The sequence below is a fragment of the Ascidiella aspersa genome, chromosome 1 (genome assembly GCF_963924565.1).
Source record: "Ascidiella aspersa chromosome 1, kaAscAspe10.2, whole genome shotgun sequence".
NCBI classification, from domain to species: Eukaryota; Metazoa; Chordata; class Ascidiacea; order Phlebobranchia; family Ascidiidae; genus Ascidiella; species Ascidiella aspersa.
In genome coordinates this window covers 17,967,782-18,039,870 of record NC_139447.1, presented here as the reverse complement: position 1 = coordinate 18,039,870, position 72,089 = coordinate 17,967,782, and the positions used below count along the sequence as shown (strand labels likewise).

The following is a 72,089-nucleotide window of genomic DNA, read 5'->3' as shown; positions in this document are numbered from 1 at the left end:
ATGAGACTGGTAATCAACACGCCGCTTCACATACACACATTAAACGAGTTGTAGCCTAATTTTAAACCGAACAGTTGGGCACAACAATTGCAGCATTGTGACGTACGATCAAGTCCAAAGTAGACCAATAAGGCTATATTACGTCACAATGCTGAAAAATATTACGGAACTGGCGAAGTTCTAAATTTGATGAACAAGCACGTCAAGCAGCCTTCAACTTCAACATCTTACATTTTGCAATTAAGAAATAAAATTGTAATATATTTGACGGACCGGCAGGAAAGTTGATCCCAACAGGACTCAAAACCAAAACGTGCACATTGTGCGCACAATGTGCACTTGTGATATGTGCACGGTTCGGTGCAAATTCGAAGGTGCAGTTTGTGCACACATTGTACACTTGCCATATGTACGCGAACCAAAACGTGCACATTGTGCGCACAATGTGCACTTACGATATGTGGCGAATAAGTGCACATTGTGCACTATCGCTCAATGTGCAACTTACATGTACCAGTGCACGTTATACAGTAAAATAAATAACTTCATATGAAACGATTTTTTCGATGATGTTTTTGTATTGAGAAGATCAAGTAATGCATGTTATCTTTCGTGCAATTCTTTTTATTATTATATATTTTTTAATTGTGTCCCAATTCTATGGATTTCTGATTATATGGAGTGGATTTATTATGCATTTTATTTTTTTATCGATTCTTTTTATAATTATATTATATTTTTTTAATTGAGTCCCATTTGTATGGATTTTTGATTATATGGGGTAAATTTACTAAAAAAATAATTTAACAACTGGAGATAACTAAACCTGCAAATTTAGCCTTGAAACCTGTAAAAAAAATTTAAACGTTCATAATTTTAATCTACTCTGCTTATGTGGGCATGGTTATGACGTCATTGGGTATCGGATTGTAAAACCTTTTGTCCACGATATTGGTTATCGGAATAAAATGTCAAGTTTTGGGAACCCCTAACCAATTGCATGTTGATAGAACCTTTTAAACGTAAGGCAACACTTCTTGTATTTAAAGATCTATGTTTGACCATTTTTAATCTAATTCGACTGCAATATTGCTTTTTAATTTTTTTAACTTAGAACAAAAAATGTTAGAATTAGTTGAACATTGAATAGCGATACGTCAGCTTAGATTGTTTGTTTTTTAAATGATCAATGACTCCTAAAAATAACTTTCGTAATTAGTGGCTCTATCGACTCTGATTCACTGCATTTAAAAAAAATTTTAGCATTTTTATTATGAAATCCATTTAAAATGAGTGATTGTACAACGTTAAGTCAGGCCATAATTCCGTAAATTAAAAAAAAACTTTAACACAAAAGTTTATTTTACAAAACCAGAAAATTGAAGGCGTCACGGCACGCATATAGCACAAAAACAATTAAGGGAACAAAATATACTCACTACAGGGCATAAACCAATCGTAACATAAAAAACGGAAATGGTTGAATACAAAATTTTTAAACAAAAAGCGCAACCCAAACTGCAGCAGCAATATTTGCGAAATAACCTACTTTAAACAAGATTATAAACGAAATACTATCGATAGATAGGTAATATAAAAATGCAACAGAAAAAAATTAAATATAACCTCAAACGATAAAGGAAAATGGAATTATAGTAAAAATAAATGAAAAATGAACAAAAAATAAAAGGCTATCGAAATAAAAAAATTAAAAATCAATTACACTGAAGGGAAATTGAAGACGAACGTAGAAAAATGCTACAGAAACATAAACAAATATATAATGTTAGATTACAGAGAAATAAATTACTGAGAATAACAAGTAAAGGCATACATTTATGCATCATCCAAAAATATAAAGAATCAAACATAAACTGAACAACGTTCCCCTAGCTTTATTTTGCAAATTTTTTCCACATTAATTAATTGCACATTGCGAACCTATTTCTTAGCCACGTTAACATAAAAACTTTTACTGCAAAAGTGCACACTTAAGTTTTTAGCCCTGCACCTGAATGTATTCATTTTCCTTTTCGTCAAACACTTCGAGCAATCAATATTTGTTTAACAGCCCTGCAAGTGACATTATCTGACGACGACGTGGCATGCCATAGCATTGTTTTACATTAAAATATCGCCTTTCGTGTTTGTAAATATATATTGCAGAATTGCTCATACAATTTTAAGTAACGAAAAATCTGGCGAGAACTGCGCGGTTCTTCTCCACGGAGATCGTTTTTCTTTTATCTGTATATCTTCTGGTAAGAATTAGCCACAAATCCTAAATCTGCCTGTCTGTCTGATTTTAAGTTCGATAATAATCGGCTGCCGGACAAATACCGCCTTACCATCACAAGCGGTGGAAAAAGTTATCAGTGAACACAAAGTGTGAACCTTTTTAGCCACTTTTGGCGCACAGGCACATTAAGAGCACATCAAATTCACGTAAGGTGCACATTAGATGCAGATTTAGTGCACGTTTGGTGCAAATTTCGCAAGTGCACAATGTGCGCACAATGTGCACCATCAAATGGGCACTGAACTGTGCATATCTCGCAAGTGCACATTGTGCGCACAATGTGCACGTTTTGGTTCGTCTTCGTGACCCGCGGGACAGTGGTTCGTGACCCGCGGGACAGTGGTTCGCCATCCCTGCTATAGATTGTTATTTTAATAATGCGTTCTAATATTTGTCAAATACGCTGTGCATAACCTAGCTGAATATTGACCTAAAAGTTGACCTTGAGTAACCCCGTAGCATAGGTAGCCTACTTTGCGCGTTTCACCATGGAATGTTCTGTGGCAAACTCAGGGTTCTTTTGGTAACTCTGTGTAGTTAGGTTTTGAAAACTACGACCTAGCTAGAGAACCCGTGGCCCCCCAATGACCTCTTCTTAGGCCGTGTCCCCCCAAGGGGGCCAAGGGCCACGGTTGAGAAACCCTGTTCTAGATTTTAGAACAAAATACAAATTTAGTTCTATTAGATGACATAATTTTACTTTTTTGCCTCAAATTTTTTTTATTGTCTCAAATATATTTAAATCGAAAGAGGAAAAAAACTACCGAGTCACTGGTTTAACTCCCCTAATAATTTTAACTCCTCCCCAATTTCTAACCCCACCCATTACCCACCAATAACCCCAAACAGGGCCATAATTCCAATGAAAAACCAGCGGCGCCCAAATGGCGCGGGTCAAACTAGGGCGTCCTAACTTCGACAGTAAAGCGGCCCTTGCCATATCTAACACAGCACCCGATCGGCACATACCCTCTGCCTACAGTTTCAGGCGTTATTTTGGCCCTTTAGGCAATATTATGATGAACTTAAGACGTATTTTGACAGATGTACCGTAGGTCTTATTCAGACGATTTTTATTTTATTCTGTACTGGGCATAAATCTGCGTATTTAGCTTTATTATGTCATTGGTCTTAATACTATGGGTTCATAGATTTTTCTGCTTTAGGTATTGTTGCTTTTTAGGTTTTATTGTGTCTTCCCCTTAAAAGTGATAACACAGAACGTAAATAGTTCTTAACTCGTTTGCAGCATAAATAAAACGATTTATTCATCTACTCACATACATATTGTCTCGACTCAGTCATTTGTTTTTAAGCAAAAAATATACTGTACCGGTACTGGCTCTGGTTACCGGTACTGGATCTTGGTTAATCCGGCCATGCCTGCAGCTATTTGTTTGGATTAGCGTTTGGGTCGGGGTGGGTCAGGTATTATTATATTAATTCTTCTAGGTTTATAGATGAGTGAAAATGACATAATATTATTTAAAATATTTTTTTGTCGTTGCGAGTAGCTGCATTAAGCATTACGTCATTCCAGTGCCTATATATTGAAATATAGAGGCACTGGTCATACCTTATCCTGTCTTGGACTCAACATTTGGTCAAAGTATTTTTCCAAATTCGCCTGTTTATGCGAAATTATGCGAAAGCCAATACATGCGACTTAGAGTCATTAACTAGTCGTCTGAATTCGGGAGATTTGCTACATCACTTGACTAGCATGACGTCACGATGAAGGTGTGGGGCGCAGCCACAATAAAAGAATATTTATTGCAAATAAACAAACGACAAACAGTACTTACAGGTACTTACGATATACGTACAATAATTAACCTCCGTGTAACGTACGCGATCTGGACTCCAAAATGAAAGTATGCAATACTGCTAAATTAACGATTTACAACATTTCTTATATAGCCTACATCGGACAGATGTTAGTAGTTACTAATTCGTTAGAAACATGACACATAACACGACTTAGGAAATAAGCGGCCATTCGACGAACGAATTATACAACATGCGACGGAAAATTAGAGTGACAGCATGATCGATTTAGCCGGCAGGCTGTTCACAGAATGGACAGAGTTTACCGGGTCACAGTTCCAAAGTCCAAAACCTCTACATTTCACTCTCCCTGCCTTTAAGAGAAGAGGTCTGGAGAAACTCCATCTTAGTGGTGTTCCTCATGCATGTCAAACATTGTTCATTGGATAATTGTGTCCTCCTTGTCGATCGGCTACTTGTAGCACAAGTCAGGAGCGGTGGCGACCTCCAAGACATAGATGACTGATGTCCGGCGATGAAAATCTCGCTTCGTACAAAGCGCGTTGGTAGTCAAAGAGCTGAAACTGAACAGCTCCTTATAGTGTTCGAGAATTCCTCCGTTATCGAGCTGGTTCGTTGTAACTGAACGATCTGTGTAAAAATACTTACACCGGCGATTAACAACATGCGAATGTACTTAAATGTAGCCTACAATGCAGAAATAGAGCCGTAAAAATCGTAATTTAATGTTCAAGGGAAAAACCGTCAGTCAAATGCCTAGAATTTATCGTTCTAGAATACCAAATCAAGAAAGTCAAAAGGTGCTAATCTCTGAAACTCGAAAACAAAATAAACGCCTTGTCCATTTTGAAGTAATCCCTAAGTGACAGACATTTTAACCTTGGCGTAAAGGTTAAACTAGAAAGTTATACTATACAAGCCTGTAACTCAAATGGACACGCGATTAACAGTAACTAAAGTTATAAGCGCTAAAAATTACCCAAAAACGTTACCAAACGTCTATCAAAAAAACTAGCCAAAGGCTGAGAATAAGGGGAAACGATGATTAGGATAGTAAGAGGCCGTAGATAAATAAGGTAAAGAAAAGTTGTGAAAGCTTACTATGTTATCATCGGGTGTAAACGTCGTAAGAAGGTGCTGCTTCTGTCGCAACAGATGCGCAAGGTTTGCTTGCAAGCTGTTAGGTCCGGCGGACGATACCGGTCATCGAGATACTTAAAATCATCAATCGATCGACAATAATTCCTGTCTGATAAGATTAGGTAAAAAGAAAGTTGAAAAAGATAGATTAAAAGTACCTTTCGAATAGAGTCTGGCTTTAAATAGCATGTCGTCAAAGATGTTTCGAACGTCGTAGATGCAGCAAACTCGCTTTGTTGACGAGGCGTCGTTTCTGCAGATGAAAGTTCGCTGTTGGACGTAACTGCTACAGGCTGCAAAGATTTTACCGGAACATTTAAAGGTTTTGCCGTGTTGCAAAACGACGATGATGGAGCGGCTTCGAAAGAAAACCTATTTCGCTGAAAATATCTGAATGACCAGAGTGGGAGACTATGCTTATCTTGTTAAGAATACCTACTAGTAGTTTTATGTAAATTTTTAGGAAATTTTAATGTGCGGATAGTTTTTAAAAATTCGACCAAATGTACCCCCAAACTTTAATTTTTTTTGTTTTTAAGCACAAATGGGCTACGGAAAACCTATTTCGCTGAAAATATCTGAATGACCAGAGTGGAAGACTATGCTTATCTTGTTAAGAATACTTTCTAGTAGTTGTATGTAAATTTTTAGAAAATTTTAAATGTGCGGATAGTTTTTAAAAATTCGACCAAATCTACCCCCCAAACTTTAATTTTTTTTTGTTTTTAAGCACAAATGGGCTACGGATACCCTATTTCGCTGAAAATTTCTGAATGACCAGAGTGGGAGACTATGCTTATCTTGTTAAGAATACTTTCTAGTATGTTGTATGTAAATTTTTAGGAAATTTTAATGTGCGGATAGTTTTTAAAAATTCGACCAAATCTACCCCCCAAACTTTTACAAGTGGGGCGTTTGTCTGGAATCTTACCACAAGAAACATTATGTGGGTTGGGGTGCGGGTTATCTGTGGGGTTAGGGTGGGTCAAGTATTATAATTAAATAAATAATATTTGACCCACCTACACCCAAACTCACACCTTAACCCAAATTTTGTGCGTTAACTGCATAACTGTGGTAGGATTATAGTGTATGCCTACTCCAGTGTGTCAGGCAAATATCCAATATGCACAGTTTTGGTTATTTACCCGGCTAAGAAATTACTTAAATGAGTTAAAAAATTATTCATGAAAATAATGCAATTACCGGAAAATTAAAATGGTCAATTATTTTTTGTAGTTTTCCTATGAATCGAGAACAAAATATCTGAATATGTTTAAAATAAAACTAGCATATTGTCTTACAACAGATGTACCCCTGTTTTTACCAGAATAGTAAAAGTATTTAAAATCCTGCTGTTACCGGAATCCTAGACCTGCTCTAAGATTTGCAAGATATCTTTACTGCATCAAGAGGATTTTTTAAAGAAAATTATAATTTAACAAAAAAATTGTTCAACATTGTTCTTAAGCTACACTGTAAACATGACAAGTAAACTTCCTTTATTTAAGTCTGATTTTTGGTGTTTATTTACATTTGAAGAAACAAGACTTGTTACAAGACGTAATGGAACACTAAGGAATATTCTTAATGCCAAGAACGTCTCTGTTAAGACCTTGCCTTCAATAGATGTTGGAGTATGACTTGATCGCCACACGAACACGTCTCCTGGTTCGTTGTTGGCTTGCAGAGAATGCACAGCCACAATTCCAAGATTGTCTATATTGCTGATATGCCGGAATTCTCTGATGCTAGGAATAGCAAAATGGTCAAAGGCCGTCCTCTTGATAATGGCCTCAAAAGATCCGTTTTGAAGTCTGATTTGTTGAGTAGTTACTGCACGAGCTTTGAAATAAGAATCGACAAAAGGGCAAGATTCCTGATTTTCAAGTAGCCGATCGGAAGCAATTTGCTCTCTTGATGTGCCTGCACTAAACGGGACGTGGATTCGCCACGAAGGTCTTGGAGCTGGCGGGAGATACAGTTCGTAAGAATCTTCGGATTCCGGAGAACGTTCGTGGCTATTTCTTCTGTAATTGTTTCTTCTTTCCGATGGATATCTTCTTATTGGTGGTGATCTTCTGCTTGATTGTGATCTTCTGCTTGATGGTGATCTAGATCTTATGGGCGATCTGGATCCTGAAATTCGTCTAATCAAAGGTGGAGTTCTTGGACCTCGAGATGGCTTGCTCAATTGTATTTTCGCTGTATGATTAGCAGCTGCTGAAGTAGATGCTTGAAGTCTATCAAGATTAACGAAGGGTTTACGTACCTTCTGGGCAGGAGAATTTCTGCTTGAATCTGAGCTTGCAGAACTGATTGGCGAGAACTCTGGTTCTCGGCGTACAAACCCTGTTCTGTCCGCTTGCTGCGGTTCGGGTGAGTAGCCTCTATCTGGTTCAGTCACAAAAGCACTCGAGTTTGCTGTCTGAGTAGTAGCTATAAAAGCCTCTATCTCTCTCTGCACTAGGCAGTACTAGTTGATACTGATTTTTATTCGATTGTGCGACTATACTTATAGGCGAAAAGATTTCTAAAATGCACAGGAAATATTGACGTAGATATTCTTACGATTTTCAATAATAAATCACGTGACAACAAGGCGTGGTCTAAACCTTTTTCTCTCGACTATTATAGACGGAAATAATATTTTTGTCCCAATATGGCTTGAACAAAAGCGCTTCGATCTACATTGCGACGTAACTGGCGTTCGATTCTAAAAAATACCGAATTGTTGACAATAAGGCGAATTTCAAAACAAAGCGCTCACATTAAACGGATATACGTCACATCACATACAGCTCTGACGCATAAAAATTGGTGTAACAAGGCATTCGTTGCAAACTCTAGCAAGAGATATCGGCAATCGAATTTAAACAAAAACTTTCATGACGTAACATTAAGGCGATAAAACAAAGAATTAATTTGATGTGCTGACGTGTTGCGACAAATACTCCCTTTGCAAAGGTTTTGCAGTCATTTCGAATATATAGGAATGACATTATTTTCCAATTGTTTTCGTGTGTTGTGTTTCAGCTGTTGTGAAATGCTTATGGAGCATTGGACGCGAAATTGTCCGATCATTTAACGCATTTGCGCAATTATTTTTGGTTCGATTCCTGATTCCTCGAGAAATTTTCGTTTGTGCCTGAACTGGCAACGAGGATTTTGATGTCAGCGTTCGCTGGTTGCTTGAAATGTGTTTCATCGACACGCCAGAGCGGTTTGCTGTGGCTTTTTGCTTTTTAGGAAATCTGTGCGGCTTGCAGGAGAAAATCCCTGCGCGGTGCGTAGCAATTCTGACGTCACCAGGAAGCCGTTGTTTTGCGCGTTGCATCTCGATCTATCGCTTTGTCCAACGCTTGTTGTGTTTGTTTTCTGAAATTTCAAAATATTTTTCCGGCAGATGTGTGTTCGAAATTATCTGTAGCAACACTCAGTATTTAAGTTATTTATATTTTGGTTATAGACACACATATTTTCTATACTTATATATATATATAGGCGCGACAGGTTACACTTAAAGTTTGAGACAATTAATTACTGGAATATATATTTACTCACGTTACACATATTTTGCAATTCAATACAATTTTAAATTCTATTGATTTTTAGCATTGAGCAACATTTCCTTAAAAATTTGCATTTTTTTTTAGTTTGCACAATTCGTTCAATGTAAGTTTTAAAATAACGACGCATCACAAGAAAATACGCTTTGAAATTGCTGCTTTTTCACTATTAATTTTAACAAAGGCAGGTAATGGGCTTATCCCTAATTCGTGTTTATAGACTTACACGATTTTGAAGCATATATTTCGCGTGTGAAAAAAAATTATTATGCTTTTCTTTACTCCTGCATGGGACATATTATGTACACTGTCAAAAATTATACGTCGGAAACCAGTTGGAATTATCGGTCTACTGCGGTTTGGCATGCTTGTATCGCATAATAAGTTTTCGTTAGAATTGGGTACTTGCTTGCACTCTACTTTTAAGGAGTGGTTTCCTTCGAGGAACTCAATTAATTTATAGTCCTGTTTTTGTGCTGCCGCAATGTCGCTCCAATTGATTTGGGCTGCATGTTTAAAAATGTGATTTACATCGGGTCGTGACATTAAGTCAGCAACCAGGTTAGTTGCCCCAGGGAGGTATCTTATATCTGTTGTGAACTCGGATATATATGCTAAGTGTCTTGCCTGTCTATCGCAATCGGATACTCGCTCAGAGGCAAAGGCTTTGGTAATCGTTTTATGGTCAGTATAACAGGTAAATTTTCTTCCTTCAAGGAAATAACGGAAGTGCTTAATTGCCAAAACTATTGCTAATAATTCACGATCGAAAGTGCTGTAACGGCTTTGACATTGATTGAGGGATTTTGAAAAGAAACCCAGTGGCTCAACTTTCGAATCTATTTTTTGTTGTAGAACAGCGCCCACACTCTTATCTGACGCGTCGGTGACTAATGCGATCTCAGCATCCGGATTAGGATAAGCTAGCAGCGCATGATTCAACAAGCACTGTTTTGCTTTTTCAAACGCAAAATTCGCCTCGTCTGTCCACTGTACAATTGCATTTCGTTTTGACTTTTTACCCTTCATAAGGTCGTAGATTGGAGCTAAAGTTCTAGATAATAAGGGTACGCTGGGCGCAAAGAAATTTAACATTCCAGCGTACTTTCTTAAGCCTTTTGTATCCCTAGGTCTAGGGAAATCTTTGATTGCAGTTACTTTTTCCGGATTTGGTCGCACGCCTTCGGGCGTGATCACATGCCCTAGGAAGGTTACACTTTTTCTACCATAAACGCATTTTTTTGCATTCAACTTTAGGCCAAATTCGCTTAGACGTTGGAAAACTAACTTTAAGTGTTGTATATGCTCCGCCTCATTTCTGCTGAAAACTAGGATGTCGTCTACATAGCAAAATACAAATGTCAATCCTCTCATGGCGCAATCAATTAGCCGTTGAAAATTCTGCGCGGATGTCTTAAGGCCGAAAGGACTTCTAACAAAATGAAATAGACCTAAAGGTGTCGCGAGAGCAGTTTTGTGCCTGTCTTCATTAGCAATCGGCACCTGATGGAAAGCCGATTTAAGGTCAAGGCACGAGTAAATGCTCGAGCCGTGTAATAAATCATAACTGGTTCTAAGATTAGGTAAACCGTATTTATCATCAATTAGTAGTTTATTCAATTCTCTATAGTCTCCTACAATTCTTAATTCCTTAGTCCCTGCCTTTGGAACAGCGTGCATAGCCGTAGAATAATGTGAACAACTAGGAACCAGAAGTCCGGAGTCTACCATTTCCGTAATTTGTTTTTTTAATTGAGCATAGCGTTCTGGGTGAACTCTATGCGCGCGAGCTGAGGGTGGTCTCCCAGGTTTTGTAGGGAGGTATTGCACGAAATTATGTTTGACTTCGGCGTGGAAGTCTACTGGGGAAGTGAGGTCTGGAAACTCTTTTATTAAGTTTTCGTATTGTATTTCAACCGGGATTTCGTTGCCATCAGTACGTTTAACATGATGTACGACCTTTAACTGCGTTTGTGATTTGGCGCACTCTAAAAGGTTGCTTGCTGAGTGCAAAACTAATTCATGTTCTCTAAGGAAGTCATAACCTAATATTGGCGTTTTAACTTCACATATATTGAAATTTCCTTCCATGGCGCCAAAACCTATATCAATATTAATTTGTTTCTTACCGTAACTTTTTATGTGACTGCCACTTGCTGTGCTAAAACGGGAGGGAACTTCTGTGGTATCGGCATAGGTTTTTGGTATAAAACTCTCTATGGCGCCACTATCAACCAAGTATATTTGATTTGAGATCCTATCTAAAACATACGGTAAGGTTTCATTAGATTCTAAGGCCACATATTGGTTACCTTTTCTTAAATGGTTTACATTTGGTCTGCCATAATTGCATGGCTGTTCACAGCGTTTTGCTTTATCTCCAAATAAATCATGATAATAACATATGTCTTTATTTTGTTGTGGTCTATGGGGAAAGTTCGACCTTTGGAATCCCGCGCCGTAATCTCTTTGCGCCCCCCTGCTACTATAATTTGTATTAGGCCGCGCGTCGCCGTATCGTTGACTCCGCATCGGGTAATGCCTTGCTGTTTGATAATATGAATTTTCGGGTTTTCGTGGGCTATTAAACGTGTTATTAGGTTTCCACGGCTGACGATAATTATTCTGATGTACATGGCTAGTTTTGTTACTCGTGGATGCACGCTGGGCAGTCATTAATTCATTTACTTTAGCGGTTAATGAAGCGATGGTGTCGGGTTCTTCAATCCTTTTAATAGCGCTACTAGTTTTTTTAGTAATGTCATGAAATTCATCTGCATATTTTCCTAAAACACGAAGGGTCTTACCTTTTTGGGCCTGTATTGTTGGTCTAATTATTTCTGGTAATAAATCTATAAATCTACTGTGCAATATTGCTTTAGCCGTCGCATCTGCCTCTGGGTCTAATGGGCAGAGAGCTAACAAACGGCCAATTAACATGGAGGGTCTCTCATTTGCCTCCGCACTTAAAGCATTTACCCTACGTACCCATTCGGTGGGGTTCGTTCCAAAAACATGACTCAAAATCGCCCTTTTTAACTCCGTATATGGCTTTTTAGCAAGGCTCGCTTCTGCTAATTGCGTAGCATATTTGCTAGATTGATCTGCGGTAAAACTAGCGGCCAGCAACGCGAACCTATTGTCCTCGTTGTCTATGCCATTCGAATCATAAAATTTATCCAAAAATACAAAATACGATTTAATTTTTGCGCTCGACCAGACGGACGGTATCTTGAGTAAAGAGTTTCTTAAACTTCCAATGCCATTATCCTCGTTTTTGCTCGAATGAGAGCTTGAGTCATCATTTGGGGTGCCTAATCCTGACGTGGTTGGGATATTATCGCTAAAATCAGGGGTTTGATTTTGTGGCAAAGCTATATTTTGGGTTTCTGGGGTATCAGTGGGATTTTGTATACCCATTGAACTAGCAGCCGCGACGGTGTCGCTGTCATCTGTTTGTTCGTTAGAGGCCATTAGTGCCTTGGCGTGGCTACGGGTAATTCTAGGCGAATATTCAGACGTTTTTAATTTTTCCTTTTTTTTAGAGGGAGGTTTGAAAGTTGCCTTTCGTTTAATTTTACTAACAGAAAACTGAACGTTGCGTTTCATACACTTAAAAATACGGACATTTACTTACTAATATTCAATTGGTCGAAAAACACGCTCGTTGAAATCTCGGTGTACAGGGCTGTCGGCGAAAAAGATGTGCACAATTTTCCTTGTGCAGTCGGGTCGGGGTCGATCCAAAGTTCCGCGGTTGACGGCAAAGTATTTGACCAAGACGTCTACCTTCGTATCTGGATTGTTGCCTCTGGAGTTCTTCGAATCCTTCACTCGATGGAACCAATTTGAAGAAACAAGACTTGTTACAAGACGTAATGGAACACTAAGGAATATTCTTAATGCCAAGAACGTCTCTGTTAAGACCTTGCCTTCAATAGATGTTGGAGTATGACTTGATCGCCACACGAACACGTCTCCTGGTTCGTTGTTGGCTTGCAGAGAATGCACAGCCACAATTCCAAGATTGTCTATATTGCTGATATGCCGGAATTCTCTGATGCTAGGAATAGCAAAATGGTCAAAGGCCGTCCTCTTGATAATGGCCTCAAAAGATCCGTTTTGAAGTCTGATTTGTTGAGTAGTTACTGCACGAGCTTTGAAATAAGAATCGACAAAAGGGCAAGATTCCTGATTTTCAAGTAGCCGATCGGAAGCAATTTGCTCTCTTGATGTGCCTGCACTAAACGGGACGTGGATTCGCCACGAAGGTCTTGGAGCTGGCGGGAGATACAGTTCGTAAGAATCTTCGGATTCCGGAGAACGTTCGTGGCTATTTCTTCTGTAATTGTTTCTTCTTTCCGATGGATATCTTCTTATTGGTGGTGATCTTCTGCTTGATTGTGATCTTCTGCTTGATGGTGATCTAGATCTTATGGGCGATCTGGATCCTGAAATTCGTCTAATCAAAGGTGGAGTTCTTGGACCTCGAGATGGCTTGCTCAATTGTATTTTCGCTGTATGATTAGCAGCTGCTGAAGTAGATGCTTGAAGTCTATCAAGATTAACGAAGGGTTTACGTACCTTCTGGGCAGGAGAATTTCTGCTTGAATCTGAGCTTGCAGAACTGATTGGCGAGAACTCTGGTTCTCGGCGTACAAACCCTGTTCTGTCCGCTTGCTGCGGTTCGGGTGAGTAGCCTCTATCTGGTTCAGTCACAAAAGCACTCGAGTTTGCTGTCTGAGTAGTAGCTATAAAAGCCTCTATCTCTCTCTGCACTAGGCAGTACTAGTTGATACTGATTTTTATTCGATTGTGCGACTATACTTATAGGCGAAAAGATTTCTAAAATGCACAGGAAATATTGACGTAGATATTCTTACGATTTTCAATAATAAATCACGTGACAACAAGGCGTGGTCTAAACCTTTTTCTCTCGACTATTATAGACGGAAATAATATTTTTGTCCCAATATGGCTTGAACAAAAGCGCTTCGATCTACATTGCGACGTAACTGGCGTTCGATTCTAAAAAATACCGAATTGTTGACAATAAGGCGAATTTCAAAACAAAGCGCTCACATTAAACGGATATACGTCACATCACATACAGCTCTGACGCATAAAAATTGGTGTAACAAGGCATTCGTTGCAAACTCTAGCAAGAGATATCGGCAATCGAATTTAAACAAAAACTTTCATGACGTAACATTAAGGCGATAAAACAAAGAATTAATTTGATGTGCTGACGTGTTGCGACACATTCTTGAAAATTCATTTTTAATAAAATTTTGTGTTTATGTGAAATTATAACAAATGTTTGCAATAATTGTGATTTTTTAGTTTATTTTAGTTGAAGATTAAAACTTGCCAATAAAAAAGCACTTACCAAAGACTGTTAAAAAACAAAACAATTTTTTTAGTTCATTTTATTATAAATTACATACTTTCACAAATAGTAAAAACAATGCACAAAATAAATAACAAAAACAGAATGCAACACAAACATACTAAAAAAGAAACCAAATGACTACAGAAGTGGTGTGGGATAAAATCGGTTGCAATAGACTTTGTTGACAACAAGCATAGCTGGCAGGGTAAACCCACAATATATAAACTTCAGCTTGGTGTAGGAGAAATTAACATTGCACTTAGACCTCAATTGATAAATTGTTTCCCAGTGATATGGTCTATTTGTTCCATTACTTGATGCTTGGTTTGGCCACACCCTTTGTAATTTAGGAGTGTTGTACTGTGCAAATTCCACTCTGTTTACACTTATAGCAGCCACTTCGTCATATTGTTGTTTACCCAGAGAATTTTTGTTTTAATCGCTGTGTCGTAACGGAAAATTTTCAGCAAAAATCTATGGCCTAAATTCTTTGCAATCCCTTTCAATGTTTGCGTTATTTTTGCAGCCAATGTGCAAACGATAAACGGAAAGTTTTCGGTAAAATTCCGTTACGTAGATTTCTTGCAACCGCATTCTAATGTTTGCGTTATTCTTGCAGCGAATGTGCAAGATTTAATTTTTTGACACCAATTTTTATGCGTCAAGGCATTTACATCCATTTTAGCATATGTTTTCAAAACGCCGATCCACGCCGCGGTGTAAACATAAATCAGTTTCCCCGGTCGTGTGGTATTCAAACTGTTGTCATTTAACTGAAGTCAGAGGCTGTTTCGCAATCGCGTTTTGACGTAAAAATTGTATGTTTCGTGTCAGAAATAAGTGCAAAGAAGGTTTTGAGGGATCCTCCCTTGTCACGTGACCTTTTATTAGATATTGTAAGAATTAATGACGTAAATCTTTCTTTGTTCGCAGAAATTTTGTTAACTGATTCTCGTCTATAAATAGCGTGTTGAATCAATATACAATGGCCTTTTACCCAGACAGCAAACTCGAGTGCTTTTGTGACTGAAGCAGATTTCGTTATTACGAAGATCAGTATCGAATAAAGTCTTGTCTGTTACTCAAGGAACCAATTGGAGTGTTCGTATGTTAGAAGCAGAAGATGAACAATTCAATTTGAATGCTTAATGCAGTATCTACATTGTAGTTGTAAAATTGATAGATCGAAGCACAAAAGGCAATTAAATGAGTACTCATTATCAATTACATCTATACACTTTTGGAGAAATTTCATATAAAAAATATTGTTTCTATTACCCTATTATCAAGTTGTAAATCCATCGATTTTTCAATCCCGCTGTAAAAAGATGAAAAATAAAAGTTTGCTTACAACACACACAACGCACTTATCCATTAACAAACCAATAATTAAAATCTATTCCAATGGACAGCACTGCCTTTTAATGTATTAGGTCTCCTTAATGCAGGGTACAAATAGTAACAGTTACTTAAAAATGTAAATGCTTGTTCAACCAACAGTACCAATCAAACATTTTTTAGTTTCATTACACTTTACATTCACCCGATCCGTTAGAAATTAGTGCATTTCTAAGCAAAAAGGTCTACGACAATTAGTGCATCCAAAGGATCAAAAAGTCCGACTTTTAGACTTTGAGGTCTCGGACAAATGCACTAATTTGACTTAACAATGTGCTGATTAAGTTTAATAATACTTGACCCACCTAAACCCAAACGCTAACCAGCACCCTAACCCAAATAATGTGCACTGAAATTGAATTAATCTACATAATAAAAGAGAAAGTTTGTGAGATGTAAGATGTAAGATGTTCGCACAGTCGGTGATGATTATAGTATAAATTTCGAGCAATTTAATGTTGCGCCGCTTTAGCTTATTGGTAGAGAACAGCTATCGTGAACCAATGGTCGTGAGTTCAAACCTCACTGGTGGAAAACTATTGAAATGTTCACTTTCTGTTTACAATGTGTTGCATCACAGTGTTACGTCACACTCGATACGATTCACAAAATGTTACAATGCAATTTTCAACATGGTACAATGTTACCAAAATTGTGTTTAAGCACGTATCCCAAGCCCCAGCGTTAGTTAATTTAATATAGGTATATTTAGAAGTAGAGTTTAAGTAAAAGATAGTCCAAGTTTAAAGTATCCCCGCAAATCTTTTTTTCAAGCCCTGCCGGGAAATAAAAAAATAAAACTAAGTATATTTCCTTAGCAAAGTAAAATTTTAATGTTTCCAACTAAGACTATTATGTTTAGGAACTTATTGATGCCTGTTACCGCGTAAAATTTAGGTAGAGTTCGCAAATTTACGAAGTATTGAATTTTTATTTTTAAGCCGTTTGTTAGCGATAGTGATTGAGGCCAAAGGCTTATGACTTCTTACAATGTGTTTACCCACGCAATACTTAGCAGAGTTCGCGAAATATTGCGTTTATTGCAGAAGTTAACAGTAAGCATTTGTTTTTTCAATGAGGATTTTTCTCACGTTTGACGCAGTTTAGCACCGGGATTACGCATTTGCTTAAACATGACGCTATCAAGCAAGTCTAAGCAATTGCTGCTGCAACCTAAAGTTTTACGTTTGGGAGTTATTCTCAATTGACAAACGTCACAGGTTTTCGTTACTTAAAAGATGTATTGCATGCTTAGCCAAGTGTTGTGCGCTATAGTTAACCGACTTCACATCACATGATTTGAAATTTCTATTTAGTGACACTCAGTTCAAACCAGGGAGTCGAACCGGAACCGAACCGGAACTTTATGAACCGGTTTTGGGTCAATTTTTTCCGAACCGTAACCGAACCTGAACCGGTTTTTATAAGATTTTAAGGAGCCGAACCGGAACTGAACCGAATAATTTGAAAGTACCTAAACCTTAACCGAACCCGAACCTGTAAACAAAAGCGGTTCGCTCCAGCATGACGTCACAACTTCTATTTTACCGAGTCAAGTTACGCGATGTTCGAAATTTTATGAAATAAATATGAATATTGAATAAAAAAATCGTTCATTTTTATATTTTAGATATTTCAATATTGAGTTGCTGTTTTTTTTAATAAGTCACGAAACTTAGATTAAATGACTTACAATTCAAAGATTATTCTCTACATTTATCGACCCACATTTTTAGATTTAACGCAAATTATATTGTATCTGAACCGGAACTTTATGAACCGGTTTTGAAATAACGATGTTCGAACCGGAGCTGAACCGGAACTTTTAAATTACTCCAAACCGAAACCGGAACTGAACCGGATTCCGAAAAAATCCTTGAACCCGAACCGAACCTGAACCGGAAAAGTCAAACGGTTCGACTCCCTGGTTCAAACGTTTAGGCATAAGCAAATTTGTTATGACATTTAAAAATATATGTTTGCATTATTTATGTCATTTACGAAGATCTTACGAATAACCGGTAAATATTCTTTTTGGTAATACTGATTTACGGAATGATGAATGGTCGGAATGGTCGGAACGCTCACTAATTTAAGTGTTACAAACCAACGCACAATATTTGGGTTAGGGTGGCGGTTAGCGTTTGGGTGAAGGTGGGTCAAGTGTTATTATCTTTAATAATATTACTGTGAGCGTTCCGACCATTCATCATTCCGTAAATTAGTGTTACCCTATTCTTTGTAACCTGGGCAACGCCGGGAAAGGTCGTGAGTTCAAACCTTACTGTTGGAAAACTGTTAAAATGTTCACTTTCCGTTTACAATGTGTTGCATCACAGTGTTACGTCACACTCGATGCGATTCACAAAATGTTACAATGCAAATTTCAACATGGTACAATGTTACCAAGATTGTGTTTAAGCATGTATCCCAAGCCCCAGCGTTAGTTAATTTAATATAAGTATATTTAGAAGTTTTTGTGTTAGGCAGAGTTTAAGTAAAAGATAGTCCAAGTTTAACGTATCGGCGCAAATCTTTTTTTCAAGCGCAATGACCTGCCGGAAAATAAATAAATAAAACTTAGTACATTTCCTTCATAAAGTAAAATTTTAATGTTTCCAACTAAGACTATTATGTTTAGGAACTTATTGATGCCTGTTTACGCGTAAAATTGAGATAGAGTTCGCAAATTTACGAAGAATTCAATTTTTATTTTTAAGCCGTTTGTTAGCGATAGTGTGATTGAGGCCAAATCCCAATGACTTCTTACAATGTGTTTACCCACGCAATACTTAGCAGAGTTCGCAAAATATTGCGTTTATTGCAGCAGTTAACAGTAAGCATTTGTTTTTTCAATGAGGATTTTTCTCACGTTTGACGCAGTTTAGCACCGGGATTACGTATTTGCTTAAACATGACGCTATCAAGCAAGTCTAAGCAATTGCTGCTGCAACCTAAAGTTTTACGTTGGGAGTTATTCTCAATTGACAAACGTCACAGGCTTTCGTTACTTAAAAGATGTGTTGCATGCTTAGCCAAGTGTTGTGCGCTATAGTTAACCGACTTCACATCACATGATTTGAAATTTCTATGTAGTGACACTCAGTTCAAACGTTTAGGCAAGCAAAATTTGTTATGACATTCAAAAAAAAATATGTTTGCATTATTTATGTCACTTACGAAGATCTTACGAATAACCGGTAAATATTATTTTGGGTAATACTAATTTACGGAATGATAAATGGTCGGAACGCTCACTAATTTAAGTGTTACCCCGTTAAAACAATCATTAAACCAACGCACAATATTTGATTTAGGGTGGGGGTTAGCGTTTGGGTGAAGGTTAACCTGGGCAACGCCGGGTATTTCGTCTAGTAATTACATAAACGCTTTAGGCTCCAATACCTCAATTTGTGACGTAACAATCCTATGGTACCATAGACGAGAAACTTTCTTATGCCCACCCAAGTTTGGGCTTTTTCACCAGCATTCAAATAATTATTACATTAACGCACATTATTTGGGTTAGGGTTAGGGTGGGTCAAGTGTTATTAATGCCATCTCACACTTTTTCTAATCTTTTGTGAATGTTCAACGAATATTTTCAATTTATCTACGCTGGGAGTTTACCTAAAGGTCCAAATTGGTGCATTGCCAAGACCTCAAGGTCTAAAAGTCTAGACTTTTCTGCCATTGGATGCCCTAATTGTCGTAGACCTTTTTGCTTAGAAATGCACTAATTTCTAACGGATCGGGTGTTACATTAGCTTCTCATATTTTTGTTTGCATAGTTAACTAAAGTATTGAGGACGACAAATCATAATGCTGACACGACACGCTCATATCATAGACGTAGCCAAGGAGGGGCCATAGCCCCCCCAAAATTTATAAAAATTTGTTCTTAATAATTTGTTTTTTTAGCATTTATGAGCAGTACCATAACATTCGATCACAGACATACAACACCTTTAATTGTCATGCATTGTTACGTCACAAATAGTTAATATTAAGTTTGCTATACTTATTAATGTAGTTTTACTATTTTTAAACATTTTTTCTTCTTTGAATGGTTTTTGAGTATTGCGTTTAACACTCATTGAGTTGCTGCTCGAAAAGGTTTGCTAGCATTGTTTTTGTGTTCGTTACAGGAGTTAATACAATAACAAAAGCTAGCCAAAAAAGTCCAAACTTTTTCATCAGGGTTGGTAGCCGAGGTCGCATATACGGGCGTTTATGTCGCATATACGGGCGCTTGTAGGTCGCATATACGGGCGGAGATGTCGCATATAGGGGCGTTCGCATAATGTCGCATATACGGGCGAATTTCTCTACCGAACATACTGTGTGGTGTAAGGCGTCGGAATGGCGTTCTATCAGATTTTAGTAGGCCATTATGAAGTGTTTGTGTTGCCTGACAGTTATGACGTCATATCATGTCTTCATCGTGACGTCACACTCATCAAGTGCTGTAGTAAATAGCTCATATTTGGCTAGGTCGCATATACGGGAGTTCGCGTAATGTCGCATATACGGGCGAATTTCTCTACTGAACACACTGTGTGGTTTAAGGCGTCAAAACGGCGTTCGAATAAATTTTAGTTGGCCATTATAAAATGTTTGAATTGCATGACAGTTATGACATCATATTATGTCTTCATCGTGAGGTCACACTAATCTAGTGGTGTAGTAAATTACCTATATATTTGGCTAGGTCGCATATACGGGAGTTCGCATAATGTCGCATATACGGGCGAATTTCTCTACTGAACACACTGTGTGGTTTAAGGCGTCAAAACGGCGTTCGAATGAATTTTAGTTGACCATTATAAAATGTTTGTGTTGCCTGACAGTTATAACGTCATATTATGTCTTCATAATTACGCCACACTAATCTAGTGGTGTAGTAAATTACCATACTGTAATACTGACGGTCCTAACGATTCTTGCTAACAAAATACAGCAGCTGCCAATTAACACACTCAAAATACATTTGTATTGGATAAATAAAAAATATAAACAAAACTATAAAACAAGACTATAAATTAGCAAACGGTTTATATAAGGTTATTTTGTTACATCATACATTCGATTTTTGTTCTGGTAATGTATTTCACATTTTGCTTGATTTCTTTTCGGTTAGCTGACCGTCATAAAATATGGCTTTGTCTCCATGGTAAATTTCGATATACAGCGAGCCAATCCAAAATTTGGCAGCAAAATCGTATAATCTTTTATTTAAAGAAAACAATTACTAAACAAATACTGTAAAACGTAAAATAAAATACCGCGAAATCCAAAAAAGAACGCAACGATATTGCAATAATAATAGTATATACTCACTTGCGGGAGGCTATTTGTATGTTTAAAACAACAGATAAGTAAATGAAAAATAAATAACAGGCGTAGTATATACCCAGCTAACAATTTGACGTCGCAGCGACGTAGATTTTTGGTTTAAGTTTGGTCGATAAGACGTTGCAACCAACGTTATTTCTACGTAAAAGCGTCGACACTTTACGACCTAGATGCGACGTTGTGCAACTACGTTATTTATACGTTTATCATAAACGTTATTTTTACGTAGAAGTGTTTACTCCAGATGACGTAGATTAGACGTTGCAAATTACGATGTTCAGCGACGTTATTTATACATTTATCATGAACGTTATTTTCACGTAAAAGCGTCGACACCAAACGATGTAGATGCGACGTTGTGCAACTACGTTATTTAGACGTTTATCTTGAACGTTATTTTCACGTAAAAGCGTCGACACTTTACGACCTAGCTGCGACGTTGCGCAACTACGTTATTTATACGTTTATCATGAACGTTGTTTTTACGTAGAATGTCTATTCCAGACTACGTAGATTAGACGTTGCAAATTACGATGTTCAGCGACGTTATTTATAAGTTTATCACAGACGTTATTTTGACGTAAAAATGTGTGATCCGGACAAAGTTCATGCGACGTTGGAAACTACGTTGTAAAACTAGGTTATTGAAAGCGTTCACATTGTTATGTTTGCGTAATAGTTTGCACTCCATGCCCTACAAATTACGTTTGCAATGAAGTTACAAATTACGTTCGCAACTACGGTATAATGCGCAAAAAAGAAACATAATAACGATGTTTTTGAACTTTTAAAACACTTATACTTGTTGTGACATATCTGACTGTAATTATTTACACTTGCAAATTCTTACTAAATCTTCTAACCAATTACCATCCAGGAAAATATAGAAATAATATAGTATTGAAGTAAAACAAACACGGCAGTATAAAAATGTTGACAATAAAGAACTGTAAAAAAGACAAGAAAACTGAGAAAATTGCAAAAAACACACAAATTTTATAGTGTTACTTAAATTGCTCTATTACACTAACAAAGTCTAAAAGACAAAATTGAAGAAGTTTTGCATTTCACAGACGATGTGTAAAACAATGCACATTAAAACAGGAAAGTAATGTTAACAACAACAACGTATTGAAAAAATAAGAACAATACAAATCAAAACGGTAAAATGACGTTATTATAACGCTTAAAATGGCGTCCTGGTCTCCAAGAAATTAGTTTTGATGTCAGAATTTAATGTTGATTGTACGTCACGTATCACGTTGTAAATTAGTTACATCAATGGTGGTCACAAAGTTTAAAAATAATGTTAGCAAAACGTTCGCTCTGACGTACAAAATAGCCTAAAACAAGTTATTAGCCTCGAAGTAATTAATTAACCTTGTTCGTACGTCACCTTTGACGTTATAATCAGGTTACTTTGTGGTGCGCCACAATTTTTTTAAAGAATACCATTGAATTGAAAAAACGTTTAAACGACGTCAAAAGTGGCTGAAAAGACGTTAGTTTTGACGTCAGTAAACAACGTTTTTTGTACGTGATTTATGACGTTTTAAAATAAGTTGCATTTGGTTTGTTTCAACGTTACGAAAGAACGTTAATCAAATGTTTGAAGTTACGTTAAAATTTGTCTATAACAAGTTAATTGTGACGTCAGAAATGAACGTGAATTCTACGTCACGTATGACGTTCTAAGCTGGTTGCGTTATAGTTTTACGGAACGCTAAATATACAGCGTTAATTAAACGTGTAAAAGACGTCTAAACCGGTCTAAAAATGTTAGATTTTACGTCAGTAATAAACGTTATTTGCATGTCACCTATGACGTTGTAAATTTGTTTCATTGTGGTTCGTCGCAACGTTAAAAAATAACGTTCAACAAACGTTCGAAGTGACATCCAAAATGATGTAAAACATGTTAAGATCGACGTCTGTAATCAACGTTGTTTGTACGTTACAAATGACTTGAAATTTGGTCGCATTGCGGTTTTTCTTAACGTTAATTTTGACGTTAGTGCTACGTTTTGCATTACGTTTTGATAACACGGCCTCGACGTATTTTCTTAACGTTCGTTTAGTAACATTCCCACAACGTTTACTCTGTTTAAAAAAAAAATCCGAACGTCGAAAAAACGTTGTGTGTTAGCTGGGTATCAAACTAGATTTTTTCATTAAACACAGTGTTTCTACTGAGGACCGCGACTGAAGTGACAAGAAGGATTAGGAACATAAAAAATGAATTTATTTAATTTTAAGTTAAAAAAATTATTCGAACGCCGTTTTGACGCCTTAAACCACACAGTATGTTCGGTAGAGAAATTCGCCCGTATATGCGACATTATGCGAACGCCCGTATATGCGACCTAGCCAAATATGAGCTATTTACTACAGCACTTGATGAGTGTGACGTCACGATGAAGACATGATCTGACGTCATAACTGTCAGGCAACACAAACACTTCATAAAGGCCTACTAAAATCTGATAGAACGCCATTCCGACGCCTTACACCACACAGTATGTTCGGTAGAGAAATTCGCCCGTATGTGCGACATTATGCGAACTCCCGTATATGCGACCTAGCCAAATATATGGGTAATTTACTACACCACTAGATTCGTGTGACGTCACGATAAAGACATGATATGACGTCATAACTGTCAGGCAACACAAACATTTTATAATGGCCAACTAAAATTTATTCGAACGCCGTTTTGACGCCTTAAACCACACAGTGTGTTCAGTAGAGAAATTCGCCCGTATATGCGACATTATGCGAACGCCCGTATATGCGACCTAGCCAAATATGAGCTATTTACTACAGAACTTGATGAGAGTGACGTTACGATGAAGACATGATATGACGTCATAACTGTCAGGCAACACAAACACTTCATAATGGCCTACTAAAATCTGATAGAACGCCATTCCGACGCCTTACACCACACAGTATGTTCGGTAGAGAAATTCGCCCGTATATGCGACATTATGCGAACGCCCGTATATGCGACATCTCCGCCCGTATATGCGACCAACAACCGCCCGTATATGCGACCTCGGCTACCAACCCCTCTCAACTTTTTGGCCCCCCAAATTTTCGGCTGGCTACGCCACTCGCTAATATCGACTATATTTCGGCCATTTTTAGGCAAATTATATTTATTTTGATCTAAAATGTTTAGTTTGACTAGTATTAATTATTGCCACTCATCCAAATGTTTTTAATTGGTCAAAATCGTTAATAAATTGCGATTTTTTTGCTTTTCCGCCATAAGCGTCTATTGTCATTTGAGAAACAAGATGGCGTCCGTGCCGCTATAACGAAGAACGAGTTAGCTGCGCAACTTGCGATTTCTATAGAGACTTTGATATTAGTTATACATACCAGCGTAAGCACCAAAGGCAAGTTGGCAGCTCGAAATTCTTTGCTTAATATCTCCGGAAGTAAACAAGATAACCTAAGCTAGCCAGCAATCAGACTTAAAAAAAAACAACATTAAAATATTAATATTCATATTTATGAATATTAATATTCAGTCATATTCGGCCTTGAAATTAAAATGTGCCCTAAGTGACTTACATAGGGTGATAGCTACGAGTCTACTCTTCAAAATGAGATATGACTCGGCCGCCAATTATTCTTGGATCAGTTATTAATATTCCTTCAAAAATTCATAAACGTCCAAAATTTCAAATCTGGCTAAATAGTAAAAGTCTCATAACTCGAGAAATAAACAAGGTTTACAGTCATAATTTTTACACACTACTCAAAACAACCTAAGCTAGCCAGCAATCAGACTTTAAAAAACAACAACATTAAAATATTATATTTCACATTTTAATTTTAGGGCCGAATATGACTGAATATTAATATTCAGTCATATTCGGCCTTGAATTTAAAATGTGCCCTAAGTGACTTGCATAGGGTGATAGCTACGAGTCTACACTACAAAATGAGATATGACTCGACCGCCAATTATTCGGGGATCAGTTATTAATATTCCTTTAAATATTTATAAACGTCCAAAATTTCAAATCTGGCCAAAAAGTAAAAGTCTCATAACTCGAGAAATTAAGGAGATTTTCAGTCAAAATTTTTACACATCACTCGAAGCAATATAACTTAGCCAGCAATCAAACTTTTTTTTTTTTTAAATAATAATTTTATATTTACGAAAATTAATATTCATATTTATGAATATTAATATTCAGTCATATTCGGCCCTAAAATTAAAATGTGTCCTAAGTGACTTACATAGGGTGCCAGCTACGAGTCTACACTTCAAAATGAGATATGACTCGAGGGATCAGTTATTAATGTCGGTTCAAAAACTTTTGTGAACCCTTTGGGTGCTGGTCTAGAATCCTACCACAGTTAATAAATCAACCCACAATATTTGGGTTAGGGTGCGAGTTAGCGTTTGGATGTGGGTGGGTGAAGTACTATTATATTCATTGTTTAATAATAATACTTGACCCACCCTAACCCAAACGCTAACTCGCACCCTAACCCAAATATTGTTTGTTGTGGTAGGATTCTAGACCAGCGTCCAACTTTTTAACTAGATAGCAGGTATAGTAGGGCTACGGCAACAGCATAATAAATACTTCATGATGTCACAAGCGACATTATAAAATATTGTCGAAAATAAGCATAACTAAATATCAATAATGATGACAAATAATGTTTAAAAACACTCGCTAAAGTGTAATGTTTCAAAACTTGAAAAAATAATTCTCGTTGCGGACCCTCTGAAACCAACAGGACTCAAAACCAAAACGTGCACATTGTGTGCACTTGCGATATGTGACGATTAAGTGCACATTGTGCACTATCGCTCAATGTGCAACTTACAATGTATCAGTGAACGTTATACAGAAAAATAAATAACTTCATATTAAACGATTTTTCCGATGATGTTTTTGTATGGAAAAGATCAAGTAATACATGTTATTTTTCATGCCATTCTTTTTATTATGATATATTTTCTATTTGAGTTCCAATTTTATGGATTTCCGATTATATTGAGTGAATTTATTATGCATGTTATTTTTCGATCGATTCTTTTTATAATTCTTTTTTTTTAATTGAGTCCCAATTGTATGGATTTTCGATTATATGGGTTAAATTTAACAAACAAATAAGTTAACAACTGGAGGTAACTAAACCTGCAAATTTAGCCTTAAAACCGGTAAAAGTATTTTTAAACGTTCATAATTTTTAACTACTCTGCTTATGTGGGCATGGTTATGACGTCATTGGGTATCGGATTGTGATACTTTTTGTTCACGATATTGGTTATCGGAAAAAATGTCACGTTTTGGGTACCCCTACCCAACTGCATGTTGATAGGACCTTTTAAACGTAAGGCAACACTTCTTGTATTTAAAGATCATGTTTGACCATTTTTAATCTAATTCAACTGCAATATTGCATTTTAATTTTGTTAATTTAGAAAAAAATTGGTTAGAATTAGTTGAACATTGAATAGCGATACGTCTGCTTAGATTGTTTGTGTTTGTTTTTAAATTATCAATGAATCCTAAAAATAACTTTCGTAATTAGTGGCTCTATCGACCTCTCTGATTCACTGCATTTTAAAAAATACAAGCATTTTTATTATGAAATCCATTTAAAATGAGTGATTGTACAAGGTTAAGTCAGGCGATAATTGCGTAAATTTAAAAAACTTCAACACAAAAGTTTATTTTATAAAACCAGAAAATTGAAGGAGTCACGGCACGCATATAGCGCAAAAGCAATTAAGGAAACAAAAAAATACTCACTTCAGGGCGAAATACCAATTGTAAGATAAAAAGTTGGAAATGATTGAATAGAAAAATTTTAAACGGAAAACTGCAGCAGCAATATTTGCAAAATAGTTTAAGCAAGATTATAAACGAAATACTATCGATAGGTAGGTAATATGAAAATGCGACAGAAACAAATTAAATATAACCTCAAATGACAAAGGAAAATGAAATTATAGTAAAAATAAATGAAACAATGTGCACCTTCAAATGTGCACTAAACGGTGCACTTATCGCAAGTGCACGTTATGCGCACAATGTGCACATTTTGGTTCGTGCACATATGACAAGTGCACATTGTGCGCACAATGTGTACCTTCGAATGCGGTGCACATATAGCAAGTGCACATTGTGCGCACAATGTGCACATTTTGGTTTTGAGCCCGTCTCTCTGAAACTGTTGTACGGACCCTAGTTTTTGGAACCGCTGAGTTAGTCTTATCTATAAGCCCCTGCAAATGCTACATTACAACCACCTGTATATGTGACATAGGCTACCAACCACTCTCATTGAATGTCATTCGCCAGTTGTGCAAAGTGAGGTACTGAGCCTTGTTTCGAGTGCCTATCTCATAAGCATATCAACATCCACAATTGAGTATAGTTGTTGGATTTAGTTTCAACAAGAGCAGAAATCCTGTGCTGGTCTAGAATCCTATCCTATACCACAACACACATTGTTTGGGTTAGCGTACAGGTTAGCATTTGCGTTTAAATAGGTTAAGCAATGTTATTAAATATAGAACAACGCTGGTTCGGCGCTAGGATCCTACCACTTTTTCGCAAAAGCGTTCCAAGAACTTTGTTAGAAAGGCACTAGAATGCAATCGGGCTAGTGTCTACATTACCTAGTTGAAAACCATTGTTTAATTTAAGGGATTAAAGGTTGGTTTACACTACAGCTGCACTGAGCTAAGCAAAGCGTAATTTGCATTTAAATTTTATCATGGCGAGCATTTCACGCTTTGCTAAACTCAAGCCCCTTGCAGCTAGCTTAAAGTTACGCTTTGCTAAACTTAAGCCCTGTGCAGCTGAAAAAAAAAATGCTTTGGAGCGATTTTCACGCTTTGCTAAACTCAAGACCAGCGCAGGAATGGAAAGATGTTAAGTTTTGGGAGTGATTTTAACGCCCAGCGCAGCTTAGTGCAGCTGTAGTGTAAACGGGCCTTTAGTGTGGACGAGACATGCAAAAAGAAACTCCACTGCGCCCCAGCGTCTGTGGTCTGTGTTCTTCAGTAAATGTTCGTGTAAAAGCGTTTAAAGTAAATTTTCTTGTTAACATTTATTTTCATGAAATTTGATTCTCCATTTGGTAGGGCATTAGCAGTGTATGTTAAACTTAAGATCACTCTGCATTGAATTCAGATTTCAGATCAATTAAACCATCGCAATAGAGGCTTTTTGCGCGTCAACCGTTACCATTCTTTGATTTTTTAATTTGCACTACTGTAACAGGATATTTGGTTACCGAACTTCATCTATCGAAGGAACTGTAACCAGCTTTAGAAATCAATCAGATTGTAATTTTGCCTGTCTTGTGGTTTCTATAGGTAAACATTAGTTTATTAAAAGTCTGTTCGTTTATTTCCATGCATGGATGAAGAAATTAATGACCCATCAAACAGTTTTCGCTTAAAACAATGTTTTTGCGAAATTTTTTTTTTTTATAATCTTTAGTGAAAAATAAAGCTGACAATTTAGCAGCCACGGCCTCTCTGCCTGTTTTCAATTTTTTTGAAATTCCTTTTGCTGTATTTTTTAGGACGTTTCACCGCAGGTTGCTTCGCGCCAGAAACAAAACACTGCATTTTGCCCAACACGACAGTTACTGGTTGAACAGCAGATAATGATAAAATAATTGTAAATTTACAACTAAAGCATTCATTCGCAAAGTTAACAACCATATGCACCAGAGGTTCTATGCTGCATGACGCCCTATAGCAGACTTGGACAACTAGATTTATTTTAGCTTTTTAAAATTAGATTAGAATTAAAATTAGAGCATTTTAGTTTTTCTAAATTAGATTAGAATTAGAATTAGATTGTTTTGAGTTTTTTCAAATTAGATTAGGATTAGCAAATTACCGAATTCCTAGAAAAACAAATTTCAACTAGAATTTGAACTAGAATCACATACAACCAATATAATTTAATCGCAAAGTATTCTTATAAGAATGTGAATGGTAAATATGTGTGTGATGATTTTTAAGCCTTTTTATGCTTTTTAGACTGTAAAATTACATACAAGTCGTTCCAACCAAAGAGTTTATTGAAAATTTTTTTTTTGAAATTCTGTGTTTCAACTGAGTGACTAAAAATACCGTTGGACAAAGTAGCAGTTTTGGAAAAATCCGAATTAGATTAGAACTAGAATTAGAGCACACAGGCAATTCATATATTAGATTAGAATTAGCCGCATTTTGCGCTAATTCAATGAATTAGAAAACTAGAATTATTTAGTTGTCCAAGTGTGCCCTATAGTGGGTCATTTCAATTTTCCAAGGACATCAGCAATGGTTTCGAATGGTATCTTTACACAATTGCGATATAAAATATTCACAGACAGTTATTTTTAAGCTTTGGCTTTGTTGACAGCTATGAACTTTTAAGAGATCGCAACAACGTACTTACATAGACTAATTGCTAATTCTCAGCTGCAGTTACACAAGTAGGCGATATTTCAAAATAGCATAGTGTTCAGTGGACCGTTCTAAAACATCTTAAAAAACACTGCTTACAAATATTATTATAAGACATTTGCATTCAAACTTACTGTTATCAAGAATGGCAGCAATTGCTTTTAATTTTCTAATACAAATAATTCAAAAATACAAAAAAAAATTCTTATCGCTGGTTACATCGCAAGTCCAATAAACTTTTCCAAAGGCGTCAACGACTGGGTTAAACATTTAAAAATTAACAACGTCTAAGTTAAACAATAAACCCTATAACTATTTACCAATGCAGCAATGACGTCTTTAATTGTTTGCCTGTAAACAATTTTTTAAACGGGACAAAGAGTCTTTATTATGACTTTCAATCAACCTTATTTTTTGTGTAGTGTTGAATGTATTTGCGTCTGATTGTTTAAGGAAATAACTGGCGCTAAGTAATATTTTGTTTAGTAGTGGTGCTTAGCACAAATTGTCCTACACCAACAAATTCAATTTCTCGCTGAAGCCACTCGCCAGTCGGGCGAGTGGGTGTCAATCAGCACTCGCCCGGAGCGATTTGCACTTGAGCGGGTGAGTGCTTAATCCCAACCCTGATCTGGTTACAGTAGTGCGAATATTGAATTCGGTAAACAGGATAAACACAAGTTTGTGTTTTACATATTGTTTTGAAATGCCACATGTTTGTTTCATTAAGTTTGCACCTACCACCAGTTATCCCTCTTATTTTCTACCATGTGTGCTAGCGCCCAAATTATCAAACATGTGTACTGAAGGTATTATATGTAAATATCCTTGCAAATTCGTGATCATTTATAGTCATTACAACATCCTTGACAAAGTTATAGATTCATATTTTCTGTGAGTTCATGCCGCGGTAATGGCATGTTCTAAAAGTGAGGCTTTTAATTTATTCTCTTAAGTAACCTGATTAAAAAAACAAGAAGTGTCCCTTATAACTATCACTTTTGTCATGTCATTCACAGTGCAAAATTACTTTTGAGAAGTGTCATAAAACAAATGATATGCTTAGCAAAATAACTATTTCCTTCTCCTCGAGACTCTTTCGGTTGTTTATCAAAATATTGAATGCATAGACTTTTTATCATGTGATGCAATTATTTTTTTTTGTAGTTACTCAAGGGTGTGTCGTAAGCCATTGAACAAAATAATTGGCCTTCAGTTGTTCCGGTTAAACATAGTTTGTTACTAATAAATTAAGACCTTCAGTAGTTCTAGAAACAACAATCATAACTTTTGCTTAAGGGCACTTGCCGCTCAAACAAGTGATGTCAATCAGCACTCATCTGGAGCCAATTGTACTCCCATTGGCGAGAGGGTGAGTGCAAAATCCAACCCTGACTTATTTGTTTTTGCCTGCACACAAAAAGAGCATGAGCAGTGCCCAAAAAGCCTACCACATAAGTTCCCACAAACTGCTCAAGTTCAAGTTCCACTTGGATAATACTGCATTAAAACTGTCATAGTCTGGTCCTCACTTAATATCATTTCCAAAGCGTACTTTAAGACTCATAAGGGATTTTTTTAAAACTGGGGCCTGTGGGTCTGTGAGAAAGTTTTTAGGTATTTTCTACACATCTTTTAATTTATTTCCTGCCATAAAATTTTTGTGGCTGGAGCACATCCTCATTAATTTTACCTCTTTAAGGATTTTTTGTACACTGAATATTTAAATTTTTATAAAATTTAAGGAGGTTGTTAGTTATTTCAAGGAAACAAATTGTGGTTCGGCAGGTTAATAGTTTAAAAAGTACTGCTAGTGGACACCCTAATATTTACAGAGATTTTTTTTTAAGTCATTCTGATATTTTCTAAACTCCATTGTCAAATTATTTTCAGTGGCTTTTTAATTATGATTGTAATCCCGTTCGTAATTAGTTTTCTTGTACAATATTCTTTGACAAAACTTTAGTTTAGTCGCTGGTTAATTTGCTTGTTCCATCATCTTGGTTTATGCATAGACTTTACCCAAGGTGAATAAATGATTCTGGTAACTCATTAATTTTTTTACACAACAGGGTTTAACAATGGAAAATACAATTGGGTATTGATTACTTTAAGAAAACTTAAAAAAAATGAACGAAGATGTGAAAACCACTGCATAACAGTAAACATCTTGTATAATCGGTTTATTTTATAGAAAAAAAGCTGTTTGTGACATGGCTGCATAAAATAAAAAATGTAAAAAATTGTTTTTTTGGTTTTAAAATTACTTAGTGCTGCACACACAGATTTTTGTATTGAATTCTACTATTAAGATGTTTTTTGGGCAGGGTTCCGTTTAATTTTTTACCTAGTTTAGAGGTTTTTTAAAATTTTGCAGAGCCAAAAAAATGTGCAAAGTGCCCAAATTATCAAACTGTGCTGGCAAGCATTTATTTGTTTAGCGTGTTCTGATGAAGGACACCATGTGTATTGGTGTGCACAGCATTTTTAACGCCCTGGATTTCCAGCAGCATGTCAAAACACCCTGAAATTTGATGAAAGTTGCGCAATTATTGTGAGAATTTCCCTGGTTATCATTTGTTGAAAGGAAATTAACTGAATTTTAGTGTTGGAAAGTACCATCTACCTCAAGAGCCTTTGTAACTTTGAGTACACAAACCAAAATATGAAACTGCATAGGTCACGCTGATAAGAATTTTATTTCTCTGTGCTAAATATGCGTCAATATGTTTCCTGAACTTTGCAACGACGTCTAACATACTTCTTTGTGTCATGTACCCTTCTCTAATGCTAAAATAAGGTGCAACGTTTGGTTGCTGAATGCGATGATAAAACCGGCACTCCATCAAAGGTTAGCAGCAAGGAGAAATCATTTTAAAAAAATACAATATTAAAGGATTTATTTATTTCATTTATCTTTAGGCTTATCTTATTTAGCAAGCAATTTTTTAAAAATAATAAGCTTAGCAATTTAAAAATAATACTGGTATATACACTGAAAAATGTTGCGCTTTTTCCGCTCGCTTCCTTCTCCAGGTGTACCATTAGCAAATTAAGGTAAAGAAACGCTGCTCGATTCTATGTCTCTATGACTACGGTGTTTGATAGATTTATTTCAAATTATGTATTTTGAAGTTTGTTTTTTAGTGGCAGACAGATCATAGGTCATTTCATTATAAGCAAAGTAGATTGCCACTATAGTGATTATACATTTGTCGTTCATTTAAAAGACCCAGCATGCATTTGCTGTACTAAAAAACAATTTATTTTGACAAAATTACATGATACACAATGCAGCATTTCAATGATAATAAGAGTATAATTATAATATGTGAAATCACAAAATTGATTTTCAAGAGAAGAGCTGTTTGGTGATTAGTAAGCATTTTGCACTGTTTGTTTCGAAAAAACACCTTTAAACTTCGAAATTTTGGCCTCTATGGACACTGTCAAATTCTTTAACGGCTTCAGATTTATGGTAATTTGCCTAACTAGTGAATTCTATAATATTGCCAGACACAAAAAATCATTCCCAAATAGAATACACACTAAACTATAAAAGTAAGCACAATAAGAAAATCAGACAAAGAAACCTAAACTCAAATATCTTGATCAAAGATGTCGGAAGCCAATAAAAAGCTTTTACTTGTGTTTTATAAAATATGCTTTGTTAAGCTTAGTAGGTGTTTTCACAACAGAATCTTGCCCTCCAAAAAGACACACAATGCTGACCTTGAGGTCTTGGCAATGCACTAACTAGATCTCGAGGTAATCTCCAGGCATAGATAAATTGAAAATATTCGCTGAGAGCTCACAAAAAAAATGTGAGATAGAATTAATAATACTTGACCTATCTGAACCCAAACGCTAACCTTAACCCAAATAATGTGCGTTAATTTAATTAACTATTTAAACGCTGGGGTAAAAGCCCAAATTCGGGTGGCATAAGATAATTTTTCGTCCAGGGTATATAGGACTGGTAAATCACACATTGATGCATTGGGACCTAAAGAGTTGTAATTATTAAATCAATGCACAATATTTGGGTTAGCGTGGGTCAAGTAATTATTAACTTAATCATATTATATAGATTTGTTAAAATTAGTGATTAGTGCATTGTTTTAGACCTCAAAGTCTAAAAGTTAGACTTTTTGATCCTGCCCTAATTGTTGTAGACCTTTTTGCTTAGAACTTCACTTATTTCTAATGGATCTGGTGGAAGGTGTTATATGTAAATACCTTTGCAAAATAGTGTTCATGTGGGCTCCATGAGAAGATTGACATTTTAAAATGTAAAAAAAATGTGTATTTTGCTTGCGCACTTTAGTGAAAAAAGTATGCAAGTGTGTTTGTGTAAAAATATGCTAAGTGGAACACTGTTGTTGGGTATGTGTAAACTTAGAACTTAATACTTTTTATTCAGCAACAAATAGTTTGCGTTCACATAGTTAAAGTTGGCAAAAAATATAGTTCTATAGGCACTCTCAGGGCCACATTTGGCATGCCGGCCTGAACCATGGAGAAACAAAAAGTTTTTAGCCACACCAACTTTTAAAATACAGTGCAAAGAATGTACGACTATCACCCTGCCCACAACTACATGATAACGCTAAACTCTTCAAAAGTAACTACCGTCCACTAAATATGACTCTGCGCCCACAGCTTGCCGACCACTAGGCTACACGTTAGTTGCTCGCCCAACAGCACACCTGCCAGGCGAACTTTCGATTATGTGTAACCTTTCGTAATAAAACGAATCCAATATTATACTTCAAAACATGCCTACTGAAAGAACGTGTCAGAAAAAATCGTTACGAATGTTACAGGAAAGTTTTACAGTCTTAATAAAAATGACAAATTTAAGTTAAATTACCAATTTCAAACATTATGACACTTTGGTTTTGCGATACCTGTAGCCACAGATTTATGCCCTTGGCCCCCAAATGGCCGCTTGGTTGGCCCCCAAGGGGGCCCGAGGGGGACTGTTTAGAAACCCTGGTCTAAATTAATGAAACATAAAACTTGTTCTACTTGGTAAGGTTTTGTTCTAAATACTAAATATTTAGGAACACTAAACACGGATCTGTTGATTATCTTCAGTAGAAAGAGAGTGGCCCAAATAATAGATAAAAGATTCATTCTTTTATTAATAAATATTTGTTATCAGATATATTAGTCATAAGAAAAAAAAAAATTTAACTTGGCTGTACCAGTGCATACATGGTATTTTTCTGATGAAGGGCATAATGGGATTAACTTTTTAATTTGTGGCTTTATCTGATCAACTGATCTGATTTGGTCGAATTTTTGAAAGGAACATATGGTACTGCAATGGAATGAAGAAATTATTTTGTTTATTCTTGTTTGGCATGCAAGGTAAAAAATATTAACTATTTAAAAACAGTTGCTAATAACCTGTGTATTTTATTAGATGGACTGCTAATTTTGTTTGTGCATTAGTCCTGTTGTGAAGAATAATTAAGTTACTGCAAACACAACACAAATGTGAAAAAATGGTTGTAAATGTAGTTTTACTAACAATCATAGTCAAATATATCCACAATAGCATAACTAGTTTTTGACGCATTGTGATTTCTATCACTCCCCTCACTTAAGTCTATGGGACAACTGTGCAAGCAATGGCCATGCTCTGGATACAGTCAAACCAGTGGTTTTTAATTTATTTTCTGTCACACCACATTTTTGTAATTGTCTTATATTATATTGGAGTATCATACCAATATCGTTTTAGTTTGTAGATGACAGTAAGTGAGAGATGACAATAAGTATATATAATTTTATATATATGTAAATATATATATATTGCTTTTATTTTATTTTGGATTTTTGTAAGGCATGCTTAGCCTTTGCAAGGCACAAGATTAAAATCCAATTATGAACTGTTTTATCTTGCATATTTTACTTGAAACATGTTAGTATTCATTTAAAGTAATTTTAATGTTTCAGGTTATCATTCTGTCAGTCAAATATTACAATTTCATAGAGATACAGTCTGTCAATTACAACAGACCATACAGTTTTCATTTCGCTCAGCATAATTGTCAAATATTGGTTATGCATTACTGGTAGTAGTAACTTTGCAATTTTTTTTATTACATATAACAATGTTTTAGAAAAACAGACTAAATTGCTGAAAAGTGCATTGTGCTGCATTTTACTCACTATAACAGGGATGGCGAACCTTTGTATCGCGCGGGTCACAAACACGACTTTAGTTTTTACAAAATGCACAAGTGGGTAATACATTTAATTATTTGCTAATTTTATGCGAAACTCTGCTGTTGCGTCGTTTCAAGTGTTATTGTCTGGGTTGGTAATTCAAGGTTTTCGGAGGATTTCCAAATTCGGATTCCCACAAATATTAAGATGCTAAATAGTTAACAAATACTGCAGCATTTTTTATGGGATTAGAGGAGTTCAGCAGAAAGTTTTCAGCATGATTTATTGATTTAACGACGGGTTTTAAGTCCGCGATCTCATAGTTTTCCTTAAAGGATCACCACCCGATACGTTTGCAGCGATAACAAAATGCTTTTTGTTGTCTGCTTTTCTGCACCAATTTGTTGAAGTGCAGTTAATGTAGGCCTACTCGTCACGCCTTAAAACACTTGTGCACAACCCACAGATTTACCAGTCCTTATTTAAATAGTGTTATCTAACGAAGAACTTTTTTTTATATTTGTTCTTTCATGAAAATGATTGACAACATTTTCGATATTAAGTGCAAAATATCAACAACCTGTTATTTGTATCATGTTTTTGTTTTGTTTTTTATGCCGTTATTTTAGAATACCCAGGATTCTGCTTTATATCCTTATTTGCAGAAGTTTTGCAAGAGTTTTTAAAACATAACTAAAGAGTATATATATATATATATATAACTTTTAAAGTTATATAAGTGTAATGAAATTATTTAAATTTATTTTTTCAGCTCATAATGCCGGTTGAAAATTTCCAATTACCACTATCACCAGGATGTTTCATAAAAGAAAGATGGAAAATTGTAATTAATATTTTTTGAAAAAATTTAAATACTTAATATCATTGGATATAGTATTGTTTTTATTATTTTAACACTAAGATTAAAATTATTCTGACATTTACCTTTTAACAGAGTTTTGCAGATAGTTTTTGTATTTTATTATGCCATTTTGTTGCAGACAAAAAAAATTGGAGGAGGTGGATTTGGTAAGTAAATTGTATGTATAACCCTAGTTTTTATCAACTCTACTAAAATAATCTTTCAATTTTGTTGAATGAATTTTTAGAATTATGATAAATTATCAAAAAAATAGCAAACTGTGTTTTTAAAGTTTTTTTTAGTAGTGATGAACAAAATGAAAGATTGCCATACACTAACTGCCCTAGTTTTTCGGGACACATCTTGTTCTTGTCGTTATTATATGGGCGAAAATTTATTTTCGGGACATGTCTTGTTTTTGCTGTTATTATTTAGGCCGAAAATTTACACATGTGTTGTTTGGTTAACTTCGAACTACGGTTCGTGAATTTGCAATTTACAAGGGGGGTCCTGAATTTTTAACTTAGGCAATTCCCCTATATAGTGATTGTAATGATGTCATAAAAAATTATCAGACACAGCCTATTTACCTCCAGCAAAAGCGAACCTTAAGAAGGCAGAGTGAACACGTCGAAACCGCTTAGTGTGCAATTGTTAACTTCAGGCAACAAACTAAAATTAAGGAACACTCTTCTAGATCAGTGGTCTCCAACCTGTGGGCGCGACCCAAAGTGGGTTCGCTTAAATTTTTTCTGGGTTGGCATAACTCACCATAATATTTGTTGCTCACTATACAGGCGCAACCACCACACTAAATGGAATTTACTGTTGAAACAAATTGCAATTTTTGTGTTCGGGCATGTACTAAATTTAGATTCATATTTAAATAAAACTTCTTAAAATAAATCATTTTGGTGCACATTAGGGTTGTTCAGATTTAACTTTTTTTTGAAAATTTATGCTTCCTGCTTGATTTTCCATTATGTGTCACATAAAAATGAGTTTCGTAAGTTTTGAAAACAATTGGACAACATTAAGGGGCTCCGCAGACACCCCAAAGTTATTACACTGAAATTGCTAAAATCTGGGACTTCCCCTAACACGATACTGTACATTTTTCTTAAAAAACACAGAAACCTTGTAATTTTTATATTAAACAATGGTGAGAAAGCATCACTAATCTATTTTCCAGTTTTATGTAACTTAAAATGTATTCTTAAAGCCCCCAAATCCCCACTTTACCCCATTTTTGGAGCTGTCATTTAATTTATCACATATGTACAATAAAATATATTTTAACAAATTGTATATTATGAAAAGCAAAGTATTTTAATCAACAGTGAATGAAGGAATATAGCAAAAGTATACCAATGTCATAGTTAAAAAATGTAAAAAGGAACATCAATGAATAGCTTTTTTTATTTTTTAGCCAACGTTTTTTTTTAGAAAATCTGGGTATGATCGCCTGTGATCTTTAACAGCTTGTAGCAAGTTGTTTGTTGCTGTGGATTGTCGGTTAATATAGCAGCACAATCTGTGTTTACTTTTAAGCCCTCTTTCTGCGGCATCATTCACAACTTTAACAGTACATGAAGACTTTAACTCGTTGTACCCATTATGAGCACCATGAATCGGGAGAATGCGTCGGCCAATCACATATCTGATTGAGTAGCGTAAAATAAACCAGGAATCTATGCCAATCAAATCCTCTAAAGTGGTATAACTTTTGATTTTATGATGCAAAACTTGAATGCCTTGGTGAAAATCTTCAAGTTTTGCAGTTGCAAGAAGTTTTTGGGCAATTGTTGCCTTCGTGTCCTTGGTCATTTGTGAGTGATTACTAAACAAGGAAAATGTGACAAGTTTGTCTAGAAAAATAGCATCATTACCCATCTGTTCAGACCACATAAACATTTTTGGCCATAGAAAATCCCATCCACCTTGTACTGTGTGTTGCACCTGCTTGAGCGTCTTCTTCATTCGTATGGACATTCTTATTATTCCAGTTCAAATGTCCGGGCAGAAGTCGAGATGCCAGCGGATAGTCTCATCGTCCAAGAGTGTCAGACCATTTGTCCCACTTGGTTGGCGATATATCGGCACCGTGAGACTATGTGATCTGCAGTCTGTTCCTCCAAACCACAGTCACAGAAGCCCCATTTATTCATGGAAGACCTGGCACGCCCGACCCCTGTTCTCAGCCTGTTAAGGCGAGTCTAGGCTCGAATAGACAGGCCAAAACCCTGAGGCTTATTGGAGGTGGTGGGGCAATTGTTGTGGAGAGGGGTAATCTTGCTCCTCATTCCATTTGGTGGCCATCCGTTCACCTACACCAGAGCTTTCACATTTCTGCAGTGATTTGAGTGCAGCTGGTACAAAGGGGCATCTCGAGGATAGTAGCCTTTGGTATTGTGGCTCCTCTGGGGCGAAGCTCAGCGGACTAGATGCCTGCCAGGGTCGGAATGTGACTGTCCTGTCCAGATGCAATGCGAGGTATGTAGACATGGAAATCCAAAGTTCTTCCATTGGCATTGACGGACAACACACGTTTAATTTCCTTGTTATTGAGGTGGACTAAGAGTCCTCTGAACACTGCGCCAATTCCCTTCAGCATGCAAGATCGTCCAGTCATCAGCGTATGCTTGGAGACTGTGGCGGGCAGATCACTGTAATAAACATTAAACAGCAAAGGAGCCAGAACTGATCCCTGAGGCATGCCGTTTCTAAGGCGTCATAACCTGCTTTGATGGAGCCGTTGTTTGTCTTAAAACAAAGCTGCGATTATGGACAAGTTCCATGATCATGCTGACCATGTGTTTGTTAAAAATATTAATCACTGATTATGCTGCTATGTTAAATGACAATCCTCAGCAACGTGCAAGCTTGCTACAGGCCTGTTGAAGATCAGAGGCGATCATAAACAGGTTTTAAATAATTCGATAAAATGTATTTTATTGAATATATGTGATAAATCAAATGACAACTCTAAAAATGGTGTAAAGTAGGGCTTTGGGGGCTTTAAATATATATTTTAATTTTAAAACTGGAAAATAGATTAGTGATGCTTTCTTGCCATTGTTTAATATAAAAATTACAAGGTTTATTTGTTTTTAAAGAAAAACGTACAGTATCGTGTTAGGGGAAGTCCCCGATTTTAGTGTGATAACTTTGGGGTGCCTGCGGAGCCCCTAAATGTTGTCCAATTGTTTTGAAAACTTGTGAAACTGATTTTTATGTGACACATAATGGAAAATCAAGCAGGAAGCATAAATTTTCAAAAAAAAGTTAAATCTGAACATCCCTAATGCACATGTGTAACCACAGTTCTCTGGAAATGTGTATAATCTACGCATATTTGCTCATGTTACTTATGGGGTCGCCATATAAATTCTAATTTCATTTTATTTAAATTGGGGTCGCTTATTAAAAAGGTTGAAGACCACTGTTCTAGATCATTTTAACTTAATATTTTCAGACTGCTTGAAATATGAAACAACAACAGTGTGTTATTCACTAAAAAGTTTCTATAGCCTTTGAAGATCATTGTCTATAAGCAAATAGTTATAATTAGAATTGTACATGAATTAACCATTGTCCTACTCCATTGTAATTATCAGATTATAGATGAATATATATATATTCATTATATTTGTCAAAGTTGCAGAAGTATGATTTATTTACCAATGCCATATTATGTTAGGTCTTCCTTGAATATTATACATGGTAAGTTTTAGGCCTGTATAATTGTTGAGGCTTGGTTTGTAAATGTTGTTTAATGTAGGGTTACCATATTTTCGTGGCCTAAAATCCGGACACTCTTTAGTCCCCACTAGCGTTTTTTAAAATGAGGTATGAACACATTGTCTTTGTCTATCAATATGACACACTAGCAATGCTTTGCCTATCCATTGTATACCGGAGCGGATTTTTGAACATATTTTAGTGAATTCACTAGACTATTGGGTCATCTCTGATTTGACCTCTGGTGATCTCTAGGCTAGGGTTACTATATTTGATACTGCGCAATCCATAACAAATTTACCTCAGTTGCATGATATGCGTGGGGGGGTATTTAGGAGTCTTGACACCCCCCTTTGAAATCTCAGTAAACAATGATCACAAAAATAAAACCGTAACTGCTGCGATGTTACATCGGAAACATTGCACCTGGCATTGAAAACATGTCGGCCGCCTAATCAGGTTGGTGCTTATCGCCGTTAATCACTGCTTGTTATCGTTGTTTCATTTGGCATTTCGCCTGTCACCGACTCAAGTAATCTGGAACAGGCCTTTTAACGCATATGTATTTTATTGGTAAAACGAACAGACTTCTCAACGACGTAGAGAAAACAGGCGTGTAAACTACATTTGCGTGCATAATTGCCTGTACGCAATTAAATTTTCCGGACATATTAGCGGCGCTGTCGTAACCTTGACCACGCATATTGTCTGAATTTAAATTCCACCTGTTCAAGCTGTCTAAAATTAGGTTACTCAGTGCATCCCCCGTCAAATCTTCTGCTTGCATGAATCCCAGGAAGTCTTCGTGCACCCATCATCAACATATCGAACATATAGCGAAAGTTGCTCGATGGCAGAAACATCGCTAGTTTCGTCGGCTAAAACGCTAAATTAAACTGACTTCTTGACTCGTGCAATTATTTTTTGACGAATGACATCGCCGACAACATCAATAATTTCATTCTGGATTTGTGGACTGTAATACATGGCAGCCCGATTGGATTGAGACAGCCCGATTGGATTTGAGACTGAGGTGTCTCCTGCCGAAGTTTGAAATCTTAAAAGTGCCCGAAAATTGCCTTCGTTTTCTGCAGTTCGAAAGTTTGCAGGAGCAGTTAGCTGACCAGAATCGCGATGCCCGCGAAGGGGAATGCCGCAGAATATTATACTCTCTACCACAGAGACAAGAAAGTTATTTTTTAGAGGTAGCAATCGTTGTTGATCTCTATCCATTTGTTCCAAAACGTCTCCCCTCTCTAAGACCTGAAGAAATGACTCCGCTTTTACGGTTGCTGTTTTATGATATTCGAGCGGCGCGTGAACATTCAACAACGTAGTCCCTTTTACATATTCTGCCGCACTCCGTAGTGGACTTTTGCTTTAGGGATGACCCTCCTGCCTTTTCCGGTGCAAACAGAACGCAATGTTTGCAAAATGCACCTTGCACTACATCGCTGTAAACAAGCCAAGGATGCGCTTTAAGCCAGGATGCATGGAAGGATACATAACAGATTTTGTTGTTTTTCATTCTTTCTAGTCTTGGGAATAGGTAAGTTTCGTCTGGCATCCACGGATTTAACAAAAGTTTCCGCTTTGTCTCCTTCGAAATATTAGCTCCAACAAAATTTCCAATGTCATTTGGAGACCCAGTTTCAGACGATTGTTGTTGAGGTGACACTATACTCGCTGATTCGATTTGTGTTTATCTTTTTCATGGCTCCTTTCTGGCAATTCTAATCGACCACTGACACTCGTTGTGTCAAAATACGATGTGATTCTTCTTACTTTTTGCTTCTTTCTTTCTGGAGAAGTCATATTTTCGGATAAAACTCGTACTTTCACTGACAAACTTTCAAAAACACTGTCCGTTAGAACAATATTGTTATTGCTTCACTATCATTTAACTCCTTTCGAATCCACGCTGTGTAATCGTTTTATTTTTTATTAATGACCTAGATACTTCTGCCTTCCTTCACGATGAATAGTCTAAATAACATTTTCCGCTGAGGAGATATATTATTAAAACGTCGTCGAACTATAGCTTCCTGCTTAACTGATAATAAATGGCATCTTACTTGTTTGTTTTCTTTTTGTACAGTTTCAGCTGAATAATTCACTAAATATACCGAGTTTAAAAAGGGCGATTTTGAAGCCACTTTCCAGTCAATCGGCGAAACTAAACTACAAATATCACCAGATTTGTTGATAAGCAGCGTTAATTTTGCTGACAACGAAGTGCAACAGTTTGTGATTGACACGTCACAGAGCCTGTTCTGACACCACAATCTAATAGTTTTCGTGCACAATTGAAATCACGTGCCAATCGGACGTGAATGAGTCAACAGAGTGTTGTACTTTTCTAACGTCCAATAGACAAATTTAAAGAGCCGTAAGCTCCTAATAATCGCCGTTTTTAGCGTCTAGAATACACGAAACGTAAAATTTTTCCGCTAAGGGTGTTCATACGACGCACGTGTTCGCTTTTGCTGGACGTTAAGAGTTTCTGCTTATTTTTTATGACGTCATTATTCATTACAGTCAGACGGAAAATAGGGGAATTCCCTAAGTTGAAATTGCGGGACGCCCCCCTTTGAAATGGTCACGCTACGTGCCTGATTGCAATACACGAATGCAAGTTCTCATTAAGTATTAAACAAAACGACAATTTCCTTGGTATTCTCATTTGGTCTGCAACAGACTTCTTGTTGCACTATTTTTCTACTGCTTTATAATTTTTTTCAGCGACCATACGCTCTTATTGTTTCAGACATGTTCTAAATTTTGCAATATCGGCCAAGATATAAGGCCTTCAGCTACTAGCCCAGCTCCACTCATCATCCATGAATCCCAAATAGAGCGCTGTATTGTCGTTTTAGACGTAACAGTGAAATTATTACCTGCAACGCAACAAACAATTTAAAAAAATTCCGGACATTTAAACATATTTTGGCATTTCCCCCCGGACACAGTTTGAACACTAAAATTCCGGACATGTCCGGGGAAATCCGGACGTATGGCAACCCTAGTTTAATGTCACTTTTTGCACTGTTTATGCAATTACTTCATTGATTTATGAATGTTAGATATAACACATTTAATTCGTAAAATATCTCACTGTTAAATGTTAAAGTGTACACATATTTTTCCGGTGCCATTGGGTCATTACACCTTCAGTTCCCATAAAAAAAGGATTTTAAATGTTTGGTGGACTATTTCCGGTGACTTCTTGTTCTAGCTTTTTGAATCATACTATGTTGTCTTATATTATATATACTAGACGAAATACTCTGTGTTTGCCCAGGTTAAATGGAATATTTACCAGTTATCCTTACTGGTTGAAAATGAATTACCCCAGGGGCGTATCCAAAAATCGAAAAAAAGGGGGAGAGTCCCCAACTTTCAACTGAGGGAATTCCCCGTTTTTCTGTCTGACGTTAATGACATTATAAAATAGTGACGTATATGACGTCATAAAACAGCGATTGTAATGACGTCATAAGTAATAAAAATAATCATCAGAAACAACAAAACGTCCAGTAAAAAGCGAACCTTTAGATGCAAAGCGAACACATACGTCATTCACACTCCTGCCAGGCACCAGCTGCGAAACCGCTAAGTGAGCCATCAGTAACTTCAGGCAAAAAACGAAAACAAGACCGTGAAATATATGTAGGGATGTTCAAAGTAGAATCCCAAGGTATTCTAGAATAATAGGTTTTGAATCTAGAATAACGAATCCAGAATATCGAATCCTAGTATATTTTTATTAAATTATCTAACCTTGGTTTTGTTTGGGGAAGGGATTAATCTTAATCTACCCCACAGGGCCTACAATCACAGCAATAAATCACCCAAACAATTTGCTAACATGTGTACATTATAATAAAAAAAATCTCCCATATGTTTAACATTCTTAACAACTGTCATTTGAAGCAGTTCTGTAAACTGTAATATGTCAACTGTCCAGGTTGTTGTCAAAACTTATATTTTTTCCAATAGTGAGTACAATGAAACACTGCACAGAGAAGTCTTAAGCAATTCGGTCCTGTTTTTTAAAGCATCGTTGGGTTTTGGTGCTTCTTTTTTGACTTGCATAACCTCGCTGAATATTGGCCTAAATGCATAACCTCGCTGAATATTGGCCTAAAGTTGACCTTAAGTAACCCTATAGCGCATTTTGTAGACGGCCAGCACGTTTTACAACGTAATATTACTTTTGCAACTTAACGCATTTAGGGCAATTGCGAACTCCACACCAGACATTATACGTTAGCCGCTCGCCCAATAACGCTTGATTGACACCTAATTATTAGACGAACGTTATCGCGAGACGCGGTAATTGGTCGCCCGAAAAAAACGCTGACACTGAACTACCAGGTTACATTTAAAGCAAGCTCTGTAAATTGGTCGCCGCAGCGACAGGCCAACTTACCACACGCGTTTGTACAATTAGGCGCAACAATCGACGGTAAAACATTAAATTATATCGGTTCCAATTACCCGAAATAAATGGCAGAATTGGATTCGAAATTCTACTTTGAACATCCCTAAATATATGCGATTGATTTTAGTAGATCCATGTACGGGACTACGCAAAATTAAAAGCATGTTTGTAGCCACCTGCAATACTAAACTAAGATTTTTTCCCGGGTGTTATATGATTAGCGCAACTTCTGCGCCGAGCTGTGTGCCAAGTTAGCTAAAATACAAGCACGTCTTACACCAGGGGTCGGTAACCTTTTTCTAGTCGAGAGCCAAAACCAAACTCAGAAAGGTATTTGCGGGCCGCAAAAGTGTTATTGAAAAAAACAACTGTGAATCAGGCGGCCCTCCTCGGATCTATTTTGCACTTTAAAATGTGTTTAATTGCATTAAAGGAGGCAGGAAAGTGTTGGCCCAAATGTAAATCTAGTTTGGTGTTTGTTAACCTTTTTAGGTCAGGGCAGTGGCGTATCCAGGGGGGTTCCGACCCCCCCCCCCCCCTTTTCGTAAGTGACATTATCGTTTTTTGTTCGTTTTTTTCAGGGTTTAACTCACCGTCCGAAGTTGCGTTTTGTTTAGTGTAATTGGGTCATGTGTCTTGCTAATGCGAACCCAAATTCTAACGCAAAACGCCTTTTTTGTTTCTTGTTTGGTCAACCGTAAACGCAGGATATTTTTTTCTCTTTCGCCTTTCATTGTTCGTTTGGGTTGACTGATCAGCAAGTGTGTTTGACAATTAATAACAATAAATCAAGCGGTATCTGTAATTCATCGGGCCCGCTGCCTCTTCGACAAACTATACACGAGTCCATTTTAAATACTTATTGAAATTCAAGAAAAATAAGTTATCACGGTTGGTACCATACTGCATCCAACGATAAAAAATCCCGCTTGAAAAGTAAATTTGGTTAGTGTTTAAACCGCTGCAATAAATGCAATATTTTGCTAACTCAGTCCAAATGTTGCGTAGTTTATACTCGGTTAGGGTTGTTGTAAGTTGTTTGTGAAGTTACTTAATGCCTTGAATTTTAAGGAAAATGCTGCAATAAACTTAGACTATGTTTTACGTTGTTAAACAAACTGCAAAAAGCTCTTAAACATAAAACTATAAACTTTCACATGAAACTTTATTTTTTTTTACCGTGATATTTAAGCAAATACATGATCCCGGTAATAAACTGCGTCAAACATAAAAAAATCCTCATTGAAAAAACAAATGCTTTTTGTTAAACTGCTGCAATGATGCAAGTATTGCATGTTTATACCCATTGTAAGAAGTCAATAGGCTTTGGCCTCAATCACCATCACAACATTGCTGGGAAGGCTTGTTGTACAATATCCATGTAGGTTTCCTGGTGTTTAAGCAAAGTATGTTTAGCATACAACCCGTGTGGTAGCAGTATTTGACATCCAACGAAAGAAAACCTTGTTTGAAAAGTAAATCTCCTTAGTGTTCAAACTGCAACAACAAACGCGATGTTTTTCAAACTCTGTCTAAATTTTGCGTGGTTAAACATACTGCTAGAAGTTTTAAACTTAAGTCTTTACTTGGAACGTTGCACACGTTCGGTTACAATAAATTTCATAACATGTTATGTTTTTTTGCCTTTACGTGTAGCCTATTGTAGACACCAAAGCACTGGGTGTTCCTTGACTTATAAGGATTGAAATTAAATTACTCTTTTCATACGTTTTTTTATACACAGCGACAACATATGTAGCGTCATTTATCGATCCAGAATTGCTAACAAACACCTTAAAAATAAAAATTGCTTACCCGTCACCAGTTTGCGGCGGTGCTCGCTTGAGATGTGCAACTTTCTCATGGAAAGAAACATTTTTTTCTGTATGGGAGCACACGACTTTATTTTTTCCACTTGCTCGGCGACTCGCTTAAGAGGGAGCAGAATGAGCCACGTTGCTCTGTCTGTGTCTTCCTAAAACCGAACATGGTCATTTTGACGACTCACAAACTTTCCATTTTATATATATATAAAATATTAAACCCTGTATCGTTTTTTTACTTCAGGAGAAATATTTGAAGCAGTTGACACAGCAAATGGTGAAGCTGTAGCTATTAAAGCAGAATCTGCAAAACAGTCTAAACAGGTGTGATTTTACCTAAATATTTTACAGTATGTGTAAGTCAATATGTATGGAACCTTTACTATCTGTACTCGGCCAATTTAAGGGTAGTATTAGTGCTGATTTGAAACCAGTTTAATAATATAGGAATTTTAACCAGGATTTGCGACGCTTGAAAGGTAATTATATCCAAAATACTAGGTTAGCAAAGTCTGGTTGACTATGCCCCATTATCTATAAAAAAAATACTTCTAAACATTTTTATTTTATCTTATTTGCAGGTTTGAACATAATAATTTGGTATTGGATTGAAATTTATTGCGTTACGCTTTGCCCAACATATTGCGAATCAGTATCAACATAAAAAATTTCAAATTATCAGACATCCTTCCCCTTGTTTCCTAAAAAGTGTTGTGCAATAATACTTTTATGATTTAGCAAAATAAACAACAAGATAAATCTTTTTGGGTGAATTTTTAATGTAGTTCTAATAATTCATTATAATCTTCTAAACATCCTGGGTGTCTAATCAAGGTAAAAAATATTAAACAAATTTCAATATATGATTTTTTGCTGATTTGTGATGAGAAACTTGCCAGGAACTCCCAAATAAGTCCCAAGAAAATATCATGTTTTAGATGTCATAAGGTCAATATTTGTGTAAAAAAGTTAAAATCTGTTGTAAAATGCACAAAAATCTTTTATAAAATTAACAAAGACTGTAGTGAGCTTTCTGAAATTGTTGTTCAGTTTTTGATTTATTAGAAATTTGTTTTTAACTACATTAAACAACCTTATATATAACTCTATTATATTGATTAGATTAGAGCAATATACTATACACACGAATTGGCAGAATTAATCATGCACATCTGGTTTATCGCATTAGATTTAGGATGAACTTCTTTTTGTTGTAGATAGTCGTGTATCTGTGATATTAACAAATGTATTAAGCAGTATTTGTTGCGTCTTTTTTGATGATTTGAAGTTATCCTATTCCTATTTGGATAACAATATTCTAGGTTTGTTTATTTTTTGCTATCTTTTTGACCTGTTAACTGACTGGTTTTCTAAAAAAAGTAGTGTGTTATTTTCTTTAGCATTTTATAGCTGTTTGTCTCATTTCTAAGAGTTTTACTTAAACCTGAAAAAAAACACTGATTTGTATTCCACCGGTCATCAGTGAAACATCAAAAACAAGTGACTGACGATGGCAAGACACTTATGCGTTATACAACAGTGCGTTGTTTAAATCAAAGTACTCCTAATAGGTCAAAATTTTAATTTTAAAGGCAAAAAAATTTTAAAATCAGTTTATACATATGAGACCATTCAAGAAAAAACTATTTAAATTCATTACTTATCCCCTAAAAATTTGAACCCTTACCGAAATTATCAGGAGTTACTACTTAAACATTATTATACCGGTTCCTTAGAATTTATCAGTGGAGCCAAACTTTACACAATACCTGATGGTTGGGCATTTTTTATGTTGCTTCTGTTTTGCAATGCAATTTTGCGTCAGTAATACCTATTTCACCACATTTCGCTTTTGTAATCGTATCGATGCTTTGGCGCAATCCAACTGGACAATTCCTGCGCTCAACATTCCATACTACAGTCATATAATTTTTAATGACAGGTTATATGTAGGATGGCGTCAATTAGTAGTCAACCAGTGACTTGCACATAAATTTGCAAGCAAGTGCAAAATCTCAACCCTGTAACTTGTTATTTGATACTGTTAATTTAGGTCCTAAAGATGGAAGTGGCAGTTTTAAAAGCATTGCAGGGAAGAGAACATGTTTGTCGCTTCATTGCATGTGGAAGAAATGAATGTTTTAACTATGTTGTTATGTCCTTGGTGGTATGTAATTTAATATTAACGTTGTATAGATAAACATAGATTACTATACATAAACTTATTTTCTTAGTAGTAATGTGTTTTAAACAGGATCTTGGTTTCAAAACAATAGTTTAAAAAAGTGTTATGCAGAAGAAAATAAACTCAAGTGGAATTTTATGGCAGCTTTTGTAGGATATAGTATTTTATGGTCATATTAAATCTACATAATCTAGAATCTCAATCTAGCAACATTGCCCTGCCAAACATTGCACCTGCCACATCCTAATCGTGGCTCCATATCATTGGTTTCTTAAGATGTTTACTTGTCAAGCCAAGTAATCTCAAACAGGCATGATAACGAAAAAATTAAATGGTAAAATACATGCCAAGATTGTAGAAACTAGGCATGTTCATTTTTTTTGATATAATATCCACAGAATATATAATATCTGGTGCACTTTATTAGCGTCAAGCCAGTTAAGCGCTCTTTGCCGCAAGTTGCTTGGTTGAACGTTTTAATTATCCCCAATCTCGCAAACAAAACGTAATGCAGTAGCTGTTATAACAGGCAATATAATTACAACTACAACAAAATCCGTTAGGCAAGGGATATAAGGGTATGCTTGCAAAAAGCGAACATACATTTCCGATTTTCAGTACCAGTAATCTTTCACAATCTATCGACACATGACTTTCTTGGATTAACTTTAATTTTCGAGTTAATAAAATGCGAGAAATTTATGGTGATTTGTGTTTTCATTAAACGAATCTCCAACATTTTGGCAAGTTTTAACCTCGGTGCAACAAGCTACAAGTCCATATATTTGTGGTAATCTGTAAGTTTTGTCTGACATCCACAGATTTAAAAAAAAATTGCCTTGACTTTCTTGAAACATAGGCTAATCTTGAATAAGCACTACCTGTTTCTTTTTTATGAGATGTACAATTCATCTGTAGCCAGGGGCGTATCCAGAAATTCAAAAAGGAGTGGGTCCCGAATTTTCAACTTGGGGAATTCCCCGTTTTTCTGCCTGAAGTTAATGGCGTCATAAAATAGCGATTGTAATGACGTCATAAATAATAAAAATCATCAGAAACAGTCGATTACATCCAGCAAAAGCGAACCTTTAGGCGCAAAGCGTACACGTGCGTCGTCCACACTTCTGCCAGGCGCCAGCTGCAAAATCGCTTAGCGTGCGATCGTTAACTTCTGGAGAAAAACGAAAACAAGACCGTGAAATATATGTGATTGATTTTGGTAGATCCATGTACGGGACTAATCTAAATTAAAAGATTTTTCGTCACCTGCAATACCAAACGAAAATCGTTTTCCCGGGTGTTATTCGACTAGCACAACATAAAAACGCCACTTCAATAGTTAATCAAAATCAGTGTTTTTAAACTTTTAAAGTTAGGGCACACCTGGCGAGCGAAGAGAGTGCGATTTTTGTTTGGTATAACGGCATTTCTTTAAAATTTATTGTAAGTTTTTATTGCATTGCCGAAACTAAAAAATAAAAAAAAATATATACATATGTCCAATATTTTTAATACGTTTTCCGTTGTCCGTGACGCACTTGACATCCCTCCACGGCGCAACGGTAAAGAAAAATAATTTTTCGCACTTAAAATAGTCAAAAAGTATATGAAATGGACTCGTATATATGTAAGAGGCAGCGGGCCCGATAAATTACACCTGCCCGCGTTTTGCCTTGTGGACCTGTTGCATTTATTTTTATATTTTGTGGCCCTATAAAAATAGGGTCAGTTGACACATGTTTCTTGTAGTACACTAGTGCAGTAACGATTCTTTCTAATAACAAACTTTCTTTTCTACAACTTTCTTTCTAATGCGAACGATTCAATGATAGCAGATAGTACAGCATAATAGATGCTTTATGATGTCACAAGAGACATCATAAAACACGCTATATGATTGAATAATTAAGCATAGTGATGACAGATAATGTTTAAAACATGTCATATTTTTCATTGGACGAAATGTCATATTTTTCATTGGACACATCAATGGCACTTTAGGATAAGCCAACGATCTTTGGCAACAATCTTTTTTTATTTTTTTCATATTCTTTTGGTCATGCCAACGATCTTTGCAATATATATATATAAAAAGTTTTCCCAGTTTAACTGAGAATTTTATTTTCGTACTTAAAAAACAGCTAATCTATGTAATAGTGTTCCCCCAGGTTGTACTTAAGGATGCGCTTTATGTATTTGTTAACATCACAAACTTTTTCTTACCTAATTTACTCATTGTTTATCGCCCAAACATGGCACGGTTGTTACATTCCTTGGGCAAACACAGCAATTAACTTCAGGGGTGTGACTTAACAACCAAAGCATTTTGCCTAAAATGCTCGTCACCAGAAGGCTGGCAAGATTCTGCCAGCCTGATAAAAAAATACATAAAAGATTAATTAAGGATTTTTGTTGTGATTCAAATCTGGCAATAAATGATAAGTTCAATCTACAACAAGCAGTGTGTCACAAAATATGTGTTGCATATTATTAAACAAGTAGTTGTTATAATGTTAAACAGTTTTATGAAATACTTTTTGCAAACTTACTTAAATTGGCAGCTCACACTTCACAAGATACCCTGTGAATATGTATTTATGACTACAAAATAAAAATGCAATGAATTAATTTTCAGGTATTTTTGTTATTTAATTTAAACTTTTCTTCAGCATTTAATAAATCATCTTTTATTGTTTTTCAGGGTAGGAATTTAGCTGAACTACGTAGAAACCAGCCGAGGGGTATGTTTACATTGAGTACCACTTTACGGCTTGGCAAGCAAATTCTTTGTGGGATTGAAAATATACATAATGTTGGTTTTCTTCATAGGTTTGTATGTTTAATATTACAAATCATTATTGAAAATTTAAAGTATGCTATAATGCAAATAGGTAACATTTAATATGACGAGCATTTGTTTTTCTTTATTACCTAACTTTTGTTGTAACCTGTTCAATTTAAAGTTTGTTACAATTTTTACAATACAATTGTGAAGCCTTTCTGGAATATAGTAAGACAAACACAGATTAGACTATCTAAAAAAATGCATAATTTCTTAAATATTGCTGTCACAAGTTGATCAATAATAATCGTAAAAAGCATCTGTCCCTACTCCAGTGGATTCATACCTCAATTAGAATGAATGCAAATACATACAAAACAATCTTAATAAAACAGAAACATCAGTGTAAAACAGAAACATCCGTGAACATAATTGCTGAACACCAACAAGCAACTAATAATGGGAGCTTCTACCATGACAAGTAATAGAATGCTTACATAACTTACCCTAAAACATGCAAGGTTAGCAATAGTAAAGGTGAAAAGCAATGCTAAACACAAAATTTTAGAAATCACTAAACTAAATGATGGTTCATTGTTTGGCCTGGATGTGACCCACCCTTATTCATATTACTGAAAAAGTTTGGTGACCCCTGATATAAAATAAGTAAGAATTAGCTTGATTTTAAATAAAATTTGCCCAAAACTATGAGTTTAGATATAACAGGTATCATGCCACATTCAGGTCACTGTAACAGTCTATAAGAAACATTTAAACAATTTTTTATTACTATTTACAGGGTTTGGCTTAAGCACTCGCCCGCTAGCCAATGCGAGTGCAAATCGCTCCGGGCGAGTGGCTTAGGCGGGAAATTTAATTAGTTGGTGTAGGACAAATTTCATTAAACACTAAGGCACAAATACATTCAACACTACACAAATAATAAGGTTAATCGAAGTCACGTTCAAAGCACGTAATAAAGACTTTTTGTCCCATTTTAAAAAATCGCTTACTGGCAAACAATCAAAGACGTCATTGCTGCAGTGGTAAATAGTAATGAGCTTATGAGGTTTATTATTCAGCTTAAACGTTGTTAATTTTTAAATGTTTAAGTTTATTGGACTTGCGATGTACCCAGCAATAAGAATTTTACTTTACTGTATTTATTGAATTGTTTGTATAAGAAAGTTATAAGCAATTGCTGCAGTTTTTGGGAATTACAAGTTCGAATGCAAATGTGTTATTATAATATTTGTAGGCAGTGTTTTTAAGATGTTTTGAGGGAACGAAGCGGCCCACTGAACACTAGATTATATTAAAATATCGCCTACTTGTGTAACTACTTTAGTCTACGTAAGTATGTTGTTGCGATCTCTTAAAGTTTATAGCTGTCAACCAGGCCAAAAAATAACTGTCTGTGAATATTTTATATCGCAATTATGTTAAGATGCGAATCGCAACTATTGCGGACGCCCTTGGAAAATTGAAACAATCCACTATAGGGGTCCGCGCAGCACTCTGGTGCATGTGGTTTTAACTTTGCAAATGAATGGTTTGGTTGTAAATTTACAAATATTTTGTCATTATTAGCTGCTCAACCAGTAACTTTAGTGTGAGGCGAAATGTGGTGTTTTGTTTGTAACGCGAAGCAACCTGAGGTGAAACGTCCTTCAAGCACATAAAAAAACATGATACGAAAACGAGAGCGCAAGGATTTTTAGATAAATGGAAAACAGCCAGGTCGTGGCTATTAAATTGTCAGTGTTATTTTTTTTTTTTTTTTTTTTTCACTAAAGATTATAAAAAAATATTTCGGCTAAAAAATTGTTTTAAGCGTAAATTGCTTTATGGGTCATTAATTTGTTCATCCGTGCATGGAAATAAACGACCAGAATTTTATATAAACTAATGTTTACGTAGAGCAAAGAGATTTAAACAAATAAGTGGCAAAATCTTTTTGCGTATAGAAACCATAAAACATGTTAACGATTAACCCAAGGACGGAAATTTACAGACGGTATATGCCCACATTTTTGGCGAGTGTTATTTCGTCTGGGCGAGTGCTGATCAATAGGAACAAACCTGATTTAGAATAGGCTAAATGATTGACAAACACAAACATGTAACAATCGCCATAAAAAAAAACAGTTTAAAAAAATATACAACCCGTGTTGGCAAAACTTGATAATAAATAAGGTTGACGTAAACATAACAGATGTGTTGACCAGGAAGATGCTAAGCAGGGATTTCAGTGATACTTCCAACCCTCCTTGCTAACCGTTTATCCCCTGAATCTGTCAATCAATAATGCAAGCAAGGCAGGCTAGACAAACATCTAGCCTGCATTGAGGTTCGAACTCACAACCTCCGGCCATACCGGGACCGTTGCTCTACCACTGAGCTACACAGGCTTTGAGTAGCAGGTATGACTAAGAATGGGGGCCAAGTTAAGGTATCAGAAAGATTAAAATATACTTCTTAGCTAATAGCCACAATGGTTGAGTTTGTAGTTTGATTATATTTTGTACTGGTCTTTCTCTTTGCCTTGCTTTTTTGTACTAATTTGAAAAAGCACCTTGATATTGTTTTTAAAATGCATGTGTTGTTATTTTATTCAGAGATGTCAAACCTTCTAACTTTGCAATGGGTAGGACCTCTACCACTTGTCGTTTAGTTTACATGTTGGATTTTGGATTGTCACGACAATACACTAATTCTGCTGGAGAAATTCGCCAGGTATTAAATAGGTCCATCCTGTGTTTTAAACTAATGACTGAAAATTCCCCCTAATAACATTAAAAGACCATTGTTAAATTCTAGTATCACATTCAATGATAATTTCGTCTAAAGTAAACTGATTTGGAATTTATGCAGTAAGTCCTATTTGAAAGTTCTATTTTATTTAGATATTTTTAACATTTACCTCAGGCAAGACCTGTTGCTGGATTCCGTGGAACTGTGAGATATGCTTCTGTAACTGCTCATCAAAATCGAGAAATGGGATGCAGAGATGATTTATGCTCTTTAATGTATATGCTTGTGGAATTTATAAATGGTCAGCTTCCTTGGAGAAAAGTTAAAGACAAAGAACAAGTAATATACTGCAAACTGTCATGTAAACAAGGATTACTAAAATGTTTTTTTTAATCCTTTCACCTTTGATAAGTATCAAACATGTAATATTTTTCCTGTGCGGAACAAAGTGTGCAAATAATTTATATTTGACATGTATTTAAATAAAATTGACCAAAATTTAGAGGTTAGCAATTTGTAGATATTACGCCAAAGTAGATATAGCTTTTCACTCAGTTGCTATCGCCCCCATAGAAGATAAATTTGAAAATTTGACCTTGATTAGGGCTATTGTCCTATTAATGGTAGTTTACAAGCAGACGATAAAAAAATATTTTATTTATCTGAATAGATATATATGATTTTAACTCTGTTTTTTGTCCACTAAAATAAATTATTGTTGAACTTTGTCAATAGAGAAAGCGCTGAAAAAAATATTTATTCATGTTAAAAGTTATAAGGAAGCCGAATAAGATTACACTAATAATGCATTTATTTGCATTTATATGGTTAAGTGTGACATAAGTATAAATTTGGGTGTCATTGAAAAATGCCCTAACCTGGACCTGCCCTTCAATACAATATTAGCACTTTTTTGCGAGGTTCTCCTTTTTTAAATTCCTAGTCTATTAGTTTAGGTTTAAAATCAGGCTTATTAACATAAACCTATCTATCTATCTTTTTTAGGTTGGAATGTTAAAAGAAAAGTATGATGAAAAGATCTTGCTCAGGCATATGCCATGTGAAATGATGGAAATGTATGCATACATAAACAAATTACAATACTTTGACAAGCCAAATTATCAGGTATGGTTCTTTACAAAGTTTTTTGATGGCAAATATATATTGACGGATAGCAACATTTTTTTGCTTATGATGAAGACTTTTTACCTGAAAAGTGTTTTAGGTTGTTTTTAAGCAAGCAACAGAGTAATGATTTCAGATTAAACAAATTTGAGTATGTTAGTAGTGTATTAGATCAATAGTTGAAAAAATATATAAAATCTTGGTTAAATTTTAAAATCTTGAATAATTTTTTTCTTACACTTTGCAATCTTGCATATTACATTGTAATATATCAGAGTAAATTTACTAAACTGATGTTTTGTCGACGAATATAAAAATAAACTTTAGCAATTAACATATTATTGCGGATAACACTTTCATTAGAGAATCAAGTGTTTAAAATGGCATAACATGTTTACTTATGTCTGAACATTGCACTATGTTGCGCTACAGATTCAATAAAAAGGAATTTCATATCATTTGATGTGTTTTTTGCGATTTGCGGTAATCATAAAGTATGTAGTCACCTTGTAAAACAGCAAAGATGTTTGTCGTTCCTTGACTGTTGGTCACTAATTGTGTTTGAGATAGGTAAACTAAATGCTTCCCCATCTAAGCGTAACACCTTATAACATTCCTGTCATTTGGAAGCGACATTTAATCACCTGGCTTTGTATAAATTATAGCAATTATCTATGTGACTGTAAATAATTAAAATTGAATTGCTTTAATAAAACTTAAATTCACAAAGTTTTGCAAAATAATTAACCCTTTTCCATCCCCTGTTAATTTTTTGTTTGTGAACAGATTACCATCTGCGTCTAGTGGACAGACTAAGCCAAATATGTTTAAAATATACCTATCTATGTTGGGAGTTGTATAGATAAAAATTATGTTTTAAAACTAGAGTAACTAATTCCTATAGTTAAATATAAACATTATTGAAATCTCAATAGATAGAAATCGCTCTTCTGGTGTAAACGAAGTATAAACCGACGTTTCGGCAGCATATACCAGCTGACCTCATCAGAGATTATTAAAATCTATTTTATATTTAGACCAGTTATGGAAAAGACAAGCGTGATAAAGTAGTAGTATTGCTATGTTTCAGTTGGTTTAAGCATGGGCATTGTTAAGCATTTTATTTAAAATATTTTGTGAAAAAGTTTTTACAGAATCAATTTGAAAAGGCAATTGGACGTAAAAATATCCTAGAATCTGATCCTTATGATTGGGAGAAAGGTTGTGGAGAAGGGTCTATCACCACAACTACCACTTCCACACCCTTACATGTTGAAAACAACAATGTTGGGAGCAATGGGTAAGGTTTGCGCTAACTTTACATTTTTGGTTAGGAGAGTTATCCTGATACTCGACTCACCATGACTTTCCCTGGCTAATTATGGATGTTTACCAGTTTTAGTATATGACTGTATCAGATTTAGTTTGACACGATAGTGACAGGAAAAAGCTTTGTCGAAGTTCTGCAAGACAATTACCGTTTTCATTGTTTTTCTAAAATGTTTAAAAAACAATAAACCTGTAGCCTACGTTGTGAATGTGCAAAGGTGCAAACAAACAACTTAATATTTGAAAAAAGTTATGTGAAACAATCCTGAACTACTTTGTCTTAGTATTCAGGTGGTAGTACGCTAATTTTGTTTGATAGGTTTTACATTAAGATGTTTTAGATTGAAGCACAAGTTTTTTTTTGTTGATTTATGATGAGAAAGGTGCAAGGAACTTCCAAAAAATGTGTAACGTAAAATTCAATTGGATTGATTTGGTTAGTGCTCATCATATCGATTCAAGTTATTTAAATGTTTTTACACATCGTGTTGCTTGCATATTGAACATCATAAGGTCATGAACACTTGTTTGGCCGGCCACAGAGCACTGTAGGAGGTGGTCATGGTTTGGTCATCCCACAGATGTAGGCAGTGTCTGGTTTGTCAGTATAGCCCAACATATTAGCCTTGGAATGGCTTCAGTTAGTAGATTATATAAGGTTTTATATACACTCCATTTCTCATCATAAGCCCTAGAGCAGTGGTCGGCAAACTTTTTTCGTCACAGCTCAAAATACTCTTTTCGGAGCTATTGAAGGCCCACTACGAAAACGGTGTCAGAAGTTTAAGGCATTAGAATGGCGTCACAAAGTTAGAAACACTTATTTTTCTCGAACGAACTCGTTGGCAAAAATGAGGCTAAAATCCAGTTTAATTGAGCAAAAAGAAGTGGGTTCATCAGATTTACATTGGCAAAACTTCAATTAAAATGATACGTGAGGCATATGGCACTTAAAAAATTCCAATATTGCTCGAAATAACGGCTTTATAGTATAATATAACAGAAATTGATCTGTACAGTTATGAGACACACGACGCAAGAAATTATAGAATATCGCTTTTTGGCTGAATAGATTTAAGTATAAAACTTAACATAAACAGACATAAAAATCCTTGCATTTGACTTCAAAAGTAACATCGTAGTTCAAGTAATTTGGGAAACTTGTTCTCCAACCAACCGGTGTGGTATTGTGCAACTCAAGCAAGTTTATCGCGCAAAAAAGTTTACCACTATATCATCTCCACAGCTGAATGGCGGCACCCGCAATTACGTAAAACGTTCGCACGAAACACGTAGAAAGAAATCCATTTCGTTAATCTTGTTTTAAAATTTGGATAAATGTTACTCATGATAATAGCCATATTGCAAAGTTGAATAGAAAATTATATTTAACTACATATATTTTGGTAGAAATTACAATTTGCAGAGAGTCTAAGTTTACACAGCGTTAGACTGTTGACACCAAGTAAAGGTGAAATATTGCACGGCGCTTTGATGCCGAAATCACTGCCATGCGATAATGCAAAAGATAGCGGTAGTTGAAAAGGAAGAATGTACGCGCGAAGCGCGAAAAATTTTGCTTATACATATAGTTAACGTTGGCAAAAATTATAGTTAAACAGGCACTCTCTGGGCCCCATTTGGCAAACGGGCCTGAACAACGCTAGGAAATATAATTCTTAGCCACACGAACTCTTGAAATACAGAAATGAACGTACGGCTCTCAGCCGGCCCACAACTACATGATAACACTAAACTATTCAAAAGTAACTCGCGGCCCACTAAAAATGGCTCTGCGGCCCACATTTGGGCCGCGGCCCACAGTTTGCCGATCACTGCCCTAGAGGAAGACTTTCACAGAGTTGTATAGACAAAGCTCCTTAGCCATGTCCTTCCACATTTTTGTGCTTGCATCGTCATGCAAAGATTGGATAGTGGAAAGAAATCTGTGTCTGGATTTTAGACCAGTTGCTGTGTGTTTCCTGTTGAATATGAGATGTTGTTGGTCAAGTTCTTGCTTAGATTTTTTGCACTTTTAAGCGCTTCTAGGCCTGACATACGGTTGACCATTTGAGCAATGCGACTAAGTAGTAGATTTCGTTTCCTGGTTAATTTGAAGGCAGACTTGTTGAGTTACATTGAGATGCTTCGTTTAAGAGGAAAACGTGTATATTTGCATAAGGAAAACGTTTTCCATTGCATACTCTGCTGTTGGTTAGAGTGCTTGAAGCAGTAATCCTGAGAGTTTTTGCATTTGCATCCTATTTGGTTGTAGTCTGCTTGTTCAGGGGGTGTTGAGTGAGCTCACTTTTTGCTTTTGCTTTCGTTTTTAAATGCTTGAGACAACATTCAGCCCAGTGTAGTATAAGACAACATTCAGCCCAGTGTAACACCCAGATAAAGGGCTGTATAAAATGTGCCAGGGTGGCCCCGCTCCATCTGGTATCTAGGTAGCATTTGGCTTCTTTGTTGCATAGGGTTTTGCTGTTAGAGAATTTGTCGTAGTATGGTGTTAAGGTAGAGAGGGCATTACTAAGGGAGGTTTCTACTTGCAGAGAACGACACTTCATTTTTGTGCCACAAAGATTATCGTCTAACGTTTCCTCTTTGAACAACTGTAACCAACAAGCCATTCACTTTGGGTCGCAAAACCATTATTATATTTAAAAAAGTATAATACTAATAGACCAAAAGCCATTGCAGACTCATGAATCTTTTAATCAATGATGCAAGCAAAGCAGGCTAGAAAAGTGAGGTTCAAACTTTACATTCTGTTAGTTCAAGCAACTTTACATTAAATGGGAGCACAGTACCATTTCATCATTCAACGAAAGATACACACATGACACACATATGTGTTCAAGAACTAATATCTAGATGTTCTAAAACTGCTTCCTGACCAACAATTACGCCTTACATATCATTAGTACCATGAAGGCAATCGCAGACTCACCTAGTCTGTCGAACAATGGGGCAAGCAGGGCATGCCAGAAAAACAACTAGCCTGCAGTGAGGTTTGATTCCCTGGGCTGTCGCTCTACCAACTGAGCTACACGGGCTTAGAGAAGAGCAAGTTAAGAAACAACCATACGCAAATGCTTGCTACATTCTGTTAGTACAAGCAACTTTATGTCAGGGCTGCGGAGTCGGACTCGGGACTCGAGGAGTCGGTTTGTTTTTACCGGTGTCGTACTCGGAACTCAGGAATGGAGTAAGACGTTGCCAAACTACCGGAGTCCCGAGTCCGAAATGCACATGCGCAGTACCAAATTTTAAAACTTAAACGGTCGCCAAATGGAAATTGTAAAGGCGAAATAGCATATGGTAGAATATTTTCCAACCATGTATTTTGAGTGAATGAATTATATGACACGCCTATAAGTGGATTGCTGAATATCCGCGTTATTTTAGTTACGTAAATTGGTGAAATACAGGCTGTAGAGTCCGGGCCGGACTCGGGAATCAACAAAATCACACATTTGACCGGTGTCGGACTCGGGTTTAGGGTTTATTCTTAGCCGACTCCGCAGCCTGCTTTAATTTTATATAGTTTAATGTTTCAATGCCTGGGCATTGTATTTTCAATTATTTTGTTACAGATTAGATTGTTTTCCTTATGTTACAGCTTAGTTTGTTTTCCTGGAAATGTGGAAGCCAACACAGATAATGAGCTAGAGGAAGCTAACAACTCCATCTGTGTGGAACAGAAAACTGCTTCTGGATTAATTTGCATTGATCATGTTAATCCTAAAAATGCAACAGGATTAAAAAAATCTACTAAAACCTCAAATGACGTGAGTAATTTGTTTATTTTATATTAAAACAATAACTATAAGATTTTAGGTAACTTGTATGGTCTTCTAATATTGTGATATTCATTGGATAACAGTTTTACCCTTGCAATGGGCTGTGCACACTTGCTTTTCAAGTTCCCTGTTAAATCCTATATCAATTATTATCAAATTTTATCATCAAATTATTTGCACTAAGTTGTGAAACATGATAAAATTTAAAAACTCATTCGGAGCCAATTAATTACTGGTCACTTACATGAAATTTTGCACTGTATAATAGCATGTTTTTTATATTTTTTAAAATAAAAACAGCGCTGTATTTATTAAATGCTGTATTTATTAAATGTAATAAAAGGTGTTTACTTATGTTAAACGGACCTCGTCAGCTTCTGTTATTGATAAATAAAGCACACGTCGCTTATTAAACTTTAGTCGAATTATGTGAATAAATCAAGGCCAGCTGGTGTTTAAGCCAAAAAAATTTCTATCATTTACACCTTTTCAGGCTGTTATTATCAAGGTAGAAAAAAACTCTGCAGAGAGACTTGTTAGAGATGTTCCAGAAGCAAACGCTTCATATTTAAAGGTAAGTAAAAATATTGTGAAACATTGTGTATGTGAGAATAGTTTTTGTGAACACATAAGGTTGGACACAATGAAAAGTACTCTGGTGCTAAAGACTCAAAACCCATTGCATCCCAAAATGACGTCAAAGTTCCATCAAGTCCTTTGTTCCCATCGTCTTGTGAAAGTAATCAGGGTTATCTTGCAGAATACAGTTCAGCAGATTTATCACAAGATCTTTTTTCAGGTTTAAGGTAATGATAATGTTACGATTTATATAAAATGTTTGTTCTAATAAATTATATTTGGAAATTTGTATTTAGAAATCCTTACAAGCCTTTAAAGACATCTTGTAAACCACTACCTAATTCTCTAAGTGAAGACTCCAGTCTGCTTTTGCAAAAGAAAATGTTAAATGCGCCCAGTAAAACCATGAAAAAGCTTCACAGCAGAAGGTATCTGGTTATCCTATTAGTCTATTGTTAAAATAATAAAGTGCTAAATTTACACTTTTTGTGATTAACAGATCTAAAATATCTCGTAACCTAAAAAACAGTTCTGATGCTCAGTCTTCTGTTGATGAACATCCATTTTCACCACCTCTCTCTACAGATGAGAGTTTACACTGTGGTAAGAAAATTTTTACAAAAATATACTTTTGGTTTTAAAAAGTACCATGTGTCCAGAAAATCGTAATACTGGGAAGGATCTGATACACCATTACTTTGCTGCAGCAGCTTATAGAGTTGGAGTTGAAATGTCAATTGAAGGTTTACCAAATGCTGTTTCAAAATCATTACAAAGCAAACAAAAAAGGTTGTTAGACACTTTGTTGGTTATTTTTCCGTTTTATAATTTTTCCAACCTTTCTATGTAACCGATGCTTATTTAGTTTTTTGTTTCTTTTTAATAGATAAAAAAATGTCTAACCAAATGCTAACCACAAAGGGTAACACCTTATTAAAGAATTCCGCCCGTGTTAAAGTGGCATTTATTTGACTGGCGCGCTATAAAGTATCGCCATTATCAACTTCTTCGTCTTTGTAAACTTCTCATAAAAGTTTTGCAAAATATGTATAAAAAATCTCCAGCGTAAAAATTAAAATTATCCCAATAATCCGCGTGTCCATCGCGACTGCATGTTGGACAACCCTGTTTCAAAAGATAAATTCTTATTTTTTAGTAAAATTTATGCTATTTTAGGACAAACTTATCGAAAACCAGAACTGATATTGTTTTGCAAACTTACAAAAACAGAATCGGTTGTGTGTTGCGAAGTGGTATGACATGCCAATGAAAAAACTCTGAAGACTGGGGATTAATCGAAAAAAAAACACATTGTTTTTATATTTGTGATGTATCTTTGTAGAAACGCAAAAAATTCGAAAAAGGAACACCATTAGGAAAATAATAGAAACTGTCCATAAAATAGGATATTTTTCGTGTTATAATTTCCCATCGTATCAACGACGCATTTGCGACTCTTTCGTGGATTGTTTTCTTTATCATAATTCAAGTTAATAAGACACCGAAGCTATACTATATATTTCTCCTATTTTACCAGGTAAAAGCATTTGTGGTGATTTGGGTGCAACTTTGGCTTTTAGTTTATTTTATCTCGTTTTTTGAAGGGATTTTGTTCAGACTAAAGGCGCCCTGCGTAGGAAGGCCAGCTCAGGACTAAAATGAAAATTTTAAGAAGCTCAACTACATAAATGAATTTTTTGGCAATTTTCCGCGTTTTGTGAAAATCTTACCACAATGTTTGTAGTATTTTCATTGTTTCGCGAGTAGCAGTTGGGTGTTCGGACCCCTCCCCCATTTTTTTGTAAGTAACATTATCGCTTTTATTGGTTTTTGTCAGGGTTTAACTTACCGCCCGAAGCGGCGATGTTTTTAATGTAATTAGGTCACGCGTCTTAGCTAATGCAAAACCAAATTCAAACGCAAAACGCCGTTTTTCGTTTGTTGTTTGGTCGACCGTAAACGAAGGATATTTTCTACCCGCGCTAATTTTCGAGGAGTGTTAACGACGCACGTGTTCGATTTGCGTTTCTTTTGCTGGACGTTAATTCTTACCGCATTGGATTTTATTTATTCAGTCGCATACCTGTACGCGCCGTTTCAACAGCAAACTCAACAGCAAAAGGCTGCAAGCAAGTGTTGTCTGATGGAGGTTAGTAGCATTTTAAGTTCGTGATAACGTCAAAGTTTTTCCGGAATTATTCGTACCATAGTTAGTGAAACATACACACACACCAGTGGCGTATCCAGGGGGGGGGGGGTTGGGGGTTCGTAACCCCCCTTTTCGTAAGTGACATTATCGTTTTTTGTTCGTTTTTGTCGGAGTTTTACTCACCGTCTGAAGCTGCGTGTTTTTAAATGTAATTGGGTCACGCGTCTTGAGCTTATGCGAAACCAAAATCACGCTAGATAGTTTTTCTCTTTCGCCTTTCGTTATTCGTTCGGGTTGGCTAATCAGCAAGTGTGTGTTCGACAATTAATAATATAAATCAAGCGGTTTCCGCTTTTTTCTCTCTGAAAACGTCGAGTTAGACGGTGCTGATGTTTCTCGCTGTTTGTTTGTCGTTAATATCAGATGTTGGTGTAAGACTGGGGTCGGCAACCTACTGTATCGGGCCCGTCGCCTCTTTGACAAACTATACACGAGTTCATTTCAAATACTTTTTGACTATTTTAACTACGCAAGTGTGAAAATTTTTCGCGCTTCGCGCGAATGATCTTACTACGTCCCATTTGTTAACGTTTTGATGCTGTATTTTGAACTAGATCAGCGCTTCTTTACCGTTGCGTCGCGGACAAACCGAAAACGTATTCAAAAATATTTGACATATATTTTTTAACATTTTTCATTTTCGGCAATGTCATAAAAACTCGCAAGAAATTTAAAAGAAACGCCGTTATACCAAAAAAAAAATCGCGCTCGCTTCGCTCGCCAGGAGCGCCCAACCGGTTATCAAACACTGAACTAAATTAACTAACTATTAAAGATGGACCGTTTTTCCGAAATAGTTTTATATGTCGCACTAATCGAAAAAACACCCGGGAAAAACGATCTCCGTTTAGTATTGCAGATGGCGAAAGACGTGCTTGTAATATAGCCTTGTCCCGTAAATGGATCTACCAAAATCAATCACACATATTTCACGGTCTTGGTTTAGTTTTTCGCCTGAAGTTAACGATTGCACACTAAGCGGTTTCGCAGCTGGCGCCTGGCAGGATTGTCGATAACGCACGTGTTCGCTTTCCGTCTAAATGTTCGCTTTTGCTGGACGTTAATTGGCTGTTTCGGATGATTTTTTTCTTGTTTATGACGTCATTACCATCGCTATTTTATGACGTCCTATCCGTCACTATTTTATGACGTCATTTACGTCAGACGAAAAAAACAACGGGGAATTCCCTAAGTTGAAAATTCGTAACCCCCCCCTTTTTGAATTTCTGGATACGCCCCAGACACACACATGTTTACATCGTATCGTCGATCAACGATGTAAGGTAGACAGGCTAGAAACATAACTCTAGCCTGCAGTGATGTTCAAACTTACGACCTACCAACTGAGCTACATAGGCTCAAAGAGCAGAAAGTCGATAACAACCCTACGCCAATGCTTGCTAGATTCTGTTAGTACAAGCAACTTTACACTGACGTGGATCGACAGTACCATACCATCCAATGAAAGATGCACACGCATATGTGCAACTGTTATTTAGCCCCTCTGAAGCTGCTGTTTCATCAACGATTGCGGCTTACGTATCATTAGTACACCGATAGCCATTCCAGGCTCCCGGTATGGACGGACGTCGAAAATTCGAACCTCACTGCAGGCTAGTTGTTTTTACTAAGCTGACTTGCTTGCATCATTGATCGACAGATTCGCTGAGTCTGGAATGGCTTTCGTTGTACCATAGTTAACTTATACAAGAGTCCTAACTTTTCATTATTTTGTTAGGAAAAAATGAAGCAAGTCACCATACTTTGAATTGCTGCGAACAAATCGAGAAATTAAACGACAAGACAAGAGCTAATAGCTTATTTCCACAACCACCAAAAACCCTGCGTCCTTCTTGTGACATTGTACGAGCTGCTAGGTATGTATACGTTGTAAACCTAATATAATAGCGTGCGTAGCGAACTGTATATCTTGGCACAAAATCATTGCCACATTTTTTGCCCACACGTACTAGCGGGGGTCTTTTGACAAAATTAGTCACGCTTGTGTGTCGATCGTTTTCATATCTAAATAAAAATGAAACGTGGTTCGAACAATTGTGTTTTACGTAAAATATACACATTTTTATAGTATAATCAACAGACCAAGTAATCTTGTTTGATAGCTGCAATTGCCTTATTCAAACACTGAAAACAAGTGGCACTGTTGACAAATTGTATTTTCAAGTTGATTTGTAATGCAATTATTCAACAGTGCCACTTGTTTTCAGACCAACTAATGAATGTATCGGTAATATTTTAAGAAAGTTTTTTTTTTAATAGATAATATGTTTTTTTACCCACAAGTCGAAATCTGGCAAATTATGTACTATTTTTTCTAATAACTTGTTCATCAGGATGAACATTACTCGCAGCTAACCCAAAGCTTCATTTTTAATAGTGATTCGTAAAGATTTTTTGCAATAAATCTTGTTTTTTTTTAAATGATGGGTTGTAGGTGGCGCATTGCTTTTATTGTTATTAATTCGTCTTAACCTTTAGTTATTTTTAGAAAATTTGCAAAATGTGATTCTGGTGTTCTAGACTAGATGAATATGTACAGTTTTACACACTTGCCCAAGAGCTGCAAAAGCACGCGCTTGTTGACTAGCGACCTAGCGTACACGGATTTGCTATACCAGAAATTGATTTGTCAATTTTTTAATTCATTCTAGACATTACTCTGCAGATGTGCACATATGTAAATGTTTTATGTTTAACTCAATATAAAGTGTAAAACAATTTTACAGAAGAAGGCGTTACAAGCCAGTTCCACCAAGCGGTTGCACCAAAATTAACTTGGACTTAAAACGTGTCCAACAATCTCAATTGGTGATGGAAAACAGCTGATAATGATCAATCAAGAATCGAACTTTTCGTTAATAAACTCATTTCCGTAAAGGCTTTTGGAGAGGAGCCTTATCTCTTCATAAGTAAGGGGTACCGATTGTATAAAAGGAAAGGTAACTGTTGTATCATTTATTGCAACTTGTGTGTGTTAGCTGTACCCTTGCAATGCTCGTAACCCAAAGGTTAAAAGGATTATTGTTATATTTAGTGTTGCCTGGTGACGATTATTGATTCTTCTTTTTTATTTATTTTGCACATTAAACAGCATATTTCTAACTTTTTTTAGTTTATCTTCTGTTGTTTACGTTGTCTACGCTTACAATTTAATATATTGACGAAACGTGAAATAAACGTGTTGGGATTTTTTTAATAGACAGCACTATTATTATGTGTAACGCGAGTTCTAGACTGCGACATTCAACTACCGTAGTATCGGCACTAAATTTTGGTTAGCTGGAACGAATTTATGACGCAAATAAGAGGCCAAAATGGTACTTTTGTGATAACTAGGGCGATTATTTTTTTGAGCTAATAAATAAAAAAAATTTGACCTAAAAATTGTTTTTTGCCAAAATTGGACTTATTAGAAATGAGTTTAGCAATGAATTGTTATATAAAGCAGTGTGGTCCAACTACAGGCCCTTGGCCGGCGAGTTCCACTTTTTTGGCCCGCGAACTGGGCGTCATCTTTGCTGCAGTCTAGCAATATCACTTCAATTTTTGCTTCTTTGTTATTGTAATGGACAAAAAAACTTCGTAAATCATCCTTTGTGATTTCATAACTACTGTAGCTGAACAAAGGTGTAGATTTCAAAGGTAGTATATATGCCATAGGCCAGCGGTTCTTAACCTGGTGAGCGCACCTCCCTAGGGGTCGCCAAGCAATTCTTAGGGGGGCGCAAGCTCTAAGTCAATATTTAAATTTTTGCAATGATTTTAATGGTTTCGTTTGGGTTGTACACCACTCCTACAGCGCTGTAGGCTACAAACTCTGTGTCGCTTCGCGCGAATCTGTTTTTTCTACTTTTCGTGACTATGTTTTAGCCTAAAGTCTCTTTCAGTGCCATTGCATGTTTTCATATCATCGAATGTATAACGGCCCTATTTAATTACAATTTTTCTAACTTATAGATAAACGATAAAAGTCACCCCCCCGTTCAAACTATTTTTTATATGACAACAGGCTTGCAACAGGGTGACTCAAACTTTTTTGGGCGAATCTATAATGTTTTTGCAATATGGCCGTTGTATTGTGTGTCGTCACATCTTTTGAAACAAGATAACGAACTGTTTAAATCAATGTGTCGAGCGATTTGTTGTGTGCCCAATGTGAAAAGCCTCCTAAATCTATAGTTTAACGCTTATTCAACAAATTAAACTCATTTTTTTTTCGCGCTTTGCGCGACCGACAACAGACTTTACTATTTTCAAGTTGTCTTAATAATATTTAATAGAAAATGCCGAATTGCTTTTCGTATGGGGGTGAAAGGCATATGAAAATTACCAAAGTGGAGCCCTGCTTAAAAAGGTCAAGAACCACTGCCATGGACTATATAAATTTGCCAGCAATAAGCCTAGAATTGCTTTAAAAAAAACATTTTAAAAAACATTGGCCCTTAATGAAAAAAACATTTAAAAACATTGGCCCGCAAGATAAAAAAAATTGTTTTTGGCCCGCGATGAAAAGAAGTTGGACCACGCTGATATAATTAGTGTTTTGGGGTTGTCAGCCATTTGTTTGTGATGTTTTGCTGACGATTGTCACAAATCAGATATTTTGTTTGGATTATGCAAAACTAAAAATGCTCAAGGTCAAAGAAAAACAATATGTTGGTTGTTTTATAAAATTGTTGAGCAAACAGTTTAGTTGAAATACAAGGTAACAAGAATTGCAAAAAATTAAAGACCAATCATATTTATCAATATAGAAAAAATAACGAAACAATACGCACTGAAAACTGTTCAATAGCCTATATTCGTTTAAATCGGAGATAGGCTACACAACTATCAGAAGCAAAAACGAAGTTGAACCTGATGCGATAAACAGGCCTGCGTTAATTTTGTAAACGATGTTTGTGCATTTTCTAAACAATTATTTCTTGAAATAATTTTGACCTAACGTGTAAGTTTTGGCTTTTTTGTCAAGTTATCGCCCTACAAATAACCAATTAATTTCTACTTACTTTACTGATCCGCAATTTGACACATAATCTTAATTGACTGGTTTTTTTTATCATAAGAAAAGCAATTTCGTATTTGTCGATTTTATATCAGTAAAATAGCAAAGAAATACTTAAATAAATTCGTTTTATTTGATTCCAATTGGCTAAAATTTAATTTAGTAAACGTGACGTCGTGACGCATTAAACTCACAACAAGATTATCTTTTTGTCTTTTATAAATATGCATTTATTAGGGGATTTTCCTTTATTGCTGAAAGGCTGCATGAAAAAAATGTAAAAGGGTAGCGCAAAGAGAAAAACATTATATATTGCATAATTGCATTTATGTGGCGTTACTTGCTATATTGCTGTATTGCAAACAAATCATAGATCCGCGCATACGATATAACAGACTAACTAGCCTGTTGTTACAGAGAAAAGTGTGTAAGATAAACGTTGCTAGAAGGCTGAATAATTTTATCTTATTTGCAAAATTGTATTTAGAGTTGGTCCATTATATTTTCGATAGTAGGCTATATATTTATTACATTAGGACACAAAACATACAAACCTATGCAAAAGCCTATGCGTAGAGTCTTTGAACTAAAATATGTAGGGCCTATACAAATAAGAACTAAACAAAACGAAGATTCGCGCGTAGCACGAAGAAAATAATTTCTCCCCTGTAAACGACATCCACCGTAAGGCAGACGCACCACGTAGATTGTGTTTAATTTAAAGTGTAGTGGTGTAGTTTTTAGTCGACCCATGCCACTTTCTCACATACTCAACGCATTGGGACGATTAGCGCCCTTAATGATTTGAAATAACGTAACGTTTTGTCACATTTGCCACGAAAAGTAGGCCTATAAGTTTCAAGCGAAGAAAAAATGTAATGCTCAATTTTTCAATTTTTTTTTAAAGAAGTCAATTTTTTAAATCGTTATGACGTCACTGAAGCGTCATCAACATAAATGGCTATATAGGCTAGACCAGTTGTTTTCCATCGTTTTAACAAGCGACCACAATTTGAATAAAAGGAAATTAGAATTTACATTGCGACCACATTTTGGGTCAGATTCGAAGAAAAATATTTCAATTAATGCTGGAACAAAGTAACACGAGCGAATATGGGTAAATTATAGCCTACGTAATTTCAGAGAACTTTGGCTACACATGAACCAAAATTTAACCGAAGAACGAAACGCAATGAGTATTTCAATAACAGAATGAGACAGAGTGGGTACGTTGATTGCATCACATTGATTTGTGACTACATCGTAAAGAAAATACATCGTTAAGAAAAAAGAAATACATGAATCGTACATTATTATATCAGTCTGTGCCACCAACACTTCCATTGACCGCATGCAATAGTGTACAGCAAACCATGCTTTCTACACGTACATTTTAAAGTAGTTAACGTCGTGTATGCAGTTACGTCGTACAACCGCAAGGAGGTTCAGTGCCGATGCTCCTGCAGAACAGGCTTTTAAGTTCAACGGTATTTGTTCATTGTTCCCTTACCATGTCTCAAATAATAATTGTTATCGCGCATTGGACGAAAATTGCGATACAGAACTTTTGATAACACACCCTTGATTAATCTGGAGCAGGGTTGCAAGCGCAATGTTTCTACTTTTCAAATTTTAAAAATTAAAAAAAATGTAAATGTTTTATTTTTTTAAATTTAAAATGTTTTTTAAACCCTTCGGGGTAGGTGTTTAACGCAAATGAAACAAAATCCCGAAATCTGATATCTCAAATTAGCTCGGGACTGCCTGTGGTCATCAAGTACCCCATTGCTAATACTTTTCGCTATAATGTAAAAATTCAAGGAACCAAAATTTTAATTGGATATTAAGGAAAATCGTCCGTGTTTATTCTCAAGTCGTTTGGTCACCCATTTAAAAAAATAACCTGATATAAATTGTAAAACTACAATAAGTTTCTAAGACGCAGATGATTAAACTGCCAGCTGTGTGCTGCCGTGCTGCAGGTTTTCTGAGAGTTATTTAATAACTTTAAATAGGCCTCAGTAATATATATTTAGGGATAATCGTATTAATTGCTTCAAGGGTCCAATGATGACTTCATATATAAATAACACATGCAACCCGCGCATCCTTTAATGTGGCACGTGTGAGCCGCGATGTAATAATTTTTTCGATTTATTTCATCCATTTAAGTAAATGACGTGGTTTATTTTGCCACATCATAGTCACAAATGATCGTTAATATGGACTTTTAACATATGTGCTTTTGAAAACCAATGTACAGTAACAGCAAACTTTGCTGTGGCTTGGTTATTCGAAGCGCACTACACGGAAATGTTACATCACGGTGGGGGAACCAGGATATAGGGGACTATTAAAAAATATACCTGTGTTTTTTAATAATAGTTTTAAAGCCTATCATATTAAATGGAACAAGATTATTTGTCTTATCTAATAATAATAAAAACAAGATTATTTGTGACTATGTGACATTGTAAACACGTTAAATTGGTTTGATCAACATTGTACCATTTTTGAGCCCTTGTATTTTGAGTTGTGCAGGCCTATAAGACGACGACTAACTGTAACTTGAGCTGATAGTATCTTCGCTTTTGTGAAGTCAGCGTTGAAGTTAGTTATCATTTAGCAACTAACATCCCCGCCGTCAACAAAATTGCAAAGACTCGTGTAGATATACAATTGACCTCAAAACTCCTAAAACAATGTATGTCACAATTCTCGCACAATGTATAATAATAATATTTGTTGTAAAGATCCATTACTGCAGAGCCTCCTATAACAACTAAAGTCTGTCAGAAGTTTTGTGTAGAAATTCGATTTTTGTGCTGTCACGAATTGCTAAGAGTGGGTATAAGCGTATATTTACCAGCCAATTATCGCGTCCGTAGCGCTGCTAATTACGGCTAGTCCCTGGCAATTTAAGTATTGCTCCATTTCTATACCAATAATTAAGGCTTCTCGGTGGAAACGCCGATACCTCATAATTACATTAAGTGGTCCACATGGTGTAAAGAACATTCATTGCCGAAGGCAATTTTTAACAGATTTTAAAATAAACTCTATCGTGTTTAGTTATGACAAATTCATATTTTCCTAATTTCAACTTGATTAAAACACAGATTTTCTGTTACTTTATAGTTCGTGTGAGTGCTTTTAAACGTCATCATTTCTTTCCTTTCTCCCTTTGTTTCAAAAATCAAAGTTTAAATGAAAGTAACATTTTTTTTATTATGATTTTCCGATATGAATTTTCTTTGTTTACGGAATTTACGTTGCGACAAGCACTTTGCGCAAAGAATAATACGTGAAGCAGACTAAATTAAATTTTCTACCCGTTGAAACCCCAAATTGAAAAAAAAATCAGTTTAAATATCATGTCGAGTACATCGATCAAACCTATCTTAAATGTTGCGCCACATATCAGTGGTCAATAAATGGCCGATCTTAAGTGCGGGAAATGGTGCAAAACCCATTTAAGACCACCCGATATATTAATTGTACTGCCGTGGCCTACATGTTTTGTCGCATAATGGCGGCTAATGTTTTACTCTTTAAACACGGCAACACTTTCATTGCCCTGCAAACAACTGATTTTTTTATTGCTGACTTGAAAAAGTACTTCGGCATCCAATCTTTGTTAAACTTTACGTTTCTCGGCAAAATCCAAGGAATAATATTGATGTTAACTCTAAATCTAAATTTGGAACACAGAATAAGATCTAAAAATCAACAATACCTAAAGCAGAAAAATCAATAATATCATGGTATTAACACCAACAACATAATAAAGCCAAACACGCAGTAATATTTACGACAGAATAATAACTACATCGTCAAAAATAAGACACCAATCT

At 35.8% G+C, this 72,089-nt stretch overlaps 1 protein-coding gene and 1 pseudogene across 3 annotated transcripts; one reads left to right on the top strand and one right to left on the bottom strand.

Moving 5' to 3' along the window:
- The first annotated feature begins 27,214 nt into the window (after positions 1-27,214).
- LOC146168137 (tau-tubulin kinase 2-like) lies at positions 27,215-67,567 on the top strand. 3 transcript variants are annotated; one of them, XM_083391033.1, is made up of 19 exons: positions 27,218-34,766; positions 36,343-36,414; positions 36,572-36,599; positions 46,685-46,764; positions 48,494-48,607; positions 51,327-51,454; positions 54,026-54,143; positions 54,336-54,500; positions 55,167-55,286; positions 56,432-56,586; positions 60,241-60,409; positions 60,915-60,995; positions 61,073-61,227; positions 61,297-61,428; positions 61,500-61,603; positions 61,660-61,789; positions 63,076-63,149; positions 64,948-65,086; positions 65,957-67,567. In XM_083391033.1, the coding sequence occupies exons 2-19, from the start codon at positions 36,349-36,351 to the stop codon at positions 66,054-66,056; spliced, it is 2,058 nt and encodes a 685-aa protein (XP_083247159.1). In that variant the 5' UTR covers positions 27,218-34,766; positions 36,343-36,348; the 3' UTR covers positions 66,057-67,567. The 3 variants fall into 3 exon arrangements, with proteins under 3 accessions (XP_083247160.1, XP_083247159.1, XP_083247158.1); XM_083391032.1 differs by having other exon boundaries at positions 27,219-34,766; positions 61,055-61,227; XM_083391034.1 differs by lacking the exons at positions 63,076-63,149; positions 65,957-67,567 and having other exon boundaries at positions 27,215-34,766; positions 61,055-61,227; positions 64,948-65,080.
- On the bottom strand, positions 38,683-41,406 carry LOC146168138 (zinc finger MYM-type protein 1-like; annotated as a pseudogene).
- Positions 67,568-72,089: the final 4,522 nt, after the last annotated feature.

What these genes read in the sequence shown, in the direction of transcription:
- LOC146168137 (XM_083391032.1), top strand. Translation starts at nt 36,349, where the DNA reads ATGCCGGTTGAAAATTTCCAATTACCACTATCACCAGGATGTTTCATA. An exon ending in GCAAGTGTTGTCTGATGGAG is followed by an intron (nt 63,150 to 64,947) that starts GTTAGTAGCATT and finishes TTATTTTGTTAG; the next exon opens with GAAAAAATGAAGCAAGTCAC. An exon ending in GACATTGTACGAGCTGCTAG is followed by an intron (nt 65,087 to 65,956) that starts GTATGTATACGT and finishes ACAATTTTACAG; the next exon opens with AAGAAGGCGTTACAAGCCAG.